This window comes from Capricornis sumatraensis, chromosome 23 (genome assembly GCF_032405125.1).
Source record: "Capricornis sumatraensis isolate serow.1 chromosome 23, serow.2, whole genome shotgun sequence".
Lineage (NCBI taxonomy): Eukaryota > Metazoa > Chordata > Mammalia > Artiodactyla > Bovidae > Capricornis > Capricornis sumatraensis.
In genome coordinates, this window is record NC_091091.1 from 4,774,524 (window position 1) to 4,846,612 (window position 72,089).

Sequence of the window (72,089 nt, forward strand, 5' to 3'; positions counted from 1 at the left end):
TCTCAGCCATCGCCCCTGACCTCGGATGCAGGGTAGCTCCTCTTGTCATTCCTGCGGTGTCGCAGCCTGGCACTCTAGGCCGCTGCCCCTGACCTCGGATGTGGGGTAGCTCTTGGCCATGCTTAGTGCTCTGGGCGCTGCCGCCACCGCCTGCGCTTAGTTTTGTTCAAAATCATCCAGCCAACTATCTTCCAAAGTGACAGTACCATTTTGCATACCCACCAGCAGTAAACTGGGTTTTTCAGTTTAATATATTGTCTGTCCTTAATGACAAATCATGTGTAAATAGATATTCCTTTTAAAGAGGCAAAAATTCTGTTAAGAAAAGCATAAACATGTTTTTAAAATTGGTACACACACAATTCTTGTCAGTTATCGCATTTTGTTATAATTATGGTTTTTAGGAGAGGAAAATAATTATTTTAATCCGTCAGGTCACACTATCTTGAGTGCCATACTTTCTGAGAATTCCCTAGTGCTGGAAGCCCTGAAATATCTATCTGCCCCTTGAGATTTGTTATAATTTCTACTCTGAAATTTGTGCAGCATATTACTATTATGTTTCTTGAGCAATGATTACATATGCATGTAGTTTTTATTAATAGTTTTATAATGTGAGTTCAAGCTGGATATAAATCTGACTACCTTTTCACTGAGCTTAATTCATTCCATTTGTATTGATCTAATAGGATAATTTTTCAGGCCTAACTTTCATTTAGGATTAACACTTTAGTCTCAGAAATCTGTTCACAGTATAATTACAGCATTTCTTATCAGAGTTTGTAACATTAAAAATGTTCCATTGTAATTTAGTATCAAAACTGAATTAGTCCATTGCATGTGAGGAACAGGAAGTATTATAAAAACATATTGTTTTAGAAAGTAGTATTTTTATCTGAAAAATATATGTGTATAAATATATATAAATGCAGATATACAAAAATTATACTTTTGGAGCTCACATACACCCAAGATACTTTCAAATCACTTGGTAAAAATGTATAAAATTAGGAGGTCAAAGTATAGTTTATGCAATATTTTTATCTGCGTCAGTACTAATAGATACAAGATGAAAGAGACGACTTTGAATTAACTCCCCACTCTCCTACTCAAACTTCATTTTGTACCTGATTAATGATAGTAGACAGTATCATCTATGTTCAAAATACCAGACACTCTTTTTAATTTGGAATGTTTTTAATACAGTCTCTGGAATTACCTGTAGGGTGTATTTGCAGGTAGATCTAAAATCTTCTATTTCCTTATCAACTCTACTTCAGTTGAAATTAGAAAAGTATGCAATAATAATGTAGTTTTGGGAGCCTGTTAAAGACTAGACCTGTACTCAAAATCACACTGAAGCAGTATGTTTTCTGTTATAATAGCTAAACCAATATATTAAGTGTAAAGACTGATGAAGTACTCGGAGTCCATGGATTTATGAATAGTGTGGAGATATCTGCTTACAGAAGCCTTTGACTGCACCTTAAAAGTTCAATAGTCCTAGAAACATTTGAAAATCCCTCCTTTCCCACTTAGAAGCAGACTTCATCTATTCACTGGAAATGTAAAGTTTGTGTATCATAGTACTTCTTTTAAAAGTCTAAACTACTAACATGTAGCCATCCTTTTAAAGAGCACTGAAGTGCTACTTCACTTTTGTGTATACTACATATAATTCTTTTATAGAACATAAGGTCTAGAATGGTAGGGACATTTATTTATGTTGTTCATTGGTATATTTCTGGGGCTAGCAATGATGTTAAGACAAATAATAATTACCCAACAAATGCTGAATGATTGAATGTAAATTTAATTCCTGCCAGATGAGTTGATAATCATATAAAGCCTTTGTATTAGTCTGTTTAGGCTGCTATAACAAAATACCACAGAGGGATGGCTTATAAATATTGGAAATTCATTTCTCATAATTCCGGGGCCTGGAACTCAGAGAGCAGGATGACAGTGATTGAACGAGGGTCCTTCTCCAGATTGCAGAATTCTTCATACATGATAGAAGGAACTAGAGAGCTCTGTGGGATCTTTTTTATAAGAGCTATAATCCTATTCATGAGTATTCCACCCTCAGGAGCTAATCACTTCCCTAAGGCCCTACCTTCTACTACCATCACCTGGGGTTAGGATTTCAACAAAGGAATCTGAGGGGACAAAAACATTCAGACCATAGCACTGATCAAATTAATAAGATTTTAAATCTTATGATGTTTAAAATTATAAGCATAAACGTGTCAAGATACATACTGATGTGTTTAACAACCTAAAATTCTTTTTTCCAAAAAGGTTTAGTTTATCCATTAATGATGTACTTGCTACCTGATGGTCATCATTTATAATGTATGGATCCATCTCCTGTAGCTTCAGGATAACTAGGTTTTTGCATTTTAATTATGGGCTTGGCTAGCTGAGTTAAATCTGTGTGTGCTTATTGTTATTATTGAATAAATCTTTCAGCTAGTGTCCAGTTTTACCCGAGGAAAGAAAATTTAGATAGTTATACGTAACGTTTATTCCCTAAGTAAATAGAGTTGACATTTCTTTGACTAGTAGTGAAAGTTTGAAGTCTCACATTACTCTGGATCTAATGATTTTTTTTTTTTATCCTTATAGACATGGAAGTAGTTCAGCAATGGTGAAATATTTCTTAGATTCTTAGATTTTTATGTTTATCTCTTAAGTGATCTTTTATTTTTATTTATTTTTAATTGGTGAATAGTTGTTTCACAGTGTTGTGTTGGTTTCTTCCATACAATAATGCAAAAAGTCACAATTGTATATATATATCCCCTCCCTCTTGAACTTCCTTCCTTTCTCCCATTCCACCTGTGTAGGTTGTCACAGAGTGCCAGACAGCTTCCCACTCTTTTATCGTCCAATTATTGTTCCATGTTATCAATCCATCTACCTGATACACAAAGCCATTCTTTATGATGGCCCTATATTCCAAGTGTCTTATTTCCTTAATATGCTATTATACCATTCATTTTTTATTCTAACCTCCTTTTTAAGATTTCTGTTTACATTTCCTTCCATAGTTCCTAAAACCTAACCACACTCTCCTCTGTGACCCCACGGACTGTAGCCCACCAGGTTCCTCTGTCCATGGGATTTTCCAAGCAAGAGTACTGGAGTGGGTTACCATTTCCTTCTCCAGAGGATCTTCCCGAACCAGGGATCAAACCTGGGTCTCCTGCTTTGTAGGCAGACACTTTACCATCTGAACCACCAGGGAAGCCTCTACTCATTATTACACATGTGCAATAATGCTGTTTTTTATTAGAGTTTCACTTTAAACAACTACTAAATTGTCCAGAGTTTAAAAATTCTGAATTGTCAAACTATTGGCAATGGAGAGAAGAAACATGAAAATCAATATTTGTTTACATAAATATCCACAAGATGCATTGCTATGTCAACTCATAACTGCAACTCAGATATCTTACAGAAATACATAAATCCAATGAGGGAAGTGGATGCAATTTAATGGCTACTTGATGGGGGATGAGACATGTAGAATGAAAGAAACTAGTCCAGATGATGTTATAATGCTCATGTCTGTCTTAGTTTTCCATGCTGATTGCATATTTTCCTCTGTGATGATAGCTTTCTTCATCTCTGCCATATTGTATAAATGTCCTTCTCCTCTAATCTTGAATATCATAGGTTATGTAAAGTTCTTTGTATTCCTCAAGCAGCCTACCATTCTCTTTAGGATTCCATAGCTCTTTATGCATATCTTTATTTTATTATCCTTTAATTATTAATTTGCAATGCTTTCAACTCACGTGAGTGTGAGATTATTAAGCAACAGTTAGAACTGGACATGGAACAACAGATTGGTTCCAAATAGCAAAAGGAGTGCATCAAGGCTGTATATTGTCAACCTGCTTATTTAACTTATATGCAGAGTACATCATGAGAAACGCTGGACTGGAAGAAACACAAGCTGGAATCAAGATTTCCGAGAGAAATATCAAGGACCTCAGATATGCAGATGACACCACCCTTATGGCAGAAAGTGAAGAAGAACTAAAAAGCCTCTGGATGAAAGTGAAAGAGGAGAGTGAAAAAGTTGGCTTAAAGCTCAACATTCATAAAATGAAGATCATGGCATCTGGTCCCATCACTTCATGGGAAATCGATGGGGAAGCAGTGGAAACAGTGTCAGCCTTTATCTTTTTAGGCTCCAAAATCATTGCAGATGGTGATTGCAGCCATGAAATTAAAAGACGCTTACTCCTTGGAAGAAAAGTTATGACCAACCTAGATAGTATATTCAAAAGCAGAGACATTCCTTTGTGGACTAAGGTCCATCTAGTCAAGGCTATGGTTTTTCCTGCGGTCATGTATGGATGTGAGAGTTGGACTGTGAAGAAGGCTGAGCACCAAAGAATTGATGCTTTTGAACTGTGGTGTTGGAGAAGACTCTTGAGAGTCCCTTGGACTGCAAGGAGATCCAACCAGTCCTTTCTGAAGGAGATCAGCCCTGGGATTCCTTTGGAAGGAATGATGCTAAAGCTGAAACTCCAGTACTTTGGCCACCTCATGAGAAGAGTTGGCTCATTGAAAAAGACTCTGTTGCTGGGAGGGATTGGGGGCAGGAGGAGAGGGGGACGACCGAGGATGAGATGGCTGGATGGCATCACGGACTCGATGGACGTGAGTCTGAGTGAACTCCGGGAGTTGGTGATGGACAGGGAGACCTGGTGTGCTGTGATTCATGGGGTCGCAAAGAGTAGGACACGACTGAGCGACTGAACTGAGCAAAGTATACCTAACATATTAGATCCGTTAATAACTTGTAGTATTTGTATAATATCTCTTTGACTAAGCCATCAGGACTGACTGACTCAGTGGAGAACCAGGGAATATCTGTTTCTTCCTAGTTAATTTACCTAGAAATATTAAAAACTAAGGGCAAATAGACTGAAAGGGGGCCATGCAATTGAGAACAAATTCCATATTAATGGCATATTAATGAATTTCATGGTCACCTAAAGATATTCCTTGACTGATACTGTGCCAAAAAGCCAGATGATATATTGGGGGAAGAGTTATTAACTATGCCTTGTGAGTAAGTGTAGCAAAATCAAAGTAACCAAGAGATAGTAATGGACATAGTAGTGGTTGTTCTATTATTTATTACTTAAATGCATGCATGCTCAGTCACTTCAGTTGTGTCTGCCTCTCTGTGACCCTATGGACAGCAGCTCACCAGGCTCCTCTGTCCACAGGATTCTTTAGACAAGAATACTGAACTGGGTTGCCATTTCCTTCTCCAATTACTTAAATAAAAGGGTATATTGTATATCATTAGCGATATTTGTTCTTTTGGTTTATAAATATAATACCTGTTTGATTCTTCCATTCTATGTGTTATGATCATCAGTCTACATAGATGACATCATTTACTTTTATTCTAGCAGCATTGGGTACAATTGTATAACGAGTAAACTGAGATGTAGAGATTTTAAGTTAATTATGTAAGGTCAACTAGGAAGAAGGGAGTAAAGCCAAGATTCCAGTTTGTGTCTCTAAGATTAAATCCTGTGTGTTTTACCACCTAAAATCACCAGGCCAAAGATGCTGGTACTTTTTCCTTCACTTATTTAATATTATTTCCCTTCCTTCAGCTCTACCTTCTTCATGATGGGTTTTATTAAAGTCATTTCGAAAATATCAGTATGCATCCTGTTCAGTGCTTGGTATTCTATGCAGAAAAGGTGTGAGGTATATCCAGAGTAACCACTGAACACTGGAAAATGCCTGTGGAAGAACCTGCAGGACAAGCAATAATGATGCATACCAGACAGTAATTGCCCTAGAAAAAACAAACACAGGCTTGAAAACACATTGGGAAAATGGGACTGGGAGTGGCAGAAGAGGTCACTGTTGCTGCTGCCTTGCCTGATGTTTGGGAGGAGTTAATTATTGAACAGCAGGTGTTTTCTGTACTCAGCAGAGAGCCTCCCAAAAGCAAAACTGGCATAGCTGCCTCTGAACAAGAGCCACCGATAGTGCCATTGTTTGGCACGATGAACCAAGCTTTCTGCTCTGGGAAATGCTTCATTGTATTATTTGGGATTTCATCCAGCCTGGATCCCATCGGACAGAATTGCCTCATTGTGTTATTTCTGACTGACTGGGGTAAGACTGCAGGTTTTGCTTTTCTGAAAATCAACCTGAAGCAAATCACCTTTGATTATGGGTTGAATTTACAAAGTTGTTTATTTCTCATCTTATTCCCTGGTCTCAGGAACTGCAGAGTTAAATCCAGTAAGATCAAGCCACATTGCCTTCCTTCAAGATTCCAAAATGTCTGAAAATATTAAAAAGCAAACAAACAAACACACTAATAAAGATTAACTCCAGTTTCATTATAAAAGTGAATTTTTTCCAATGCCCCTCCTTCTTGGTCCTAGGCAAGCCAATATAATGTTAAGTTAAATTGCCTATTATATTTCTAAAAGTAAAGCATAGCTTTATATTAACTGTTTCATATAATATTTAATTTTATAAGGACTTACTTGTGGAGAAAAATGGCTTTGATGAAAATGTCCATTAAAGAGTAAAACACACACACACACACACACACACACACACACACACACACACCCATCTATATTAATGACAATACTTATAACACCATGATAGTTCACACTTATTTAATATTCATTAAATACTAAGTTGTGTTAAGCTCTTTAAACACACTTTCTAAATTAATTCACAGATTAAATGGTAGGAAATATCCTTTTTGTTTTTGTTTTGACCCTAGAGTCAGAAATTTGTGCTAATGAGAGTCTTCAGTTCTTGGTGCACTATCATGATTGACCTATGTCCACAAATCTCTTCTTTTTACTAGGCATGGATTATTTAATAGTTTGTTCCTTTATTCCTAGTCTCCATGCCCATTCTCTTTCTCACAAATCAATTAACACTTTACCATGTTAATATGGTTCCTGGATTAGGATTTTATATATGTTTGCTAAATATGGTCTTCCCTGGTGGCTCAGCTGGTAAAGAATCCACCTGCAATGCAGGAGACCTGGGTTTGATCCCTGGGTTGGAAAGATTCCTTGGAGAAGCAAAAGGCAACCCACTCCAGTATTCTGGCCTGGAGAATTCCAGGGACTGTATGGTCTGTGGGGTCGCAAAGAGTTGGACATGACTGAATGACTGACTTTTTCACTTTCGACATAATCTATGTTTTTTCTTATCGTGCCTTTCCTGATACTCTTGAGTACAGACTTGTTCAGCATTATGTTTGAAAGTTCTACATCTGATGCTGAATGTATATTATTGTTTCTAACCACTAACAAATATTGTTATTTACATTTTACCTACCATTTCCTTAGTGATGTGTGTTATTATACTTTACACTATCAAAACTTCAGTGTGATGAACATTCTGGGCAATCACCATTTTTAGATCAACTATTATAGTTTATTGCTATTTTAATTAAGATGTGTTCTAACCAAATAAGATATTTTCTAGGTCATATTTGCAGACTTTGTAAAAGACTATTTTTAAAGCAGTTTCAAGTACACAGCAAAATTAAGAGGAGCATACAGAGATTATCTATATATCCCCTGTTCCACATGTGCATAACTTTCCCCGTTACCAACCTCTCCAACCAGAGTAGTACATTTGTTACAGTTGAAAAACCTACATCTACATAGACACGTCATTATCACTCAAAGTCCATAATTTACATTAGCATTGACTGACTCTTGACATTGTACCTTCTACAGGTTTGGCAAACTTGGTAATGACTTTTATCTACCATTAGAGTATTTTACAGATTAATTTCACTGCCCTAAAATAAATAAATAAATAAATAAATAAAGACAAAAAAGAAAAGCTACTTTGCCTATTCATCCCTCCCTATCCTCATTCCATGTCAACAACTTATCCTTTTATTCTAAGATTTTTTTCCCTTTTCCAGAATGTTACGTAGTTGGAATCATACAGTAATTAATCTTTTCAGATTTGATTCTTCCACATAGCAGTAAACATGGTTTCCTTTGTCTTCTATTGGCTTTACAGTTAATTTGGTTTCTAGCACTAAATGTTAGATTGTGTAGCTATACCACAATTCATTTATCCATTCACCTACTCAAGGGCATCTTGCTTTTTTCTAAGTTTTGTCAGTTAGGAATGAAGCTTGATAACAACATCTGTGTGCAGGTTTTTGTGTGGAAATAGTTCTCAAATCTTTGAGTAAATACCAAGAATTGCAATTGCTGGATTGTATGGTAAGAGTATGTTTGGTTTTGTAAGAAACCACCTTATATGCAGAATTTTGTTTGAAGGGCCATTGGTTACACAAAATTAGTTTCATAGATCCTTATCAAAATGTGTTCTCTCAAGTCAGTAGTATTTGAGGGCCACCGTTTCCTGCAGTCTATCAAAGAGTATTATCAATATCTATAATTCTTGAACTATGATCATGTTTATAGATGACACCTTGCTGTTTTTAATTTATATTTCTCTGATAAGTGGTGTTTAAGAGCATCTTTTTCTATTAGCTTTTCTGTAAATTGCCTAGTCACCCTGTGTGCCTATTTTTGTACTAAACATTCTTTTTCTTATTTTTCCAGAAATTCATTTATTAATGCATCTAGATACCAATCAGTTTTTAGCTTTTAGACATTTACTTATTTTTCCCTGGTCAGTCACCATATCATGAACTTAATTTTGAACATTGTAAGTAGTAATCTTTAATTTTGTCATAGTCAAGTTCAACTTTTTGGTATTTTATTTAACCGTTTTTGCTTATGCCAGTGCTATAGGGATATTCTCTTCCATGAATTTCTTTTGCATTAAATTTTAATTTTGACATTTGGGTATAAATCCAACTGAATTTCCTCTTTGAAGAATGAAATAGAACACTGCCTTGGTTTGGGTTTCTCCCAAAGCAGACAAGAATCCTTAGCTAAGAATTGTAGAAAGTACATGATCTATGAGATGAAAGTGAAAGTGAAGTCACTCAGTCGTGTCTGACTCTTTGCAACCCTACAGACTGTAGTCTACCAGGCTTCTCCATTCATGGGGTTTTCCAGGCCAGAATACTGGAGTGGGCGGCCATTTCCTTCTCCAGGGGATCTTCCCCACCCAGGGATTGAACCCAGGTCTCCTGCATTGCGGGCAGACGCTTTACCCTCTGAGCCACCAGAGAACCCCTGATCTATGAGATACTATCCCCGGGTGTGTGGGAGGGGAATCAGAGGAATGGTTAAGTAAGAAAGGAAGGGAAGAGTGCCAATGAAAGAAGAATTTTCCAGTGAGCTACCAAGGCGTGTAACTGGAGCTTAAGACCATGGCAGAAATATGAGATCTTTTGTGAAGCACCACTCTAGTGGTTATTTCCACTGAGGCAATGTTAGATTCTTGGTCACTTCTAGGGTACATCATGGACAGAGTGAACTTGCCCTCACAGAAAGCTCTGTTAGAGATAATGCAGGCATGGACATATTGTGTGGTATGCTATGGACTGGCAAAATCAAGGAGACAAGACATGAAATTTAAAACTTCATTTCCTTATTAATAGATTTGTGTGGGCTTATTTACCACATGCCAAGTTTTTATTAATAGATGTGTGGATCTGTATTTATGCAATCATGTTTATATACCTACATGAGTATTTTAGAAACAAAACTAAGAGTAATGAATGGTACTCTGCATTATTTGTCAAGGTATCTTGAGGTAAAATACTGGTTTGTTGTCTCTTTTCTCCCCTGACCCCCTCATTACATATTCCAGTTCAGTAGTTGTATTAGTACTAAGGGGTAATACATTTTTTTTCAAAGTTGATATTTACTCAGCAAATATGCTAACTATATTAATTCTGTTACTTGATTGTGTTGCATTTTATGTAGGTCCATATCATATGCAAGAAAAAATTATTTCTTGCCTTTCTTTTCTACATATTTACCTATTCATCTTTTGTTTGACCACTAGCACCATGTTGTACAGTAGCACTAAGTCTTTCACTGTCTTGCATATCTAACAGAAAACAAATTCCTCTAAAACACTTCTATGTAGATCAAATTCTTTTCTGCACCTATTGCTAAAATGTGAACATCTCCATTTTTCACTAATATGAATTATTTTAATAGATATACTGATTATTATCTTTATATATCTAGAATGAATCCATCTGAATATTATTGAATCAGGTGAGATCATATGAGGTTTTTTCTTTTAAAGTTTCAAAACTTTTATTGGCAATAAGACTACTTTTTAATTATTTTATGGGTATACACGCATATATACCCAGCAGTTTCATTTAGAACTTCAGTTCACAAAGGTTTTATATTGAAAACATGTGTAACATTAGAGTTTCTTACCTATAATAGTTATGGTGTAACAGAATATTTAAAACTGACAGCACTGTATATATTCTCCCCATGAAATGCCCATTTCAGGTCCAGATACCCTCTGAAAACATCCAGGCATCCTGAAAAAGGATTTGATGGACTAAATCCTTGGGCTCTTGAGATAAGGCTTTTACTCTCCCTCCCCATTTGCAGCCTCCTTAAAATCTAGTCAAGAGTCTCCACCTCCGGATTAGAGACAGCCTGGTTCTCAAGGAAAAACTTCAGGGCAGATTCGTGTTTCCAAAGAGAGATTGTAAAGACTGCTAATAGGCATTTCCTGACCCTCTACAGTGAGTCAGATTCTGTGTTTGGCAGTTGAACTCCTGGAATTCTCCACATTTAGAAAAGAAGTATATTTCCCCCATTGCTACATGGTTAGTTCAGGTGCTTGAAGCGCTGTCTGGATAGTACTTTAATGGTTAAACTAAAGAGAAAGCATTGAGTACATGTACTCTAAGAAATAGTACACAGGAAAGGATTTCCAACAGGGATTGAATCCATATGTGCTTAGTTGCTCAGTCATGTCCAACTCTTTGCAACCCCTTGGACTCCTTTGCAACCCCACCAGGCTCCTCAGTTCCTGGGCTTCTCCAGGCAAGAATGCTGGAGTGGGTTGCCACTTCCTGCTCCATGATTCCATATAACCATGCCCTATTACTACTTTGAACCAAACTGCTGAAAGATCAAAGTTTCAAGATGCAAGATGTTGGTTATCTCTGGTTACTAGCCTCTCCTGTGGTGGAAAAACCACCACAGTAACATCCACGCTGCTTTAACAAGCAAGCCTCTTTTATCAACAGAGGGAGGCAGGACTAGACAGCCAGTCTGAGAATCACCAGCCAGTATATCAGACACTGATTGATCAGCTTTAGCAGAGCAGGAACTCTCAACCCCGGGTGTTAACAGATCTCTGTTCTGCTGGCTCTAGAACTAGCACCCTGCAGGAAACCACAGTAATTTTTCATCACCATGTTGGTGTCTTCCTTAGATAGACAATGTTCACAGACAATGTTTCAAGTCTATGTTCATAACTAAACTGGGCCTATAGATTCTTTTGTATTATTTTTATGCTTTACCAGTTTTAGAATCAAGCTTATTTTAGAACCATAACATGAGTTAGTGGTTTTCCATTCTTCCAATTTTCTGACCAGATTGAAGAATTAGTAGAACGTGACTGTAAAATCACTGGAACATGATTTCTTTGAGGAAAATTTATTGTTACAATTTTGGAATCCTTAATAATTAGTTTTCATAGAACATACTTCTTGTACTACTTTGAGATCTGCTTGGATGACTTTTGCCAAGCTCTGTATCCATCCCATCCACTTCTGTATTAACTACTACAGACTGCCTACAGAGGTCTTCCCAGGTGGCTCAGTGGTAAAGAATCTGCCTGCCAAGCAGGAGATAACAGTTTTGACATCTGAGTCAGGAAGATACCCCAGAGAAGGAAATGGCACCCACTCCAATATTCTTGCCTGGAAAATTCCATGGACGGAGAAACCTGACGGGCTACAGTCCGTGGGGTTGGAAAGAGTCGGACATGACTTAGCGACTAAACTACCACCACCACCTGCCTAGAATTGAGAATGCAAGATAGTTGCCTTTGCCAAAAAAAACATCTCTAAGACTCAAGACTTCAGTCTATTCAGATTCTTATTTCTTCAAGTATTGATTCAAGGTTACCTTTCCAGAAACTTATTCATAGTTGTCTTCTCTTTTCTAAGAAATATCTTTCTCTTTTAAACCCAGTGCCAGTGCACATGTGTGTTTGTGCCTGTGTTTGTGTGTGGAAATAATTCATGGGAGTTGATTAGCAAGGCTCACTGACTGGAGCCAGACACTGTAATCCTACTTCTTCCTTGCTGCATTAGCTTTGGCCTTTCTGGAACATAGTTTAATATTCCCCCAAGATTCACATTAATAACCTTTGTTGATAAAGTCTTAGATTTAAGAATGATGAACAAGATGCCTAATAGATTAAATAAGTTGGAAAATAGCTTTTCAAACAAAATTTCTATGGAGACTACTTTTCTTGGGGTAAGAAGAGAAGAGTCTACATCATCATTTTTTTATGGGAAACTGGGCCATATCTTTCCATTTTACTGTATAATTTTTTCCTCTGACCACCAGTAAAATATTTCTCCAGAGAGTATCTTGTATCTCATTAGTTTTTCCCAGCAATAAAATAGTCTGAACAATATACAAATATGCAGTTTTTTTTCCCCTAAATTTAAAACAAAACAAAACAAAAAACCAAGTACAGCTGACCCATGAACAACATGGGTTTAAACTCTGTGGGTCCACTTATATGAAGATGTTTTTCAATAAATACATACTCATTCAGTCAGTTCAGTTACTCAGTTATGTCCGACTTTTTGCAACTAGATGGACTGCAGTACGCCAGGCTTCCCTGTCTATCACCAATTCCCGGGGCTTACACAAATTCATGTCCATCGAGTCAGTGATGCCATAAGCATCTAATCCTCTGCCGTCTCCTTCTCCTCCTGAGTTCAATCTTTCCAGCATCAGGGTCTTTTCAAATGAGTCAGTTCTTTGCATCAGGTGGCCAAAGTACTGGAGTTTCAGCTTTACCATTAGTCCTTCCAATGAGTATTCAGGGCTGATTTCATTTAGGATGGACTGGTTGGATCTCCTTGCAGTCCAAGGGACTCTCAAGAGTCTTCTCAAACACAAAGTTCAAAAGTATCAATTCTTTGGCCCTCAGCTTTCTTTATAGTGCAACTCTTATATCCATACATGACTACTGGAAAAACCAAAGCTTTGACTAAATGGACCTTTGTTAGCAAAGCAATGTCTCTCCTTTTTAATATGCTGTCTAGATTGGTCATAACTTTTCTTCCAAGGAGGAAGCGTCTTTTAATTTCATGGCTGCAGTCACCATCTGCAGTGATTTTGGACCCCCAAAAATAAAATGTGTCACTTTTCCATAGTATCCCCATCTATTTGCCATGAAGTGATGGGACCAGATGCCATGATCTTCGTTTTATGAATGTTGAGCTTTAAGCCAACTTTTTCACTATCCTCTTTCACTTTTATCTAGAGGCTCTTTAGTCCTTCTTCACTTTCTGCCATACGGGTGGTGTTATCTGAATATCTGGGGTTATTGATATTTCTCCCAGCAATCTTGATTCCAGCTTGTGCTTCATCAAGTCTGGCATTTCTCATGATGTACTCTGGATATAAGTTAAATAAGCAGGATGACAATATACAGCCTTGACATACTCCTTTTCCTATTTGGAACCAGTCTGTTGTTCCATGTTCAGTTCTAACTGTTGCTTCTTGACCTCCATACAGATTTATTGGGAAGGAAGGTCAAGTGGTCTGATATTCCCATCTCTTGAATTTTCTACAGTTGTGATCCACATGGTCAAAGGGTTTAGTGTAGTTAATAAAGCAGAAGTAGATGTTTTTCTGGAACTCCCTTTCTTTTTCGATGCTCCAACAGATGTTGGCAATTTGATCTCTGGTTCCTCTGACTTTTCTAAATCCAGCTTGAACATCTGGAAGTTCACAGTTCATGTATTGTTGAAGACTGGCTTGGAGAATTTTGAGCATTACTTTACTAGCATGTGAGATGAGTGCAATTGTGCAGTAGTTTGAGCATTCTTAGGCATTGCCTTTGTTTGGGACTAGAATGAAAACTGACGTTTTCCACTCTTGTGGCCACTGCTAAGTTTTCCAAGTTTGCTGGGATCAGTTCATCAGTTTCACAGCAACATCTTCTAGGATTTGAAACAGCTCAACTGGAATTCCATCACCTCCACTAGCTTTGTTCATTATGATGTTCTTAAGGCTCACTTGACTTCGCACTCCAGAATGTCTGGCTCTAGGTGAGTGATCACACCATCATGGTGATCTGGGTCATGAATATCTTTTTTATATACTTCTGTGTATTCTTGCCACCTCTTAATATCTTCTGCTTCTGTTAGGTCCATACCATTGCTGTCCTCTATTGTGCCCATCTTTGCAAAAATCATTCCCTTGGTATGTCTAATTTTCTTGAAGAGATCTCTAGTCTTTCCCATTCTGTTGTTTTCCTGTATTTCTTTGCACTGAGGAAGGGTTTCTTATCTCTCCTTGCTATTCTTTGAAACTCTGCATTCAAAGAATACTCAACTTTGCCTTTCACATCTTTTCTTTTCTCAGGTATTTTTAAGGCCTCCTCGGACCACCATCTTGCCTTTTTGCATTTATTTTTCTTGGGGATGGTCTTGATCACTGCCTCCTGTACAATGTCATAAGCCTCCATCCATAATTCTTCAGGTATTCTGTCTATCAGATCTAATCCCTTGAATCTATTTGTTACTTCCTCTGTATCCTACCATTCAGGTAGGTCATACCTGAATGGTCTAGTGGTTTTTCCTACTTTCTTCAATTGAAGTCTGAATTTGGCAATAAGAAGTTCATGATCTGAGCCACCGTCAGCTCCCAGTCTTGTTTTTGCTGACTGTATAGAGCTTCTCCATCTTTGGCTGCATAGAATATAATCAGTCTGATTTCACTATTGACTATCTGGTGATGTTCATGTGCAGAGTCATCTCTTGTGTTGTTAGAAGAGGGTGTTAGCTATGACCAGTGTATTCTTTTTCCAAACTCTGTTAGCCTTTGCCCTGCCTTGTTTTGTAATCTAAGGCCAAATTTACCTGTTATTCCAGATATCTCTTGATTTCCTGCTTTTGCATTCTAGTCCTCTATAATGATGCAAATACATACTACAATGCTACATTGTTATTTGAACCAGGAATGTAGAATATTGAATGCAAAAGGATCACTAGAATTAAACATGGTTTTTTGACTGCATGTGGGTCAGTTCCCATTCACCCCTTTGTTTCCCAGGAGTCAATGGTAAAAACTTCTCTCAACCCAACTTACCTGTTAGTTACCTTCCCATGTTTCTGTGCACATGTTATGCAAAACCAGTCAACTCATCTTAGTTTTTTACCTTTTGTTACCTTTTGCATACTGAATGATTTCATCTCTATTACTTCATTAAAGACCCTCTTGTCAAGGTCATGAATGATCCACACTGTCACATCCATGGTCAATTTTCAGCTAAACAACAAACATGTGGCGAAGTTAATCACAACTTACCTTTTTTTTTTTTTTTTTTTCCTTTACTTGGCATTTCTGTGTATATTCTATACTTGTCACTCTTACGGGTGCCTCTTGCTTTCTACCATGTCTTAATGTTAAAGCACCCCAGAACTCTCAGGTTTTGTATATTTCAGTTATCTAAAATGGTTCATACTCCTAGATCATCTCCTTCAGGCTTTGAGTATTTTCTGTAGATAGTGACTCCGAGAGTTCTATCTCCCTCTTATATCTCTTTCCTGAACTCCTCTGTTGAATATCCAACTGAGCACTTATCTTCATATCTAGCTTTATATCTAATAAATGTCTCAAACTTAACATGTCCAACCTGTATTCTCAGTATTCTCATGAAATCTGTTGTGTGTGTAATCCTCTGTTGCACTTGATGGCATTTCCATCCTTTGTTTGCTCGTTTTTGAAACCTTGGTGTCATATCTAACTCCTGTCATTGTTTCTCATCTTGCAATTCATCCATCAGAAAATTTCTCAAAATACATTCAGATTCTGACTAATTTTTACCATTTTCGATGTAATCAACAGGGTTCAAATGATAATCATCTTACAACTGGATTATTGCTATAGGCTCTTAAGAGATTTTCTTGATTTCATTCTATTCAGCATAATAACAAGAATTACACTTTATGCAAGTATTATCTGTTCATGTTACTTTTCTCTTCAAAGTCCAATATGTGTCTCCATTTCTCGTTTAGCATCAGCCAAAGCCCTCTGAGGCCTATAGTATTTTATATAATTTAGGCCTCTATTACTTTGTTGAATTCATCTGCAACTTTTTTTTAGCCCAAGTCTTACAGGTGTACTGACCTCCTTTCCATTAGTTGAGCACATCTGGCATGCTAAAACTGTAGAACTTTGCATTATTTCCCCCCTCAAACTGTTGGTGGCTTAGTAAAGAGTTCACCTGCAATGCAGGAGACCCATTTTGAATCCCGATGTGGGGAAGGTCTCATGGAGGGAAAAATGGCAACTTACTCCAGTATTCTTACCTGGAAAATTCCATGGACAAAGGAGCCTAGCAGACTACAGTCTGTGGGGTCACAAAGAGTTGGACACAAGAGCCCAGACACAACTAGGCAACTAATACTTTCACAAACTCTTGGGTTTCCCTGGTGGCTCAGATGATAAAGAATCTGCCTGCAATGCAAGAGACCCAGGTTCTAGCCTTAGGCTGGGAAGATCTCCTGGAGAAAGGAGTGGCAACCCACTCCACTATTCTTGTGCGGAGAATCCCATGGACAGAGGAACCTGGTGGGCTACAGTCCATGGGATCACAGAGTCAGGCATAACTGAGCGACTAACACAAAAATGGTGCTTCCCCTAAATGGACATATAGCTCACACCATCACTTCCTTCATGTTTGAGCTTAGATGTTACTTTCTTATTAAGACAGACTCTAATTTCTCTATTTAAAATCATATCTTCCTTCTACGACTTATATTCCCTATTCCAATTACTTGGGTAAGTTTTTCTCATAATATTTATAAGCTTTAATATACTAAATATTTTACTTATTGTATACATTTGTATTGTGTAGATCCCACTGCTAGAATCATAAACTCTGTAAAAGTAGAGATTCTGTTTGTTTTTTCCACCATATATCCTAATCGTGTAGAATAGTTCTTGACTTATAGTAGGTACACAATAAATATCTATTAGTTAAGGCATTTTATTAAAGTTTCCACATTCAAAAGTGGTACTCTTACTTTGATGTGTATATTGGAATAGAAATATAAATTCCACTTAAAACTCAATTTTTTTCTAATTTGTTGCATATTAATCCCATATAGATTTCTGTATTTTATTGATCTTTGAGTAATTGCCAAAATAACACAAAGGAAACTTAATTAAACTATAGGGAAACAGGTAAGTGTTATAAGTTAGAAAAAACAAAGGCTCAAAAAGTGATGTGTATAACCATGATGACAGAAGAGAGGTATTCAAACTGAAGCAGACATTTTTTTTTTTTTAGATAAAGAATACTCTACTATAATATGATAGAACATGGAACATCATCTTTATATGTCATTTAGAATTATAAGCACAAGCATACATGTATGTATATGTCAGAATATTTCTGTGTATAGATACATGTTTATACATAGTTCAGTTCAGTTCAGTCGCTCAGTTGTGTCCGACTCTTTGCGACCCCATGAATCGCAGCACGCCTGGCCTCCCTGTCCATCACCATCTCCCAGAGTTCACTTAGACTCACGTCCATCAAGTCCATGATGCCATCCAGCCATCTAATCCTCGGTCGTCCCCTTCTCCTCCTGCCACCAATCCCTCCCAGCATCAGAGTCTTTTCCAATGAGTCATCTCTTCCCATGAGGTGGCCAAAGTACTGGAGTTTCAGCTTTAGCATCATTCCTTCCAAAGAAATCCCAGGGTTGATCTTCAGAATGGACTGGTTGGATCTCCTTGCAGTCTAAGGGACTCTCAAGAGTCTTCTCCAACACCACAGTTCAAAAGCATCAATTCTTCGGTGCTCAGCCTTCTTCACAGTCCAACTCTCACATCCATACATGACCACAGGAAAAACCATAGCCTTGACTAGACGGACCTTAGTCGGCAAAGTAATGTCTCTGCTTTTGAATATACTATCTAGGTTGGTCATAACTTTTCTTCCAAGGAGTAAGCGTCTTTTAATTTCATGGCTGCAATCACCATCTGCAGTGATTTTGGAGCCCAAAAAATAAAGTCTGACACTGTTTCCACTGCTTCCCCATCTATTTCCCGTGGAGTGATGGGACCAGATGCCATGATCTTCGTTTTCTGAATGTTGAGCTTTAAGCCAACTTTTTCACTCTCCTCTTTCACTTTCATCAAAGGCTTTTTAGCTCCTCTTCACTTTCTGCCATAAGGGTGGTGTCATCTGCATATCTGAGGTTATTGATATTTCTCCTGGCAATCTTGATTCCAGCTTGTGTTTCTTCCTGTCCAGTGTTTCTCATGATGTACTCTGCATAGAAGTTAAATAAGCCGGGTGACAATATACATCCTTGCTGTACTCCTTTTCCTATTTGGAACCAGTCTGTTGTTCCATGTCCAATTCTAACTGTTGCTTCCTGAGCTGCATACAGATTTCTCAAGAGGCAGGTCAGATGGTCTGGTATTCCCATCTCTCTCAGAATTTTCCACAGTTTCTTGTGATCCACACAGTCAAAGGCTTTGGCATAGTCAATAAAGCAGAAATAGATGTTTTTCTGGAATTCTCTTGCTCTTTCCATGATCCAGCGGATGTTTGCAATTTGATCTCTGGTTCCTCTGCCTTTTCTAAAACCAGCTTGAACATCAGGAATTTCACAGCTCATGTATTGCTGAAGCCTGGCTTCGAGAATTTTGAGCATTACTTTACTAGCATGTGATATGAGTGCAATTGTGCAGTAGTTTGAGCATTCTTTTGCATTGTCTTTCTTTGCAATTGGAATGAAAAGTGACCTTTTCCAGTCCTGTGGCCACTGCTGAGTTTTCCATACTTGCTAGCATATTGAGTGCAGCACTTTCACAGCATCATCTTTCAGGATTTGAAACAGCTCAACTGGAATTCCATCACCTCCACTAGCTTTGTTCGTAGTGATGCTTTCTAAGGCCCACTTGACTTCACATTCCAAGATGTCTGGCTCTGGATTAGTGATCACATCATCATGATTATCTGGGTCATGAAGATCTTTTTTGTACAGTTCTTCCATGTATTCTTGCCACCTCTTCTTAATATCTTCTGCTTCTGTTAGATCCATACCATTTCTGTCCTTTATTGAGCCCATCTTTGCATAAAATGTTCCCTTGGTATCTCTAATTTTCTTGAAGAGATCTCTAGTCTTTCCCATTCTGTTGTTTGTATAACTGAGATACAAGTCTTTGGCCACCTGATGCAAAGAGCTGACTCATTTAAAAAGACCCTGATGCTGGGAAAGATTGAGGACAGGAGGAGAAGGGGACAACAGAAGATGAGATGGTTGGATGGCATTACCAACTCAATGGACATGAGTTTGGGTGAACTCTGGGAGTTGGTGATGGACAGGGAGGCCTGGCGTGCTGTGGTTCTTGGGGCTGCAAAGAGTCGGACATGACTGAGCGACTGAACTGAACTGACATACAAATCTAAAAGAAGCTATTGGTTTGCTACAGAATTTACAGAGTAATTCCAAAACATCATTTTTCTATCCTTATGATTTATATTTTATGTCCTGAATAGCAAAATAGTGCCCCAATATGAAGTTTGTTATTTGGCTGTGTGTTGTTTTTTTTTTTAAACGTATGCTAAATTGAAACTCTGAACATAGCACTATTCTGTTTAATTAAATATAACTTTCTGAAGGTCAATAGCAAGCTGATCAGCAGGAAAAAAGTTTTAGCTTATAACTGACTTCATATGACTCTATAGAAATTTTATATTTTCTTATATCTGTGTTATATAAATTTGAATTATATAATATATAGTTAACTTCACTTACATGCCTGTGTACACAGGTGTGCTTCCTGACTATCTACATGTAAACTATTTCCAGGCTTTTTAATCTATGTAAGTCTGATATTATTTTATGTTCTAGATGCCATGGTATAAAATTATCTTCCAGGGCTAAAATATACAAAACAGAAACACTCTTTTTTTTTTTTTAATCTCAATTTTAAACGTATTCATTTTTATACATTCCTAATAAAGACCTAATGATGTTTACTATTAGAAATAGGATAAAAACATGATATCCAGTTGTCTTCTTTGTAGATATATTAGATTATTTGGTTCATATTCTCATTCATATATCTAAGAGATTCATATTACTTTAGAGCCATACCCCTTCACTCAAATTCTGATTTTGGGCTTTTAGGTGGAAAGGTTTCCACCTAAAACTTTCTTTTCTGTTTTTTTTTTTTTTTTTTTTTTGAGAAAAAAATTAAGCTAGCTGATAGCATGTCTTTTAGTCATCAGATAATGAAAAATAAAATTTCCATAGTAATATTCATACTCTTAATCTCCAAAAGCACTAATGTACAACCTTATTTGCTTGTCCCAGGGAGCCAGTCATAGAATTAATCAAGCATGTCTGTCACATGAGTTCCAATAACTGTGATCACTCTCTTAATGTAGAATGTTCTTTATCTTTACCTACATGGGCTTCTTCAGTGGTTTGCTCATAAGACTCCTACTGTGGGCTTACTGGTATTTTTTTTTCTAAGCTTTACCCCTCTCAGTGATTCAGAACTCCCATATTTTTTCTAGATAAAGCAATACTCCAAAATGGAAATTAGATATTTGTATTGGTCTAATAAGAATATAGTACAATTTGGCTGCATTCATAACTTAGTAGTTACATTGCTTATACAATGTATAGGTTCTAGTGTGGCTTGCCCATCCTCCAACTCTAACTCTTTATAGTAGATATTTGTCTGTCCAAACTGCTATTAGCAAGACAACTCATAGAAAGTGACTGTCAGCAGGAAAAGGATGCACTTCTTCCAATTGGTATTTAATCTGGAAATGTACTTGAGTAGTTATTACTGGCTCTGAAAACTTATTTGAGGAGGTTATCTGTAATCTGGAAGTTTAAAAGTCCCCTTGAAATAAATTGGGACTTCTTCCCCAAGGGTTCATGCCAAAATGCTCTACGAGGCATCAATAAAAAAGCAACGGGCTTATTTTGCAAATTAAGAATCCTTTCCTAAGAAAGAGGATCTGCATGAAACACCACGAATTATCCAAGTGTGAAGTGATAAATAGCAAAATGTACCCAGCCAGAGACCTTTGCAATTAGAGAAAACATTCTTTGCTTCATCTTTTTGCAAGGTTGGATTCAATTAGCATGTTCAGTGAACAGTGGAGTCCTGGCTTCTCTTTACAACCTGTAATTGATGCAATTATTTTTCAGGGCTGCTTCCATTCTGTAAATATGCCAGTATTGCCTGGTTTAAAACTAAGTATATTTTTATAAGACCTCTGGCCCCTAATTCCTCTCAATTCGTGGGATTTCTGCACAGTGGCAGAAATTTCATATCAAGGAAGATGAATAGCCAAATATTGAACTCTTTTGCCTAAACATATAGAGCATATCAAATGTATACTTGGTCTCCTAATAGAAATCCTAACTTTACCTTTGGTCTTCCTCACCCTATAATTTAGGATTATCATGTTCATATTGTAACATACTCAGGCAGATTTATGCAAAATAATGGATAGTCACTATACCATGAACTGTAAAATGTCAGTGTGAGAAGTATGCTAAAAAGGTAGAAAGTTCTGTCCAGCTGTGATTTCCCTTCTGCTCCAGAATCAATCTAATGGAAATAATTGCCAGGTCATAGACCTTTGGATTAGAAATACACTGATGTACTGTGGACAGAGTCATGACATCCTGTGTTCTATCACTTTTTCTTCACTTCTTGGGCTAAATTCTTCCCACATGACTGTGAATTATGTAGCAGAAATTGACAGAAATTTTAATCTCAATAGTGAATGCTCAGTAAATACATATTTTTATAGGCTGCTCAGGCAGATAGTCTTATCATTATTAAGCTACCATCTTTAGATACAGAAGATAGGAAACCTGTGTATTATTTCTTTGTTTCTATGCCTTACTCATTTTGCCATGTGGGAGCCACATTATAAAAGCTGGCAGTGTTCCAGAAGTTAATTTGTGAATCAATTGTCTGGAACTTGAAATACATTTTCCCAAAGAAACAATATTAAAAATGATAGATTAGGACAATCTAAAACATGCCTACATAATCAGCAGTAAACATTAATTCTAAAACTTAACCAAGTTGCTCAACTGGACTTGATTTGTTGGTTTCAATAGGAATATATTTTTACCAAACTTAGAGTTCTACTTTTTGTCTCCCACCCCAACCTCCAGGCATATGTATAAGCATGTCCCAGTGTCTCAATATCTGGATTTTGAGAGTGAAGAAACAGGACAATCTTGTGCATCTGGTTGTGGTCTCACTGAGTTAGTTCATCTGGGCTTCATCTGGGATGAGATGCAGGGGAAATGGATGATTAGGAAACTCTAAATATGGAAGCTTAGAGACAGGCGTGTGGAGAATTGCCAGCACAAAACAACATGGCGCTAAATAGATTCTGTAAAGGACATTTGTTACAATATCAGACCCCTTGTGTGAACTCAGCTGGGAAGTGTGCATCAAGTGATTCAAATTGCTAGGTGCTCTACACATGCCAGGAAATGACCATAGGAGCACCCTAGTATTGATTCAGAAAAATTTTATACTTAGGAAAATATGAGTTGTGTTGTGTAACAACCATGCAATCCTTAATGGGTTAAAATAAGTTTTCTTTCCAACTCATATTACATATCCAACACATTTCGATCCCTAGAGTTTTAAAGTTTGTGGTCAGAGTAATCACACAGAAACCCATCTTAATAGATAGCCAATATCACAATAGTTTCTGTTCATCATAGGGGGAAAAAAAGCCCTCAGAAGGATGCACTTTTGACAGTTAAACTCTTTGACCTGGAATGGCCTGTATCTTATCATTACAGACTAATCTCATCTCTTCACCCAAACACAAGAGAACATGGGGCATAGTTCTACCAGCTATCTGGAAGCAGGGTGAGGTACAAGTGCAGGAAGAAAACTGGAAACATTTGTTGAAATATTTAGACTGCCACACATAGATTAGCAAGCTATACCCAAGTGATACTGAATAATTGTCTTGCAGATTCCCACTACCAGTTTTGAAGATGTCAGATACAATTAGTCCTAGAAGAATGATATTAAGCAAGGATTGGAAACAAATACCAAAATAGCAAATATTAAAATTTGGTTCTGAATGTGTTTATATGGGATATTTTCACCTACATTATAGAACTAAATAGGCTTCCTAGGTGGTGCTAATGGTAAAGAACCCACCTGCCAACGCAAGAGACATAAGAGACATGGGTTCCATCCCTGGATCAGGAAGATCCCTGAAGAAGAGAATGGCAACCCACTCCAATATTCTTCCCTGGAGAATTTCATGGACAGAGGAGTGTTTTGAACTAGGTCAGGAGCCCCCTGACCTCGTGGGGTTACACAGAGTAAGACATGATTGAAGCAACTTAGCATGTCAGCATGGTATAGACTATATATATATAATCTCCTAAAACCAAACAATGAGTTTTTCTCAAACAAAAAATATACTTGAACTGAAGGATTTTATTGATGTCTTCTCCCGCCAATATGATGAAAAATTAAGTTCATAATTCTGTTTTTGTCCTTGAATAACGCAACAGGCCCCTCTCATATCAGATCTTCTTCAGGGACCCTTAATTCATTTCCCTTCTTCCACTAAATCAAACATGCATTGTGAAGTGAGTAACCTGGGATTTATTATAGTCAGAGTGTTCTAAATCTCCTGTTCATCTGAACTTAGACCTTCTAGGGCTTAAAGTTGAAGAAGGCAGTGGCAACCCACTCCAGTACTCTTGCCTGGAAAATCCCATGGATGGAGGAGCCTGGTAGGCTGCAGTCTATGGGGTCGCTAGGAGTCAGACGTGGCTGAGCTACTTCACTTTCACTTTTCTATTTCATGCATTGGAGAAGGAAATGGCAACCCACTCCAGTGTTCTTGCCTGGAGAATCCCAGGGACTGGGGAGCCTGGTGGGCTGCCGTTTATGGGGTCACACAGAGTCAGGCATGATAGAAGCACCTTTGCAGCAGCAGCAGCAGCAGCAGCAGCAGCAGGGCTTAAAATAAGATTCATCAGGCAGAGAGCACTTCAGTTCAGTTCAGTTCAGTTGCTCAGTCGTGTCCGACTCTTTGCGACCCCATGAATCACAGCACGCCAGGCCTCCCTGTCTATCACCAACTCCCGAAGTTTACTCGGACTCACTTCTATCCAGTCAGTGATGCCATCCAGCCATCTCAACCTCTGTCATCCCCTTCTACTCCTGCCCCCAATCCCTCCCAGCATCAGAGTCTTTTCCAATGAGTCAACTCTTCCCATGAGGTGGCCAAAGTACTGGAATCTCAGCTTTAGCATTATTCCCTCCAAAGCAATCTCAGGGCTGATCTCCTTCAGAATGGACTGGTTGGATCTCCTTGCAGTCCAAGGGACTCTCAAGAGTCTTCTCCAACACCACAGTTCAAAAGCATCAATTCTTCGGTGCTCAGCCTTCTTCACAGTCCAACTCTCACATCCATACATGACCACAGGAAAAACCATAGCCTTGACTAGACAGACCTTAGTCAGCAAAGTAATGTCTCTGCTTTTGAATATGCTATCTAGTTTGGTCATAACTTTCCTTCCAAGGAGTAAGCATCTTTTAATTTCATGGCTGCAATCACCATCTGCAGTGATTTTTGGAGCCCCCAAAAATAAAAGTCTGACACTGTTTCCACTGTTTCCCCATGTATTTGCCATGAAGTGATGGGACCGGATGCCATGATCTTCGTTTTCTGAATGTTGAGCTTTAAGCCAACTTTTTCACTCTCCTCTTTCACTTTCATCAAGAGGCTTTTGAGTTCCTCTTCACTTTCTGCCATAAGGGTGGTGTCATCTGCATGTCTGAGGTTCTTGATATTTCTCCCAGCAATCTTCATTCCAGCTTGTGTTTCTTCTGTCCAGCGTTTCTCATGATGTACTCTGCATAGAAGTTAAATAAACAGCATGACAATATACAGCCTTGATGTACTCCTTTTCCTATTTGGAACCAGTCTGTTGTTCCATGTCCAGTTCTAACTGTTTCTTCCTGACCTGCATACAGATTTCTCAAGAGGCAGGTCAGGTGGTCTGGTATTCCCATCTTAGTGCTTATAAATCACAAAGTTTCATATCTGATCTTTTTCCAAAAATACATATTTTCTGTTCATTATAGAAGAAACTATTTCCACTTAATGGGTAGAAAATGCTCATAATTGTTTTATATTTAAAAATTGTATATGCTGAGTTTATATTTTTTATAGCACAAATTTTACTGTTCAATTAGAGGACATTTTTTTCTAATATTGAAATAGAGGTAAATACTTAAAATTTGGTTTCAGATCCTTTAAAATCTTATCTTTTTTTTATTTATTGACAGTTTAAAAATCCCAAGAATTTAACAATAGGTAAAGACAAAATCCATCAAAAAATATACACAGTACTGACTTTACCTATTTACTATTATATGTGAATGATAGTTTACAAATCAAATATTTCTAAAAAAAATACTGATCCTATATACATATATCATGCTTTGGAGAAGGAAATGGCAACCCACTCCAGTCTTCTTGCATGGAGAATCCCAGGGACGGGGAAGCCTGATGGGCTGCTGTCTATGGGGTCACACAGAGTCGGACACGACTGAAGTGACTTAGCAGTAGCAGCGTATACATATATCAACCTGATTTTTTGACAGAATGAATAATTGTAGTAACATTGTTTCTTTTATCTAATTAATTTATCTCTTTGCTTAGACCTTGAACAAATATTTATTGGCTACTTATTGAGCACCTACTATGTAACTGGGCTTCCCAGGTAATGCTAGTGGTAAAGAACTTACCTGACAGTGCAGGCGATGTAGAGACTGGGGTTCGACCTGTGGGCTGGGAAGATCCCCTGGAGGAGGACATGACAACCAACTCCAGTATTCTAGAGAATCCCAAGGACAGAGTGAGTAGCCTGGCAGGCTACAGTCCATGGGGTCACAAAAAGCTGGACACGACTGAAGTGACTTAGCATGCAGCATATTATATAACTGACATATATGACCCATATAAAATTACCCTAAACTCATCAAATGTTCATTTTAGTGTGGTGAGACAGACAGTTAACAATTAAATGAGTCAAGTCTATATGTAATATGCCAGATGGTGAGGAGTGCAATGAAGGGGAATAACAGGACCATCCCCATTTCTAATTCTATGACTCAGTCTGTATTTTTGATCGGTAAATTATACTTACAGACTTACATACTTGTTCAGAATACTTTTATTTTGTAGTTTAAATTATATTGAGAGAGAAGGACAGAGGAGAAAAGAGAATTTTCAAGAAAGAGACACTACGCGCAATAACATAACAAATGTCTCATCCACATAGAACTTAAAATTTTTGGCAGTGCACCTATCATGTGTAACTGATCAGAAAGTATCAGAGCACTTCTTTGTTGACCTAATCCAACATCTGTGCAGCCCTCCTCTAGAGAAGTGATAAAATTGAATATTTTAAATCTTCCTCACTTCTGTTCATTTTTTTCCCTCTCTTGGCTTTATCTAGCAGGCTAAAGGTTTTTCATGCTGAGCTCCAGCCACTCATGTTTTAAGTGTTAACAATATGAGAGATAAACTTATAGGGAACTTTTTTGTTGTTATTGTTTGTAACTGAATGATTTTAAAACATGAAATTCTTGATATTCAAAATTATAAACCCTTGGATTAGGGTGTGGATCAGAGGTCTACTTCACAGAGTATTTGTTCTAGCATATAGACTTACTACATTAAACAAAAATGATTTTACCATTGAGAGCATTAGAACTAGAAATAAAAATCAGTCCTTCTCTTCAGTCCTTTTGGGAGATTAGTTACCTCTTTAGCATATGTCCTCACTGGGCCTACACTAAATGAAAGGCAGTATACAGGACAGCCAGTCAAAATGAAGCACACAAACATTAATAAAATGAAGAGAATAAATAGTTTTTTTTTTCTTAAATAATTTGCTATGAAGAAGGTAGACTGCTAGAGAAGTAGTAAGAAACAAAAATCACATACAGTATGATAAATGTAATAAAAGAATGGCTTGTACTTAGAACTAAAAGCTTTATGGAAGAGTAACACCCATTGACTAAGTAATTATATATTTGAAAAGTGATAGTAATACCACGTTCAGAGCTGAAATTATTTTTCAACATGTCCAATTAAACACAGATATATTAATTTCAGGATTCTTAACTAAAATGAAAACGGTGACAATTCTCAATGTAGAATAAATGTGGGGATGTATGTGTTTTGTTTACTGTTCAATTGTCCTCAAGCTTAAGAATTAATATTATGAACAATAACCACACTGGTCTTTGATCATTTAAAATTGTTTTAGCTATTGAACCTGTATCTCCCCCAGTCATTGTTAACTAATTTATGTATGTGTGTGTGTGTGTGTGTGTATCCCATTTTAAAATAACTGGTTCGAAGTATTAAATAGTCTCAAGTGGGCTGAACTTAATCCCCTAATACTGGGACATTCCTGTTCTGAGGATACCCATGTTGTGTGACATATTGCCAGAGCCAGAATGCCTATGAGTTCAATCACTTATAGGAAAGAAAATTTTCTTTTCATTCTTTTAACAGGGAGATTGAGTTACCCTAATGTCTCTCCAACACCAAGTCTCAGATTAGATATCAATTTTGGCACCTCTGAAGGATTCCACCATAATGACATCTTGAAGACACCTCTTATGCTATATTTGTGGTCAAGTTATTACAACAAAACACCACACTTGATGAAACTCCATCCAGCTGTACTTTGACTCATGTATTGACAAACTGACATGAGATTTGGTTTATGTAGATACTAGACTTCCAACAGCAAAAGGCCATCTGATGTTTTATTTCCCCAGAATAACCTAAGCCAACATTTATCTTTCCTGGACAAGGTTAATCAGGAAATGGGGAAGTGTCTCTAAAGTGTTGAAATGAGTGATAGGGAGATACTTCGACACTGCCTTTAATTCTGGTGTTCATGTAACATTTTACCTGAGAAAGTTTTCCAGAAAGCAATAAATTAACTGTGCTAAGTACCAAAGGTACTGACATATTTCCTCAGTATTTTTTAAGTCTCATGAATTCAGATAATACTAAAATATATTTTAATGTAAAATTCCATCACAATGCTGGCTAATGGAGCATTTTAAGATTAGTTGTGACAGGCATATGTTGTTCTGATAGAATTTATGTTAAATTTAAACATTCCTCAAATTTACAATTGTATGTTGCAGAACATTGTGGAGTCTTTTTGTGATATTACAGGATATAGAACTTTAGTTTGAAGTATAAAGAAAACCTGAGAAAGGATAATTTCCTTCATATTTTGTGCTGGTGCAGATTCATACTTGCCTTTATTCTGTTCAGTTCAGTTCAGTCACTCAGTCATGTCCAACTCTTTGCGACCCCATGAATTGCAGCACGCCATGCCCCCTGTCCATCACCAGCTCCTGGAGTTCACCCAAATTCATACCCATCAAGTCGGTGATGCCATCCAGCCATCTCATCCTCAGTCGTCCCCTTCTCCTCCTGCCCTCAATCCCTCCCAGCATCAGAGTCTTTTCCAATGAGTCAACTCTTGGCATGAGGTGGCCAAAGTACTGGAGTTTCAGCTTTAGCATCATTCCTTCCAAAGAAATCCCAGGGCTGATCTCCTTCAGAACAGCCTGGTTGGATCTCCTTGCTAGTAACTGGTAATTTTAATACTAGATTGACCAAAAGGTTCATCTGGGCTTTTCCATAAAGTTTTATGTTAGGGAAAAATCTGAAGGAACTTTTTGGTCAATAGAATAGCTTAAGTAAGACATAACAGGCAAGTCCTTAAAACAGATTTAGAATACTTAAAGGGTCCATATAATCTGTAATTAAAAACACATAGGTACACACTTTTAAGTCAATATATTCAATTTTTTGGTCTCCAAAATGTGTGATCAAATAAGTCATGTTTAAAAAGTTGTCCATTTAATTTATATTTGTTATTGCTGTTTTATATAGACCTTTTACATGCTGCTTTAGTTGGTTATTATTATTGTTGTTATTATTACTATTCTTGTTACTATTATTGATGTTGCACAAGGTTAAGAGACCGAACTGTAAAGAAATAATTAATCCTAGGACTTAGGACTGACAATAAATATATAGTTGAGTTAGAAACAAAAACTATGTGGTTAGAATTTAAATAAACTTCCCAGTACTCCACAGATATTGATAGTGATAAATGAGCACATCTATGGAGGCATTTGTTTAATATTGAGGGTTAAGAGATGAAACATTTAATTCCAGCCTTCTGCCCTATATTCCTAATGATCTAAAGCAAGGAGTTATAAAATTCCCTGTCCTGACTATGTAATGATATCCGAAGCACTTTAAAAGCTACTTATTTAATAATGGTATGGTTGCTATTTTTTTAAGTCTTACCATTTAGAAGTGCATGTGGATTTTTTATGAGGGAAATTACATCTGGAATTTGCTTTCACATGGACTTCAGAAGGAAAAATAAAGGACAGAAAGAAATGAACAATAATAAAGGCCAGTAGAAGAGGAAAGGAAAGCAAAGGGACTGCAATGGAAAAAACAAACAAACAAACAAAAAAAAAAACACAAAATTAAGCTCTGGGTAACAGATGAAACAATACTGTCTATTAAGTATTGAGGTTGGTTGGTTGATGCAGAAGGCTTCATTCTCCCTTCATTTTTGTGTGTGGTTGCAAAGTCAAAACCAACAACAAAAACAATAAAAATCTACATTTTTTTCGCAGGCTCTAGTTTTACAAGTTCTAGAGATTTTAATTTAATTCTTTAAATTACTACTTCCCAGATTATGGTGCCCAGAACAATGTCATTACTTGTTCATTAGTTTAAAATACAGATTATTTGGATCTACCTTTGAACTATTAAATCAGAAATCCTGTATTTGTTTAAAATAGAGATGTTTGGGATCCACCCATGAACTACCACATCACAAAACAGTCCCTGTGATTTTGATTTGTAAATTTAAGAACCATATCTGTGTGAGGTTCTATATTGATATTATATTTAGTGATCTAGGTTATTCTACTATTAGGTAGCACTAACAGCCACTGGATAAAAAGATCTCTGAGGTCAATAAGTCCTCTAAAGGTTTATTTAAAAAAGTAAATTTCAAAAAATATAAGAACACACATTCATAAACTTATTCATATTCATATATGCACATTCATATACACGTCACCTCTTGGATTTGTTTTACAATGTGGTACAGATTCCTCATATAAAAATAAGTAAGTTGATACATTTTTCATAAAGTTAAAGTTTTCATTTTTATATATTTTTATACATCTGTGTAAAAATTAATTAATTTTGAAGATTGAGTCCTCCAAGTCAAATAGAGGATTGTAACTTATAAATTTATAAGTAACAAGTCACATGTACCTAAATACTGCAGTTGCTGCTTTTGGTAAAGATTGTTGTAAAGAAATGTATCACTCTCTGTCCTTTCACCTTTCATCTTTTATGTATATATATATATATATATTTATTTATTGGAGTACAGCTGATTTAAAATGCTGTGTTAGTTTATGTTGAGCAGCAAAGTGAATCAGTTACCCACTCGTTTTTGGATTACTTGATTGAAATCTAAATCTAGATTTAGATTACAAATATCCACTCTTAAGATTCTTTGCCCATATACATCATTAGAGTATTCAGTAGAGTTCCTTCTGCTATACAAAAGTTCTTATTATCTATCTTATATATAGCAGTGTGTATGTGTGACTCTCAGTCTCCTATTTCTCCCCCTCTCATTCCCTCCTTGGTAGCGATGAGATTCTTTTCTACATATATGACTCTATTTCTGTTTTGTAAGTAAGTCCATTTGTATCGCTTTTCTAGATTCCACTTATAAGTGCTGTCATGTGATATTTATCTGTCTCACTTCACTCAGTCTGACAATCTCTGGATCCATCCATGCCATTGCAATGGCATTATCTTACTTTATTTTAAGGACTGAATGATCTTACACAGATACATATGCCACATCTTCTTTATCCATTCCTGTGTAGGTGGGCGTTTATGCTGCTTCCCTGTCCTGCCTATTGCACATAGCACTGCAGTGAACACCAGGGTGCATGTATCTTTTCAAATTACAGTGTTCTCTGGGTATATGCCCAGGAGAGTGATTCCTGGATCAGAGAGAAACCTTCTCCTACACTATTGGTGAGAATGTAAATTGGTACAGCCACTATGGAGAAGAGTATGGAGGATCCTTAGAAAACTAAAATAACAGTCTTTATTGTTGAGAAGATTAAACTAAAACATATAAACACTAAACTAGTACCTGACTTATAAGAACAGCTAAGAATTATTTTAATTTTTGTCGTCTTAGTTTCTGTTGCTTTGCCGCTGCTGTTAAGTTGCTTCCGTCATGTCCGGCTCTGTGTGATCCCATAGACGGCAGCCCACCAGGCTCCCCCGTCCCTGGGATTCTCCTGGCAAGAACACTGGAGTGGATTGCCATTTCCTTCTCAGTGCATGAAAGTGAAAAGTGAAAGTGAAATCACTCTGTCGTGTCTGACTCTTCGCGACCCCATTTACTGCAACCTACCAGGCTCCTCCACCCATGGGATTTTCCAGGCAAGACTACTGGAGTGGGTCGCCATTGCCTTCTGCATTCTGTTGCTCATCTCTATATTAATAAGTTACTCTGCATATATCTTTACAGATTTTACCATGAAAAAGTTGTAAAAATTTTAGATAAATTTTATTTTACATATTTTCTAGTGTGTTTTTTGTATTATATCAATAACTGAAACATATTTTTACCTTAGTGAAATATATGAATATTTATCATGAGTATTATCTTCTATGTAAATCAAATAGCAATATTTATTTTATCAACTTATTTTGATTAACTAAAAGTCAACATTTATTTCCTCCATAATTGCATAATTTATTGGGAAGAGTGTCAAGACCATTGGAACATGATTTGCTGCTGGGTAGAAAAGAGCAGAATATAAGTAGACTTCATTGTTTCAATAAACAATTTTGTAATGATCTAAATGGACCCAATTTTCTTTAGTACTAAGTTCATGGAATATTATCTATTCCAGAACACTTCAGCTGTAATCCTCAAATTTATTGAAGTTGTCTTTAACATAGAAATATGTGAACTTACTAGACTCCATTTTGATAAAGTATTGATAATTTTTGAAAGCAAAAAATATAGGGATTTGGTTTTTGTTTTTTCTAATTTTAGATGTCTTTATTTTATGTAATCTTCCAGTTGACCAGCTATAAAATATTAAATTATATGGGTATAAATTTCTTCACCTGCAATATGAGTATTTGGATGAATCATTCTAAAAGCAACTTAATAGAGAAGACACTCAATATCTTTAATTCTAAATATGTCAATTATTAGTTTCATTCCCTTAGATAAGTCACTTAATCTGATTTCTGAAATTGCACATATACAAAAGAGAAGATGGGCCATATGATCTCTGATGCATTTTTAGACTGTGTGTGTGTGATAGAGAGATTGTGATCAATGTGTCTGTGAATCTATGTCTCTCTAGCAAACAGATTTTGAGAGTAAGTTACAGAATATGTTTGTACATCAAAAATGGATGATAGTTTAAAGGAGCCAAGTTTCTCATCACTGGAGTAGGGGGTTTAAGGTATGCAAGGAGACAAGTCTAAAATGATGTTTGTATGAACTCATGTTTAGCTTGATATAGAGGTGGCTCCATATAGAAAGGGGTTTCCCAGGTGGTGCTAGTGGTAAAGAATTCACCTGCCAGTGAAGGAAATATTAGAGACATGGGTTTGATCCCTAGATTGGGGTAATGACCTGGAGTAGGATATGGCAAGAAGAAGGAAATGGCAACCTACTCCAGTATTCTTGCCTAGAGAATCCCATGGAGAGAGGAGCCTGGTGGGCTGCTGCCATAGGGTCCCACAGAGTCAGACATGACTGAAGTGACTTAGCAGCAGCAGGACATGTCAACCCACTCCAGTATTCTTGCTGGGAGAGTCCCATAGACAGAGGAACCTGGAAAACTAGGGTCACAAAAGTTGAACACAACTGAAGCAACTTAGTGCACACACACATGGAGAAAAAATGTACAAATATATGTATATACATTAGTGTGTGTGTGTGTGCTCAGTCATGACCAACTCTTTGCAAACACATGGACCAGGCTCCTGTGTCCATGAAATTTTCCAGGGAAGAATACTGGAGCAGGTTGCTATTTCCTTCTCCAGGGGATCTCCTTGACACAGGGATCAAACCCACATCTCTTTCACCTCCTGCATTGGCAGGATTCTTTACCACTGTGCCACCTAAAGAGCCCATATACATTAGTAAACACATAGATTTATTCGTTCAGGCAGCTGATAGGGATTAGAAGCAATAAAACTCTAGTAACAATAAACGCATCTGGTGGCCACATCTTGGTTTCTCATGCCATTCTCCAATAAAAGCAGCAGAGTCTCTTGGAGAAATGACTAGTTCTAGAACTCAGGCAAAGAATGTACATGACAAGCCTGGAATATATTATTTGGTCAGAAAGTAAGGAAGTTTTCAAAACAAACAAAATCCACATTCATGCAATTCTGTCAAAGAGACTTCACAGCTACCTGAAATAACCCGTGATGGCCGAAGATGGAACAATTTGAGCAATAAAATAATACTGGATTATAATCCAAAATAAATACCTTTGAGGCCATCCTGATATAAATAAATGGCTAAGTAACTTACTGGCAAAGAAGGGCAAACTTTATTAGAAAAATTACAAGTAATAGAATATCAGTTTGGCCAAAAAGTTCATTTGGGTTTTTCTGTAAGATGTTATGGGAAAAACCTGTACAAACTTTTTGGCCAATTCATTATTTAGATATTCATTTCTCAAGAGGGAAGTAATTATCCATTCCTTAAGTGTGGGCTATATATATATACTTCCTTTCAAAGAGCTCTATGGAAAGGGTATGGGAAGTAAGTTTATAATGGGAAACCTTAAAAACATCCCTCAGCCAGTGATCAAGGTTGACATCAATATCAAAATGTTCCGGATGTCATGCTGAAATGATAAAAGAGAAAAAAAAGACATTAGTTATTAACTAAGAAAATTTTAACAAAGTAAGAAATTGAAAATAGTTTATCAATATTTAGCTCACTAATTGTGAAAAATGCACTACACTAATGTAAGATGTTTATAATAGGGGGAACTGGGTGTTGGGTATCTAAAAACTCCCTGTAATCTATCCTCAGTTTTTCTATGAATCTAAAAATACTCTAGAAGTAAAGCTTTCTTAAAATAATATAATTTTAAATTTGTCTTTTAAACCAGAATTTATTATTTATTTAGCATTTTGCAAGATATCCAAGCTTTGAGGGATGTTTATTTTTTTTAATTTCCGTGAAAACAGTACTTTTTAAATTTTAAAATTTCTCCCTAGACTTCAAAATAGAGCTTTGATACTATTTCAAATGCTAGCTTGATGATACATGAGTGAAATGGCAGAAAACTAGAGTTCAATATTCAAGAGGCTTTTGTAAATGTCTTAATATTCCTCTCAGCAAAATAAGAAAAATAGACGTTTCCAGAGTGACAAGATTTTTCTCTCTAATGTTGCAGAAATATTGGAAAATCTGGTTTAATAGGAGATACTTATGAATTTTGTGGACGTTCTGTAAGGACATCCCATATTTCTATTTATAGCTTCACTGCTGACTATCTTCCTTATCATTCAATTTGGGTTTTATTTTGTTAACCATGTTTTTGTGCCTCAGAGGAATGGCATTGTTGCAAATTAGCAATGGCAAAGATTAGCTGCTAATATTGACTGTAACGGAGATCATTTAGGATTAAGTAAAACTATTTGATCCTGAGGATGAGCTATGTTTTAAGAGGGGAAAAAAATAGTAAGTTTGCTGGCTTGTCTAAAAGACTAGGAGAGTGATTGGTTTGTCAGAATATTTTCTACACCCCTTCTATTTTCCCATCTCAATTGACAGCTATTCACTTCACCTTCCCTCTTCTCAGACAGCATGCTGACATGCCTGAGTCTCCTCACCCCATTCACTTGCTCTAAACTCTCCCTCAGGGAAACTGAAATGTCAGCTTTTAACTCTGGAAAAGATTGATTCATCATCGGGAGTTCATTTTGCCTTCATTCCATTCTTCACTATATTGTCTGGATATACATATGCAATTATATTAAAACAATTATAGGAACGTAATGAAGTCATTTTTGTTAGTTGCCTTCTTTCATAATCTATTTAAATAATCTCTCACAATTATCATTCAGAGAAGGAACTGATTATTTCTGGTAATCTTTTTTTCATCTCCAAAAGCCCCTAAACCGCTATGGCTTACAAATTTCTAGTGGCTCAGTTCTCAATGATGGAGAAGTTTTAGAAGTTTATTAAATTCCCACAAACTACTTGTCATTGTTTTACCCAATATATTGGTTAAGTTTAGATTAGGAACAGGTTGATATTACTGTAAAAATATTCTATGCCATAGTTTATGATGGAGAAAACTCCTTCCCATTCCTTTATTTTTGAGCCAAAGTTGGTTTTGGTGGTTATGAACTTTTGAAAATCAGTGTTAAATCCCTTATTAGTATCTTTGTCATTCAGTCACTCAATCTTTTTCCACTCTTTTTGACCCCATGGACTGCAGCAGGCCAGGCTTCTCTGTCCCGTTCACGTTCTAATATACTCTCTGTGACTGTCCATATAGAATAGCATTCTGGATTTAAAACATTTCTTATTGTTTAAACCTGAAAGAATCTCAAAACTTCTTTAATTTTGTTTGAAAATCTTGTGCAGATAGAGGATCAATTTCTATTTGGGGTCTCAGTGGAACATAGAAAAAGTGAAGCTGTCAGCAGGCTTAGAGATAGGAAAGTCCAAGGAAATGGCGTGGGGGTAGTAAATGGAAGGAATCAGGGAGAGAGAGTAAAATTGATGAAAATTAGGTCCAGAAATGAAGATGAGTCATTTGGAAAGGGTAATTTCCTATGAGTTAATAGAGATCTGGGAGGAATCCAGTGGAAAATCCAGTACAGAAGCATAGATAAAAATAGAGATTAAGCACATGTGGAAGCAGTTACAATTTATAGGAATTGTTCCTGGAAGAAAAGACTGAGGTTTAAGTTGAAGCTAAGCAAGAGCATCAGGAGAAAAATCTCCTGCCCAAGTGTCACAATGTTTTCTATTGCACAGTGCACCCTTTCTGTGTGATAGAAGGCAGACATAAGCTGACACACCTAAGCAGACTGTTCATTTTGCAATAGAATATCAGAGCCAAATGCATTTTAAATAATAGCCAGAACTGAAGTGAGATATAAGACATAGCTACTTGCAGTTAGAAAAGGAAATTAATAAACTAAGTATAACCATTAGAAAGTAAGCCAAAACTTGAAATCTGAAACCTCTGCTTATTAAAGAAAATATTGAGTTGTGTTCTATGAAGTTATAGATTCTGAAAATTGTTTCCTCAATAAGTATGACAAAGTTCTTAAGGCTGATGTGAAATTACTCTTGTAAACTAAAACAAACAAACAAACAAACAAACACACCACTTTTTTCTTAGAGTAGAACTTGCGATATTAAGTAGAAAACATTTGGGTGTTGTTTTTCTTCAGTTTGGAACTTTGGCTCATAAATTGCCACTGACTTTCCTAGATATTGTGCCATAGTTTGAATGCATTCCAGTAAGACAGGTGCAGGTGGCTTTACTTACACATGCAATTGCCACATACCACAAAAGGTCTTTCAAATATTACAGAATAATATAGGTTAAAATCAAACTCTTTAGTTGCCTCATGTACAGCAGTTAACAGCAGATGTGTTATTTATATACTCCTATATGTTGAGAATTTTCAATCTTTTCTAACTGGAATTTTCCCATTCAAAGTATTCTGTGTTGAAGCAACTGACAAACAACTAACCTCAAAAATATACAAGCAACTCCTGCAGCTCAATTCCAGAAAAATAAACGACCCAATCAAAAAATGGGCCAAAGAGCTAAATAGACATTTCTCCAAAGAAATCATACAGATGGCTAACAAACACATGAAAAGATACTCAACATCACCCATTATCAGAGAAATTCAAATCAAAACCACAATGAGGTACCATTTCACGCCAGTCAGAATGGCTGCGATCCAAATGTCTGCAAGCAATAAATGCAGGAGAGGGTGTGGAGAAAAGGGAACCTTCTTACACTGTTGGTGGGAATGCAAACTAGTGCAGCCACTGTGGAGAACAGTGTGGAGATTCCTTTAAAAACTGGAAATAGAACTGCCATATGACCCAGCAATCCCACTGCTGGGCCTACACACCAAGGAAACCAGAATTGAAAGAGACACATGTACTCCAATGTTCACTGCAGCACTGTTTATAATAGCCAGGACATGGAAACAACCTAGATGTCCATTAGCAGATGAATGGATAAGAAAGCTGTGGTACATATACACAATGGAGTATTACTCAGCCATTAAAAAGAATACATTTGAATCAGTTCTAATGAGGTGGATGAAACTGGAGCCGATTTTACAGAGTGAAGTAAGCCAGAAAGAAAAACACCAATACAGTATACTAATGCATATATATGGAATTTGGAAAGATGGTAATGATAACCCAATATGTGAGACAGCAAGAGAGACACAAATGTATAGAACAGTCTTTTGGACTCTGCGGGAGAGGGAGAGGGTGGGATGATTTGGGAGAATGGCATTGAAACATGTATAATATCATATAAGAAATGAATCGCCAGTACAGGTTCGATGCAGGATACAGGATGCTTGGGGCTGGTGCACTGGGATGACCCAGAGGGATGGTATGGGAAGGGAGGGGGGAGGGGGGTTCAGGATTGAGAACACGTGTACACCCATGGCAGATTCATGTTGTTGTATGCCAAAACTAATACAATATTGTAAAGTAATTAGCCTCCAATTAAAATAAATAAATTTAAATTAAAAAAAAACAAAGTATTCTGTGTAGCTTCAATGTATAAAGTAAATAAAAGAATAATTTAGACACAATTAGTGAAAGTGAGAGATTTCCAGCATAATCTTGATCACTTTGTCTCCCCATCAGTCTTCCCCAGTGATACCACATATCTCTGGGGAATTCTAGGGGTCTCTGAAATGTAGTTTAAAACCACAGCTGTCAACTGTATAAATTTCAGCCACTATAATGTAATACACTTGGATCACAGAAGTGGGTTTCTTGCAAGTCATTGGTAAGCCATTGAAAAGTCATTTCACTTCCTCCAAACCCACTAATTTTAGTGAGAAATAATGACACTTGGTGAAAAGAAATTTAAATATTGAAAAACATGTTTTATAGATGAATCAGTTTCTAATTTTTATTTTTCTATCATATTTTCCAGGTATATATTTGTTTTAATTTCTTCTCTTCCCAAAAGTATCCCATGCACTTGCCTGTGGCCTGCACATACATGTACATATGCAGACCCCAACATATTTATTTATTATACAGGTGAGAAAATAAAAAAAAAATCACTGATTTGTATTTTATGAACCTAAGAAATATTAACCTGCTTTCCTTATTTGAGGGTATAATTTGAATTCTATGTATTGTTTAATAATATACAATATTTGGCTAAGGCAATTTTTATTTTACCAGTAATTAATAGATTGTGATTTTTAGACTAGAGTGTTTTATTAATTACATTTATTTACTGATCAACTTTATAGAAGTATTTGCAAAAATGTGCAAACATTTGTGTAGGATGGAGCCCTAGAGGTGAAAATGCTAAGAGTTACTGAAGATTGCTCTCCAGTGAGCCACAGAGACTCAGGTCAACAGTAATGTTTACTGAAAGACTATGTTTACTTCCTCTGCCACGTGGTACATCATCAAATCTATTTTATCTTTGAAAACATTGTCATTTACAATTTTCATTGCTTTCTTTAATAGCTAGTAGATTGGGCATATTTTCATACAGTTGAAAGCCATTTCTTTTCCATAAATTGCTTATATCAGTATCCTGTTTTCTAATTAATTTATAAGAACCCTTCTAACATTAATAAAACTAACTCTTTTTGTTTTTTGAAAAACATGGTCAAACTTCAGTATTTTTAAGTTTTACTTATGAATTGCATTTAATGTTATTTTGTTTTAGGGCTCTGGATTTGTTATAAAAGCTAATTGTGAATCAGTGTCAAACTCCTCTTTTATATTCTCTAGTGATGTGTATAAAATGCACCATTACAACATAATTTACATTCATTTATTGGAAAATGATACATGTCTTGAGTCATTAGTGTGTTTCATTTCAATTATGAGAAATACATAGTATTTTTCCTGTATGAATCATGGTGGCTGGAAATTTTAGTCAAGTTTGATAGTCAATTAAATTTTTACTTGCTGTCATTTTTAGTATATTTTTCTTCCATTTTACAATTTGGTTTTCAATTTACATCTGTATTTTATTGGGCAATCTGAAAACAATGATATTGTTATGTGTGCATGATAGATACAGGGATTTCCTCATAGCTCAGTTGGTAAAGAATCCACCTGCAATGCAGGAGACCCCAGTTCTATTCTTCGGTCAGGAAGATCCGCTGGAGAAGGGGTAGGCTACCCACTCTAGTGTTCTTGGACGTCCCCGTGGCTCAGCTGGTAAAGAATCCGCCTGCAGTGTGGGAGACCTGGGCTCGATCTCTGGGTTGGGAAGGTCCACTGGAGACAGGAAAGGATACCTGTAGGACGGAGGATGGAGCCCTAGAGGTGAAAATGCTAAGAGTTAGTGAAGATTGCTCGCCAGTGAGCCACAGAGACGCAGGTCAATAGTAATATTTACTGAAAGACTGTATGTTTACTTCCTCTGTGTGTTCACTCCAGTATTCTGGCCTGGAGAATTCTATGAACATACAATCCATGGGGTCCCAGAGTTGGACACCACTGAGTGACTTTCACTTGCATGTTCATTTAGATATGTATTTTGGGATGTGTGTGTGTGTGTGTGTGTGTGTGTGTAAAAAGAGACAGAGACAGAATCTGTTCCAAGCAGGCATAAAGTTATTAAGCTAGACCAGACATTTCCAAAATGTTATATATTTTTTTGCAATGAGACCCACACATGTTCTGGTCATCTATTTCTACAAAATAAACTTCCTAAAAACTTAATAGATTAAAAATATCTTATCTTTTGTGATATTCAGGACTGATTGACTGAACTAAGTGGTTGCCATTTGGAGTCCCTCATACAGTTTCAATTAGAGGGCAGCAGAAGCTGAGGTCATAAGAAGACTTTTCATTCTCTTTCACTTAAAGTGTGAAGGCTGAGCTAAAAGGGAAATTGGCCATCTCTCTCTCTCTGTCTGTGAACCTTTTTATGTGGTTAACTAGGCTTCCCTCATAACCTGAGGGGCTCAGAAAAGTTTGATGTCATGGATTATGATTAAGAACTCCAAGAGATTCAAGGAGAGAAAATGTAGATCTTGATGCTCAATGGTAGGACCATCAAAGGATTTGTGACCATCTGTAATCTCAGGTGTCATGTAATAAGAGCTTCCCCATGGCTCAGATGGTAAAGAATCTGCCTGCAATGCAGGAGACCTGGGCTTGAGTTACTTATATGTTCATAAGTAACTTATCCCAGTTATGCTATTTATGAATATATGTTTATTATACATATACATGTATATCACACATACTTGTATGCATTTTGTACTATCCTAGATATAATCCTGCACAGGTTCTACTTACTAAAGTGTTTTATTCTCCTTCGTCTCTTCCTCACAGCCCTACCAGGCAGCTATTATAAATCTCTTTTTCAGGTATAGATACAGAAAATGTATTTTAGGCTAGGTTGTTAAACATTAGTGATGTAAGTTGAATTTGAATCTAGTGACATAATAATTTTTATCCTGGAAACTGCAGCTGCTGCTGCTAAGTCGCTTCAGTCGTGTCCGACTCTGTGTGACCACATAGATGGCAGCCCACCAGGCTCCCCAGTCCTTGGGATTCTCCAGGCAAGAACACTGGAGTGGGTTGCCATTGCCTTCTCCAATGCATGAAAGTGAAGTTGCTCAGTCGTGTCCGACTCTTCGCGACCCCATGGGCTGCAGTCTACCAGGCTCCTCTGTCCATGGGATTTTCCAGGCATGAGTACTGGAGTGGGGTGCCGTTGCCTGTTCCATAGAAACTGCTAGGATGGTGTGATTATCTAGAGCATAGGGCTCGGCAGGGAATGTATTTAAATGTTCATAGAAAGTTAGAAATTTTGAGCTTGGCAGAATTGTAGGGATTATCTTTTTTCACCTCAATCTTTCATGATACAGAAGTGAATTTTCAGAAAATGTATAAAGTATAGATAGTGGTTGTAATCTGATAGACCTGAATGGCAGTCCTACCTCTGTCTTCACCTACTGTGGAACCTCCGGACACTGTCACTTTCGGTTTCTCCACGTATGTCATAATCTATCTGCTGCAGCATAGCAAACTGCCGCAAAGATTACAGTCTTCAAACAGCAGGGATTTATTACATCTATGGACTATGAAGGTTACCTGGAATGTTTTTCTGCCAATCTTGAGTTTGCTCAAGAAATGCTTGTTTTACTGAGTCTAAGCTCGATTGGGGCAGCTGAATCATCTGGAATCTTTCCGCAAGTGGTCTTTCATGGCAAAACTCCTCATTCTGTGGCAATCACAGGGCAGCATCCCTATAGGTGCAAAGGTAGAAACTGCAGTTCTGTTGAGTTCCAAGCTTTGGAACTCACAGGATGTTACTCCTGCCTCTTTTTGCTGATAGAAGCAACTCACAATGCTGGAGCAGATTCAAGGTGAGCTGCCATCCACTTACTGATGGCAGGAGCTGCAAGTAATATAGAGCTGTAGTTCATTGACTGCAGTCTCTAAAACAGAACAAACTGAAAGATGTCTTGTAACAGAATACATATATAGGGCTTCCCAGGGGGCGCAGTGGTAAAGAATCCACCTGCCAGTGTAGGAGACTCCACAGACATGGGTTGAATCCCTGGGTCGGGAAGATTCCCCTGGAGGAAGAAACGGCAGACTACTTTATTCTTACCTGGAAAATCCTATGAACTGAGGATCCTGGCAGCAGGTTGCAGTCCATAGGGTCACAAAGAGTTGGACACAACTAAACATGCACGTGAGTGTGTGTGTATGTATATATGTATATGCATATATATTGATACATATGTATACACACATATAATTAATTTTCAACAAAAAAACTTTAATCTTCTCTGGCAGTATTGTTACTTTTGAGGACTTCTCAACAATTAGTTATTGACAAATTGAGTTTGAGTTTATAATCAGGTTATATGATACAGTTTTATATTATTTTTTCCTCCAGAGAATAGCTCTGGTTTATCTGTGTTTGAAAATCTGCTTCAAAGTTAAAGTAATTTAATTTTGGACTCCTGCCTCCTCTATTACCACCCCTAGCTCCTTACCTCTCTTTATTGTTCTCCTGAGTACAATATATACCACCACTTAACCTAAATGTTTCCTTTATTGTCCTTTACTTCTAGAATGTAATCTTTATGGAAATAGTTACTTTGTTTTCCTTCCTCCTCTGCCCAGGGACTAGAATCCAAATGATACATGATAGGTGTTCAGTATGTGTAGTTTGAAAGGGTGCATGAATGAATGTTTATTTCACCTGTTTCAAAGCCCAATTCCACAGCAACAGAGTGGCACAAGCAGCGGAGCATTAACCACAATGATCTTGTAAATCTAGATTAGCAAAATTTGCTTAATTTGACTGCTTTTTGACTAGTTTTCTTTTGCTTAAACGTGTATTGAAAAGAGAACATACCCTCCCCAACTTCGAGAAAAGAAAATCTACCAGACAACACATCATTCCTTTTTGTGAATTTTAAACATTACTGAGATATATCAAAATACAACATAACCTAAGAACTTTTTGAAAAATGTTAATAGTATCTTCCAAGAGGGAAAGTGAAAGTGAAAATGACTCCCCTTTCACTTTCACGTTACCTCTTGGCCCAATGTCAAGGAACTTGTATTATGTTTAAGAAGTCACCGATCCTAATATAACTTCTGAAGTTTTCCTGTAATGCTGTGGTGTGTTTTCTTTTTATATATTTGTTTAAAGAGTCAGATTTAGAATAATTTGTGAAAAACATCTATGAATTCCAATACCTCATAATAAAGAACTATATTTGCACTTTGCAGTTAATGTGGAAAACAGAGTGGGTTACTTTGCTTGAAGTATAAATGTGTGAGACTTCACAATAACATGATATGTTATTGGGCAATAAGATATTTTTTTTGAAAATACTTCCTTCTCAGTGGAAAATACTATTATTACTAAATCCCTCTCTTTACATGGAAAAAAATGAGAACATAAAATATAAGATTTCAAGACAAATATTAAATAAGCACTTTGTTTCTAATATCTTTTATGAAGTTAGCTAATACAAGTAAAGATAATTCATCTCAGTAAACACAAACTGAAACATATTTTCTAGAGTAATGAACAGAATATATATGTGAGGTAATTTTTTTCTATGTAATTTTTTCTGCTAAGGAATATGAGGGATCCTCAGAAAGGTAATTTCAGACTGCTTTTCTGCTGTGATTAATATTGTCTCAAAAATAGTATTTTCTTTTTTCCAATTTATAAATAGATATAGTTTCCTTTTTTCAGATAGAATTAATGACATTCTAAGTATTTACATCACATAAACAAATCATGCAACTAGGTGTCACTGAACTAAAATTGGAATCTGAGTGTTCTGACTTCTAATTCCATTGGTCCTTTTCCCATAACAGCAAACTTTATAGGCTTGACACTCATAATCTGTGACTTCATAAACTCTTCAAAAGAACCTTCTAAAGTAAACATTATTAGCCTCATTTTTAAGATGGCAAGATTCAGGGTAAATGACTTTAAAAATGGACAATTAAACTAAAGTTTATCTGCATCTATAATAAATGATCTTTCCTTTCCACTTCTTAAACTTTCTTAGTATGTTATGTGGATGCCAGTCCCCAGTATTTATAAAAGTTTACTAAACTGCTATTGAACTAAGATCAAAGAATTTACCTATATTGATTTGCTTAAGTATTATCTATGTAAATCTCAATTTCCCATCTCTCTTTTCCTCCATTTTTTTTAACCGCCATGCAAAGTGCTACCAAATGTTAAATATCAATATGTGAGGGTGTCGTTTGCTCTTTCTCAAGTTCAAGGTGCTCATTTTTTATTCTGAAAATTACCTCATTGATTTTTCAAATCCTGTAAGGTGAAAAGCCTAGGACACTGCAAGAATTCACCACTGGGAGCCATGGCTTTAAAATGATTTGTAACTGTTCTTCAAATAGAACAGAGAATATTAGGAATTATTTCCTGTAAGGATGATGCTGATTTTCATCTTTTCAAAAGTCTTACCAGAATAGAAGCAATATTCATTCTTCACAAGCCAAAGTACCTTTGTCATATATATGGGTGCTAAGATAATAAAAAATCATCTTTCTGAGAACTGATTTGTGCAAGAATTAGCAATAGACTGGATTTGTGAATAAGTGGCTATCTCAGCTCCAGTTAATCAGTGAAAACTCTTTAAAGACAGAATGAAATAGAGCACCCATAGTTCCCTTCACATGGAGCTTGAAGAAACTCCTTCTCAGTATAGGATCTAGTTCTTTGGCAAGAAACTAGTAACATTTTCCGTCAATTCTCCTTGTTCTGTTGAATGGTTAAATACATCGTTTCAATTATCCTGGATTGATAATCTAATTAGGATATCAACACCTTCATTCTCTGACAATTTGGAAATAAAATATTTATTAAGAGCTGCCAATAAAGTGGGAGAAGGCAATGGCACCCCACTCCTGTACTCTTGCCTGGAAAATCCCATGGACGGAGGAGCCTAGTAGACTGCAGTCCATGGGGTCGCTAGGAGTCGGACACGACTGAACAACTTCACTTTCACTTTTCACTTTCATGCATTGGGGAAGGCAATGGAAACCCACTCCAGTGTTCTTGCCTGGAGAATCCCAGGGACGGGGGAGCCTGGTGGGCTGCCGTCTATGGGGTCGCACAGAGTCAGACATGACTGAAGCAATTTAGCAGCAGCCAATAAAATAATCTCAAGGATTTTTAAGGCTTAAGACTTTAGACCTAAAGGTAAATAACTAGTAGACACTATAATTCAAGAAATTCATTTTTAATTTAAACTATTATATAGTTGTCAAATTTGAAACTTCATGTATTTAAGTTGAAAATAATTATCTTTAAACAAAATAAGGCCCTTTGAGTTTAAGAAAGTTCAATACTACAAAAAATGCTTCTCAAGATTATAACATATAACCTTTCTCAAGTATCTTTATTTTATATATTTGATGCTGAATTGACTAAACATATATTTGCTCTACTTAAATGTATAGAATTTTCCCTATAATTACATTATTTGACTCACTTGAACTTTATCGTAATAGCAAGTACTGCAGAATTTTTCAGTAAAGATTATTTTTACTCAGGATTTAAGATAGTTGTTTATAAAGTCTGTGAATGTGTATCTTTACAAATGTCTTTGATCCACAGTTGGTATACTGAATTACCAACATAATAGGGAATTTCAAAATCTTCTCTGTTCCAGTCTTAACTCCATTTATCTTTTAACATAATATCACAAATATTTTTACCCTTAAAAATGGAATAATATTTCCTTAGGCATCATGGTCAATTAGATAAACAGAAAAGAGATGATCAAGGAGTAAAAAGAGGAAGAGTTTTTTTTTTTTTTTTTTTAAACAGGCTACAAAAAAAATGAGCTGAGTCAGTAACATAATGATGTTTCATTTCTCCATTAGAATGTTGGTATTTAAGATTTCTTACTAGCCACAAATTAGGAGTTTTTCTGTTTGAGGGTTCCCTGGCGACTCAGATGGTAAAGAATCTGCCTATAATGCAAGATACCCAGATTCTATCCTGGGTCAAGAAGATGCCCTGGAGAAGGGAATGGCATCCACTCCAGTATTCTGTCTGGAAAATTCCATGGACAGAGGAGCCTGTTGGATTACAGTCCATGGGGACACAAAGGGTTGGACACTACTGAATACTTTTCACTTTCATCTTGAATATTTCACAGTCTTCCTTTGAAATTTAATTTTAAAATATAAATTTATTAAATTCAATAAAAGTGAAATAAAACATGAATTTATTAAATTATACACTGGTAGTATGAAATTTTCTGTGTCCAAATTTTAATTTGAGGCAATTATTTGAAAAGTTCAGATCTTCTCTAAATCTTCATGGAACTCACAGGGAATATTCTCAAAGGATTCTCAAGTATTTCCTAGTTGGTAAATAAAGCAAATAGTTTGAGACTGGCCTGGAATTCCATGCCAGATGCAGTTAGTTGAAGAGAATATGGACAAGTCAGTGATTATTATTTGATACTATTAAGGTAGCCATTTTGGTTATGCACTTTCTTGAATTTATGTGAAAGGCTGTACTTCTATGTAATGTACTTTTTGCATAAAAGCAGATGTATTTTGCACATTGTATTTGCTATTATTTCATGTGGTTAAGGGCTTCCCAGGTGGCAATAGTGGTAAAGAATCCACTTGCCAATGCAAGAGGTGTGGGTTTGATCCCTGGGTCAGGAAGATCTCCTGGAGGAGGGCATGGCAACCCACTCCAGTATTCCTGCCTTAAGAATCCCATAAACAGAGGAGCCGAGCCAGCTACAGTCCAGAGGATAACAAAGAATTGGATACAACTGAGGTAATTTAGCAAACACACACATGTGGTTAAAACCTAAAGACACATCTTTTTATGTGCTTTTGTATGGTAACTCAGGCATATTCACTGTACAGTTCTCTATCAACATAAATAATTGGTTTCTCCAGGTATAAGAGGTAAATTTTCTAGAGCTTTAGAAGGTATAGTATGGGCTCTAATTCCCTTCAGGATATTAGGTGTGTTTACAAAGGATAAGAAATTGTTCAGACCAACCAGAGATGGGTTCATAATTAATGTCTCTATAAGCATCATTGAGATAGCAAAGATTTAATTAGCTGCCTCAGAGTCCAAAGTATTAACAGCTGTAAAGGAGCTCATCTTTTCCTCTGAAACAGACCTAAGTCATTGTGCCATGAAAACTCGCATTGAACAAGTGTCAGTAACAGTGCTAAGATGAAATTTCTTCACAGAGATTCATGGCCACCAAGACTAAATTTAGGTAGCTGTATTAATTTTCTACAAATTTCCAGAAACTTAGCAGCTTAAAAATAGATTTATTATTTCAGAATTCTATAGGAAAGAGTGCAGTATGAGTCCCACTGGGCTAAAATAAAAATGTCAGTGGGGCTCTGTACCTTTCTGGAGAGACTAGCTGAGTATCCATATCCTTGCCTTATGGGAATTCCTTCCCTCATCTTCAAAGCCAGCAAGTCCTTCTCACATTGCAATACTTTGATCTCTTCTCTGACCTACTCTTTAAAAAAAAAAAAAAAATTAATTTTTACTTTATTTTGCTTTACAATACTGTATTGGTTTTGACGTTCATCTGGCCCACTCTTATACTGTTTATGGCTCCTCCAATTACACTGGGCCCACCACCAACAATTTTGCTATCTTAAGATCAGCTGATAAGCAGCCCTTAATTCTCTTGCTTCATAGAACACATTTGCAGGTTTCAGGAATTAGGATATGGGCATTTTGGGTAACCATTATTCTGTCTACCATGTAGAGGAGTTCAGAACCGTAGGGGAAAAAAAAAAAAAGAGAGAGAGAGAGAGAGATCACAGTGCCAAATTACCAGACTGGTTTGTGACCAGTACAATTCAGAATTGTTTTGTATAGCCATGATTGAAAATGACTCAGACAGGCTCAAAAAAATAGAATTTCTTAGCTTCCCTATCTAAGTTTTCAAGTGGAGGATGAATATAGCTACAACTGAATAAAGGAATTCAAACTATACACTTCATGATCAGGTTTCTCCTTTATCTCTAACCTCTACTTCCCTAGCACTGTCTCCTTTTTTAGAAAAGCTTTCTTTGAAATTTGCAGTTTTGCCCCAGTGAACTAACAAGAGGAGTACTGGTTTGGCCACCTCATGCGAAGAGTTGACTCATTGGAAAAGACTCTGATGCTGGGAGGGATTGGGGGCAGGAGGAGAAGGGGGCAGCAGAGGATGAGATGGCTGGATGGCATCACCGACTCAATAGACGTGAGTCAGAGTGAACTCCAGGAACTGGTGATGGACAGGGAGGCCTGGCATGCTGCAGTTCATGAGGTTGCAAAGAGTCGGACACTACTGAGCGACTAATTGAACTGAACCAAACTGGGAGGGAACTGGTGGACAGAGGATAAGCTCATTTGTGGCAAGTGGCTTCCTTTTTTTTTTTTTTTTTGGCTTTTCACGCCAAGGGCAGTACTATCTCCTCTCCAAAGCTGTGTTCAACGCCAACATTCCAGGAAGTTGAAAACATTAGCTATCACTGCCTTTGCTCTTAAGATGTATGGAAGCTGGAGAGACCCACAGAAAATACTCATATGTACCTCTTCAATCATTAATCATCTAGCTTGTAGTATAAGATAATTCTTAGTAATTTTCCCCTTAAGGATTTTTAATGTTTTACCTATTATTAGCCACTGAATATTCTTTGGATAGCTGCCGCACCAAATATTTTTTTTAATTCTTCCTGCCTCTACACCATACCTGTCATTTCATAAGCTTATAAATTTAGAGTAATAGACTTGCATCTGTTTTTCTCATGTAAAATAAGCTCTGATATAGTCATTTTTATCTAAATGTTTGTGCTGGCCTGATTGTCTCACTTTTATCCTTCTCTTTTGACAGTAGGTTCCTAACTTACATTGGTTTCTTAGCCTACATTTATAGTGCTTTATTCTGAAATTGTTGTTCAGTCACTAAGTTGTGTCTGACTTTTTGTGACCATGTGGGTCACAGCATGCTAGATGCCTCTGTCCTCTGCTGTCTCCTGGAATTTGCTCAAATTTATGTACATTGAGTCAGTGATGCTACCTAACCATCTCATATTCTGCTGGCCACTTCTCCTGTTGCCTTCAATCTTTCCCAGCATCATAGTGTTTTTCAATGAGTTGGCCTTCAAATCACGTGGCCAAAGTATTGGAGCTACAGCTTCATCATCAGGCCTTCTAATGAATATTCAGGGTTGATTTCCTTTAGGATTGACTGGTCTGATCTCCTTGCAGTCCAAGGGACTCTCAGTCTTCTCCAGCACTACAGTTTGAAATAATCAGTTCTTCAGTGCTCTGCCTCCTTCATGGTCCAACTCTCACATTATACATGATGACTGGAAAAAACCATAGCTTTTACTATGTGGACCTTTGTCAGCAAAGTAATGTCTCTACTTTGTAACACACTGTCTAAGTTTGTCATAGCTTTTCATCCAAGGAGCAAGTATCTCTGAATTTTATGGCTGCAATCACTATCCGCAGTGATTTTGGAGCCTAAGAAAATAAAATCTGTCACTTCTTCCACTTTATTCTTAGATAATTATTGCTTTATTTTACTTTGTTGTCTAATACCTTCAGCGTTTCTAGAATGACTAATTTCTCTGGTAGAATCAATTTGGGAAATCTGATGTTCACCAACAAAGGAGACAAAATTATGGCTATGTTTTTTCACGTCATGTTCCCATTTTTTTTATATACTAAACTTGAGGTAGTACTGATGTGCCTTGAAGCTGTTTACACATGTAAACTAGCTTTGCAGGAAGCCACACACCTTGATTTTAAGCAGTAAAGAGCTATGCACATGTAGACAAAGCACTGAGGTATTAGACAAATTATTTCTGTTTCCATTTGCTCATATACCAAGTAGTATTTTTGAAAGGATTAAATGAATTGACATTTGTTACGCACAATATACTATGCACTATAAATCTTACTAGTTTATAAAATATGAAATAACTGCCTATGTATTATTTGCCAAATTGAATCAATATGCATGATATTTCATAAATACATTCACCTATATATTCACATTTTTCCTCACTTTTTTTCTTTTTCACCTTTCAAATAAATTTTTTCTTACCTTTGTTTCTAGTCTTCTGGACTATTAATACATTGACAAGGGGACATCAGGAGAATCACATTTTAAAAGCATTTGTGCTTACAAAAGGGCTTAGACAGTGAAGGGTACCAAGGGAAATGATTATTCATAGTTGCGTCTATAGAGGAAATGTAGGTTCTTAATGTGAGACCAAAAAATGTCCAATCAGCAAATGGAAATTTGTTTCCCTAATAAAACCTATTAATTGATATTTTCCCTACTTTCTCATACATGTTTCTAGAACACTGTTCATTAAAATTTGGCTTTTAAAAGTAGGTCCAAGTCACTCTCTTTTCAGAATGTGAAAACAACTAATTAGATCAATAAGAAAATAAGTAATTTTTTATTGCAATGAGGAGAGATTAGCAATTGATTTTTTTTCTTTTCCAGTACACATTTTAGAGCAGATTGAGACAGACAGATTGAGAATGACAAGAGAAAGGAAGATAGAAAAATAGAGAAAGAGACAGGGGCTGGGAGACTGATTCTCTTGTGCTTAAGACTTCCAGCTGCTCTGAGCAGTGCATAATTCACTAGGGAATTACAGCCTCCATAGTTCACTGCTCATATTACTAGGCTAGGACCAAATATGATGCAGTTTTATGAATGAGATTACTCACCTGTTACTGGAATAAATATCCTGAAAAGCTTAAGAAAGCAAGAAAAATGTGAGAGGACACATTTTTATTATTACATTCAATACATTGTATTTAATGCATATTTTGTTCAGAAACAAAAATCAAGTGACAGGAAAGGGAAACTGAATACAAGAAGAAGGTTTTATAAACCAGTAAGAACAGCATCAACGGTTCAGTTCAAGACCAATCCATCTAAGAAGGATGAAGTTAGGAAAAAGAATCATCCATAACACAGCTACAAAAGTCTCATAATGTGCAGTATTGCATTTAATAAGAAAATGATCTTAACAGCATCATCTTAAGTCATACCTAGGAGATTGCTTGGAAGGGTGGATTACAAAGTCCTCAGTAACTACTACACTTTTGATTCTCCTCATAAGAAATTATGACCCAAACCTGAAGACAGATAAGTAGATAATAGATGGACAATAGAGAGAGATAAGATGGATTTACATAAATTAAACATTTAATATGTGTTCGTGCCTCATTTGATCAAGTTTATGAAATGTAATTCTTTTACTGATACATGTATTTATTTAAAATGCTGTCCAAAATTGTTTAATTGATTAATTTATAAGTTTAATTTTTCTGGAAACAATTAGTTACATATTTTCTTTAATTCCTATTCTAAAGTACTCATAATTTTTGTTGTATTGATTTTTAGGATATCCTAGTTTAGCTGTTGATTATCATGATCATTAATATTATGGGTTTTCCCTAAGTAAAACTTTCTTCTTTAACATAAAAATTAGAATGTATAAATATACTTAATAAGTCAATGATTTTGTCATAATGTCAGTATCTGTTAACAAAATCCTGAAAAATGGCAAATTTTAAAAAAAAATGTGTAGTCTTTTGCTAGTGAAGAGACGATTAGGTTTGGAGGGCTTTTTATATTAATTTAAAATTATTAGCTACATAAAGTATATATGAAAGCTACATATGTGTTAGACCTCATTGTTGTAAATCAGGTCCCTTCTTGATGTTTGTATTTCAGTCTTTATCAAAAATAGAGAAAAATTAATCCATAGAAAGTTAAGCACGTCCCTTTAACTATTTTGCTAAGTGAAGTAATTTTTCAAATGTATAATTTCCAACAGAGGTCTTTCTTTTAAATTCCCAGGGCACTTTGTGTATTACACTTTAAGTAATCTTTCTTCTTTATTTGGTAGTTACTCATGTGTTTTAAAATCCAAGTACATTGAATAATAGCTAGCAGCATAGTAGGTTATATAATAGTAGCTCAGAGTTCATGTGAAATAAATCTTACTTGTTAATTGTACTAAAAAATGGTTGGTACATGGTATACCAAGTTGTACGAACCAAGAAGAGCTCATGTAAAGATAATACCTAGTTCTATACAATTGTTTTATGGAAAATTTGAAACATATAGCAATAGAAATCTATTAATATTTTGCATAGGAAATTTTATGCAAATCAAAATGACCCTTGTTTTAAAGGTAAGCATCAGGGAAACCTGTTATCTTTTCTATGTTACAGATTAATGAATAATTTGTCTTAAAAAGGCAGAATTGGAAAGACCGTATCTATTCTTATATGGAGGCAATACAATGTAGAAAATAACATCTTTATAATGTACAGCAAGATAAAATTATTGTAGATAATAAAATAAAAGTTTCCCTCTGTTATAACAAGTAAAATTTGCCTTGGAATGCACCATCCCAAGTCTGGGTACTGTACTCTCTTGGTAATATTACATCTAACCTATATTTTGTTTGTCTTTTAAGAAGGAAAGTTTGCTACAGTGTTAAGAGCCAAGAAACACTTTTAAGCTCTGACACAACTGCTCACATATGAACCAAGTATTCTTACCAGTGTTTCCTCAGCATTTAAAAACTTAAATGCCTTGCTTACCATTGGAAAAAAAAAAATGTTTTTTTAAAATACAACTGAAGACCTAGCTTTGTTTAGGAAATAGACAAATAATTTTAGGCTAAGAACCAAACTTTTAACTTTGTTGCTTTGAAGATTTTATTATTTATATCCCATTAAAGTATTAATACTACATTTTATCCTGCTTACTAATCAGAAGCTACTATTTTTTTTTATTATTAACGTATTTGAAATATTTAATCCATTTTAAATGGGGCCTCGATTTTTTAGTGTTGTTTCAAATTTTATTTGAAGAATTCATTAATGAAGATATTGCTTCCCCAAGAACAAAATTAAGATCTTTGTTTTGACTTAGTTTGTAATCATTAGTCTGTGGAATAGTTAAGAAAAGTCAATAAGATCAAAATGCTCACTACTAAAAGGTCATGCAAGAATATGGCCTACCTTCTTCTCTGAGTAATTAAAGCTATAACTGGGAGAATCTCTGGCAAATAAAAACAGAACATGATTCAGATACTATAAGTCAGAATATAACTCTTCTGCCCCTTGCAGAAAGAAAACATTTCTTTAAAAAATAAGGACAGAGAATGAGCTTAAATAAAAGCTAAAGAGAATCTTCTTCCATAAATAGTGCCTTTTGGTGATGAAAGCTGAGAAACCAAGGGAAATAATTCTTTTGAGGTCTAATTTTCTTATAGTATCATAGCTTAAAGTAATGCAAATCTTGAGGGATAACATACCTGTAATTTGCCTAAATTAAATAAAAACGGGATTCATCTATAAAAATAATAAGTAAATATTTTTTATGTGTAAACTTGTCTGCAGAATTTTATACAATGTCAGATTTAATCTTGAGTTAAGCATCCAGGTGAAAAGAAAATATGAAAATTCCAACTATTAACAAATAGCTATCATCTAATGTGGGGCTTCCCTGGTGGCTTAGCAGTGAAGTATCTGCCTGCAATGCAGGAGTTCAGTTCAGTTCAGTTGCTCAGTCATGTCTAGCTCTAGGTGAGTGATCACACCATCATGATCGTCTGGATCACGAAGTTTTTTTTTTTTTTTTTACAGTTATTTTGTGTATTCTTGCCACCGCTTCTGAATATCTTCTGCTTCTGTTAGACCCATATCATTTCTGTCCTTTACTGAGCCCTTCTTTGCATGAAGTCTTCCCTTGGTATCTCTGATTTTCTTGAAGAGAACTCTAGTCTAGATCTCTAATCTCCCATTCTGTTGTTTTCCTCTATTTCTTTGCACTGATCACTGAGGAAGGCTTTCTGATCTCTCCTTGCTCTTCTTTGGAACTCTGCATTCAAATGGGTATATCTTTCCTTTTCTCCTTTGCTTTTTGCTTCTCTTCTTTTCACAGCTATTTTTAAGGCCTCCTCAGATAGCCATTTTGCTTTTTTGCATTTCTCTTTCTTGGGGATGGTCTTGATCCCTGTCTCCTGTACAATGTCGCAAACCTCCATCCATAGTTCATCAGGCACTCTGTCTATCAGATCTAGTCCCTTAAATCTATTTCTCACTTCCACTGTATATTGTAAGGGATTTGATTTAAGAAATACCTGAATGGTCTAGTGGAAGCAACTTAGCACAGTTAAATGACCATAATATTTTATTTTTTTTATTTCCATGTAAATCTTGATAGTTACATATTTTTCTAAATGTCTATATAGAGTACTGTAGTAAAAAAAAGAATAACAATGCTTCTAATCCTGGTTTAATTTCTATTCCACTAATTTTCCTGTAATTTCCAAGAGGGAATTCCAAAGCCAAATGTGTTAGGTGGGAAGAAAAAAATTACCATGCTTATTAAGTGAAGTAGTATTACAAGGGGTTGGAGGAGCTAACAAAGAGCATTGTCCTTTTTATTCTGGCTGTGGTGGGAAAGCAAGTGCAGGTACTCTAAACTACAAAATGCAAGCAATTTGGGGAAGGGAGTATGATAGCTTTGATTTGAATACTCAGAAAGGAGATATAGAGAACATAATCACCCCTTTGGATGAAAAGTTTGCAACAGAACAAAGATGTTAGATGTTTTGACAACAGTTTCCCATGTTTAGGTTGTGTGATGTTGACAAAAGGCTTTGTCATGGGGTTTAAAATTTCAGACAAATGTGAGTTAAACAGGAGTTACTGCAAAGTATGATTGAAAGTTGAGCTTCCCTTGTGGTTCAGATGGTAAAGAATCTGCCTGCAATGCAGGAGACCCAGGTTTGATCCCTGGGGTAGAAAGATCCACTGGAGAAGAGAATGGCAACCCACTCTAGTATTCTTACCTGGAAAGTCCCATGGACAGAGGAGCCTGGTGGGCTACATAGTTCATGGTTTGCAGAGTCAGACTGATCAACTAACACTTTTCACTTTTTCATGACTAAAAGTGGACTCAGTGGTGAGTTATCTAACTATTGCTAAGAAATAATGACTCAAGATAACAAAAATCACTAATTTTGACTAACTTTAACCATGGAATACCTCACTTAAAAATCTATTGAAATATTACTTCCATTCCATCTATTTTTTTTTAAATTCATGCTTAATGAGACTTGTCACCTTTCAAGCATGCTCACTATAAAAGCAGTAGTCAATGCTTTTGACAAAGGAAAATCAAAAGCTTTTGTTCTTCCTTCTAGTGGCAAGCTCAGAGTTGGCATTGCCACCAAAGTCAATACCAAGAGAAGTCATTTGTTTGCTTCACATGACCTCTGCATAACTGTCACAACTTATATGTGGAGATGTTTTGAAAGAAAAAAGAAAAAAAAAGGGTGTAACAAGTCACGGATGAAAAAATGGAAGGAAATTGAAGTTGATGTTTCTTATAAAATTTAATATGGTTCATCACAGTAAATGATGGTAAAATTATATTTTAGGAAAATTATTTTTACAGAATTTAGTAAAACTATCTTTTATAGAATTCCCCTTCTCTGATATTTTTTTTATATTATTGGTCAGGCTTGTTGTTATTTTAATCACTAAGTCATGTCCAACTCTTTGCAACCCCATGGACTATATCCCACCTGGCTCCCCTTCAATGGGGTTTTCCAGACAAGAATACTGGTTGACATTTCATTCTCCAGGGGATCTCCTAGAACCAGTGATGGAACTTGCATCTCCTATGTTGACAGGCAAATTCTGTTGGTCAGTTCAGTTATCACTTTATTTATTTTTGTTAATTAAGCTTACATGTGCATATGGAAAGGCAATTATGTGCCATGTACTGGCCTTACTCCTTGTAATCACTGACAATGACATTCTCAAATATCTCGAAAATAATGTTTGAAATAAAAATATTGTAGTCACTTCATTCATTTTTGTATTTATAATAATGACTGAATGCAATCTTTTTATTATTTCATATACAAATGAGTACTATATTTAATTATACATTTGAGATAAAATCCATGTTGATTTGAAGCTGGCATTCCTTATCTTATTTGTCACCTGCATAGTCATTCTATGTTATAAACTAAAATCCTCTCTGATCTCTTACCAATATGGTTACTGCATGTGATTCTCTATTTTGGATTCTTATTTTCTTGAGCACTGGGTATTTAGTTTTTATATTTTAAAGAGTTGTAGATGTGGTAACACTCAGCTTTCTTTTACATAACTACAAATAAACAGTACATACTTCTGTTTTCAATCCATATTGCTACTTATATACATACATTTTTATGGAAGGAATCATCATGTTCTCATTGTAGCACAGGACTCCTGGATATATATTTTCCCCTATATAAAGACCCTGTTCCAGCTAACTAATTAACCCTATTGCTGTCAAAGAAACCAAGGCATTCTTCTTTGAAAATCATGACTCTTGTCTGGAATGATCTTTTTGTCTATACAAATCAGCAAAAGTCCAGCTCATCACCTCTCAGGTTTGGCACTTTATTCTCTGAAAGCACAAAGGAATGTTTTCCTTTTTGGAATTCTCAAAACACTTGTCTGGGTCTTGGCACACATGTCCTGTAGGCTTGCTGCCATCTCTGCTATCTCTGGTTCTTGCTGAAACATTGATAAGCACCTAGAGAACCTCCCATTTTGCAAATTCACAAAAACTCTTCCTTGTACAGTTGTAGCCCTCTCTCAGGTTGTTTCAATTTTATTTACATTAACCTTTATAAATGGTGTTAATAAATACTGCATACAAAAACTAATAACATGTAGATAAACTATCCTTAAAACATTTTCCCTTAATTAAACATGCATAGCATTTCAAAACTCTTGAATGGAGAATTGCATGTTTTTCGTGTCTATTAACTGCCAGGAAGGGAAGGTATATGAAGTGTTCTGTATGGGAAGAAAGCAATTTGAGAGTTTTGATACTTTGAAGGCAAGAGGACTACTCTAATAACAGTATGGGTGTGTTAGTTGCTCAGTCATATCTGACTCTTTGCGACTCCATGGACTGTATATAGCCCACCAGGCTTCTCTGTCCTTGGAGTTCTCCAGGCAAGAACACTGGAGTGGCTTGCATTTCCTTCTCCAGGGCATCTTGCTGACTCAGGGATTGAACCCCAGACTCTTGCATTGCAGTCAGATTCTTAACATTCCGAGGCACCATCACAAATAGATATATTAACAGTAGTGTAATGTAATAATATAGCATTTTAAAGAGATTTTGGTGACTGAAGGAATACATTTTGTATGGATTCTTTTCTGCTTTCTAAGTGAGTCATGTTCACATTTCTTTGAGCATTGGTGGTGTTGGTTACTGTGGTACAGTTCTTTCTCTCTAGAGAATGTTTGAAAGTATGAGGGGAAGATTTATGTTTGTTTTTATATTTTGATTATTAATGTAAATAAGGAAAGTTTTGCACTTAAGTAGTCAGGAACTAGGGTTGCATACCAAGAAGAATCACTCTACCCAACATTCTAGTAATGGCCCATTGAGAGTCTGATTCCTGACCATTCGTATACATTCTTATAAATCTTCAGTTATATATATATATATACAGTCAACTGAAGATTTATAAGAATATATATATATATATATATATCTCACATGTAGAAAGGTAATAAGACTCTATTTACCACATATCTTTGCTCTAGTAAATTTTGCTTTCCTAGTTGAAAAGTCAGTTGCTTCATTTATTGTTGCAATTTCAAGCAGTACTTTTTAAAAAAATTTTTGAAGTATAGTTGATGTACAATAGTATGTTCATTTCAGGTGAATAACATAGTGGTTCAACATTTAAATACATTATGAAATAATCACCACAATAATTCTAGTAACCATTAGTCACTATTCAAAGTTATCACAGTAGTGTTGACCTCATGCTACATAGTATATACCTGTAAGTTATTTTATAAATGAAATTTTGTACCTCTTAATACCCTTCACCTATTTTACTCAACTTCTCACTGCACATTCCTTCCCCTCTTTATCTATGAGTCTGTTTACGTTTTGTTTTCTCATTTATTTTGTTATTTTTCAATTCCAGTGTAAGTTAAATTGTACAGTATTTGTCTTTTCTGTCTGACTTATTTCACTTTAGCAAAATACCTTCTAGGTCCATCTGTATCACAAATGGCAAGATTTCTTTTTTTTCTTTAATGACCAAGCAATATTTTATTGTATACATTTATATATATACACTACTTATTTTTCCATTCATATGTTGGTGGACACAGGTTGCATTCACACCTTGGCTACTGCAAATAATGCTGCACTGAAAAAGGGGGTGTACATGTATCTTTATAAATTAATGTTTTTGATTCCTTCAGCTAAATACTTAGAAGAGAAACTAGCAAATTGTAGGTAATTCTTCTTTTAGTCCTTGGAAGTACTTCCATAGTGGCAGTACCAATGTACATTTCCACTGACAGTGCAGGAAGATTCCCCTTGCTTCACATCCTCACCAACATTTGTTTTTTGTTATATTTTTGATGATAGTATTTCTGACAGGTGTGTGGTGATATCTCATGTTGGTTTTGATTTGCATTCTCCAAATAGTTGTGTCTATCATGTTTTTTTTTAATTTATTTATTTTAGTTGGAGCCTAATTACTTTACAATATCGTAGTGGGTTTTGCCATACTTTGATATGAATCAGCCATGGACTTACATGTGTTCCCCCTGCTGTTAACCATCAGTGTGTTTCTCTTGGAAAACTATCTATTCAGATTATCTGCCTAATTCTTTTTAATAAGATTATTCTTTTGCTATTGAGTTGTATGTGCTCTTTATATGCTTTGGATATTAACCCCTTATTGGATATATCATTTACAAATATATTCTCCCATTCAGTATTATGCCTTTTCATTTTCTTGATGTTTTCCTTTATTGCACAGAAGTTTTTCATTTGATGTAATCTTACTGGTTTATTTTAGCTTTTGTTGCCTTTGCCTGAGAAAATGGATCCAAAAAATATTACCAAGACCAATGTCAAAGAGTTTACTGCCTATGTTTTCTTCTAAGAATTTTATGGCTATAATTGTTACATTTAAGCCTTTATTCTATTTTGAAGTTTTGTTTGTATATGGTATAAGAAAGTGGTCCAGTTTCTTTCTTTCTGTTTTTTTTACATGTAGCTGTCCAGTTATTCTACATGGTTTATTGAAAAGGCAGTCTTTTTCTTAGTATTATTTACTTTATCGTAGATTAACTGAGCATAAAAGCACGGATTCGTTTCCAGGCTCATTGTTCTGCTCTATTGACCTTTGTGTCTGCTTTTGTGCCAATACCATATTGTTTTCCGTACTCTGGCTTTATAGTACAGTTTGAAATTGGGGAGCCTGGTACCTCTAGCTTTCTTCCTCTTTCTCAAGATTGCTTTGATAATTTGGGGTGTTTTGTGGTTCCATATAAATTTTAAAATTCCTTGTTCTAGTTATGTGAAAAATGTCTTTGATACTTTGAGAAGGATTGAATTGAATCTATACATTGCTTTGGATAGTAGGGACATTTTAACGATATTAATTCTTCTAGTCTATGGACACAAGATATTTTATATTTGTGTTGTCTTAAATTTCTTTCATTAACATCCTATAATTTTCAGAGTACAGGTCTTTTACCTCCTTGGTTGAACTTTTTCCTAGATATTTTATTCTTTTGTGATGCAATTGTACATGAAATTGTTTTATTAATTTCTCATTTTGGTAGATCATTATTCTCTGTGTTTAACACTTTACACAAAATGGTGAAAGACATAATTTCCCTTATTTCACATACTCAGAAATTGAAATTCTTGAGTTGATGCCTGCCATTAGGGTTGGGGTCAGAGTAGCAGGGAGTCAGATTATTTTAATTAAAATGAGAAATGAATAGTTTTTGAGCTCTGTCATTTAAGAGTTGTATAATCTGGAATTAATCTATCTATTTCTCTACAAATATAAAAGATTAAGAATATGGGCCTTATGTATTTCTCATGATTCTGTAAGGAGAAAATGAGATTATTATGAGTTTATTTAACTTCAGTGATTTTTAAGGATTGATTTAATTATCATGTTTTCACCAAAGATGGTATTTCTCCTGCCAGCTTGCCTGAGGTCTTTGATGTTAAATAATACAACTTTATATTTAGGGATGTTATTGTAGATTTTCTTAAATTTTTAAGCAAATACAGTTTTGTGTTTTTTTTTTTCCTTTTTGTCAACTTTACCTGTATATTCCCCTGAGATATTTTAAAAACTCAGTAAGTGAAATATATATATATATTTAAACTTTTTAAACATTTTTGTTGAGATAATATTGGCTTATAACATCATATAAATTTCATGTGTACAACATGATATTTCTACTTCTGCATACACTTCAGTGACCCCAGCACCAAAACTGTACTTTCCGTCTGTCACCATACAGTTGATCTCCTTCACTCCCATTACCTTTTCTCTTCTGAGAATCTGTACTCTGTTCTTTGAATTACATAACTCGGTTTTGGTTTCATTCTGTTAGTTAATATGGTTTTAATTTTGATTTTTATATTCCACATCTTTCTATATCTTAGGAAAACTTTTTTCTCCCAAATATTTTTAATGGGGACTCCATATCTGTAACAGTTGTTCTTAGACATTTTACCATGTATCAGAATCACCTGGCATGCTTTTAAAAATGTTGGCAGTGTTCTTCCACCAGAATATCTCAGTCAGTAGATCTCAGGTGAGGTTCAAAAATTTAAAACTAGCAAATTTCCAAGTGATGCTGGTAGGTGCTGGTTGGGAACCACATTTTGAGAACCATTGATCTATAGTTTTCTCTCTGAATCAATATATAACTTAATTCAGGTTGACTTTAATTCTCACTCATTTCAATCCATGTCCTACCTATTGGTGGAACAGCCGCGAAGAGATACCCCACGTCCAAGATAAGAAAAACACAAGTAAGATGGTAGGTGTTGCAAGACGGCAAACACACTGAAACCATAACTACAGAAAACTAGTCAATCTAATCACACTAGGACCACAGCCTTTTCTAACTCAATGAAACCAAGCCATGCCCTGTAGGGCCACCCAAGATGGGCAGGTCATGATGGAGAGGTCTGACAGAAAGTGGTCCACTGGAGAAGGGAATGGCAAATGACTTCAGTATTCTTGCCTTGAGAACCCCATGAACAGTATGAAAAAGAAAAATGATAGGATACTGAAAGAGGAACTCCCCAGGTCAGTAGGTGACCAATAAGCTGCTGGAGATCAGTGGAGAAATAACTCCAGAAAGAATGAAGGGATGGAGCCAAAGCAAAAACAATACCCAGTTGTGGATGTGACTTGTGATAGAAGCAAGGTCCGATGCTGTAAAGAGCAATATTGTATAAGAACCTGGAATGTTAGGTCCATGAATCAAGGCAAATTGAAATTGGTCAAACAGGAGATGGCAAGACTGAACATCAAAATTTTAGGAATCAGCAAACTAAAATGCACTGGAATGAGTGAATTTAACTCAGATGACCATTATATCTACTACTGTGGGCAGGAATCCCTTAGAAGAAATGGAGTAGCCATCATGGTCAACAAAAGAGTCTGAAATGCAGTACTTGGATGCAATCTCAAAAACAACAGAATGATCTCTGTTCGTTTCCAAGGCAAACCATTCAATATCACAGTAATCCAAGTTTATGCCCCAACCAGTAATGCTGAAGAAACTGAAGTTGAATGGTTCTATGAAGACCCAACAGGACCTTTTAGAACTAACACCCCAAAAGATGTCCTTTTCATTATAGAGGACTAGAATGCAAAAGTAGGAAGTCAAGAAACACCTGGAGTAACAGGCAAATTTGGCCTTGGAATACAAAATGAAGCAGGGCAAAGGCTAATAGAGTTTTGCCAAGAGAACACACTGGTCATAGCAAACACCCGCTCCCAACAACACAAGAGAAGACTTTACACATGGACATCATCAGATGGTCAACACCGAAATCAGATTGATTCTATTCTCTGCAGCCAAAGATGGAGAAGCTCTATACAGTCAGCAAAAACAAGACTGGGAGCTGATTGTGGCTCAGATCAAGAGCTCCTTATTGCCAAATTCAGACTTAAATTGAAGAAAGTAGAGAAAACCACTAGACCATTCAGGTATGACCTAAATCAAATGCCTTATGATTATACAGTGGAAGTGAGAAATAGATTTAAGGGCCTAGACCTGATAGAGTGCCTGATGAACTATGGAATGAGGTTCATGACATCGTATAGGAGACAGGGATCAAGATCATCCCCATGGAAAAGAAATGCAAAAAAGCAAAATGGCTGTCTGGGGAGGCCTTACAAATAGCTGTGAAAAGAAGGGAAGTGAAAAGCAAAGAAAGGAAAGATATAAGCATCTGAATGCAGAGTTCCAAAGAATAGCAAGAAGAGAGAAAAAAAAAAGCCTGCCTCAGTGATCAACACAAAGAAATAGAGGAAGACAACAGAATGGGAAAGACTAGAGATCTCTTCAAGAAAATTAGAGATATCAAGGGAATATTTCATGCAAAGATGGGCTCGATAAAGGACCGAAATGGTATGGACCTAACAGAAGCAGAAGATATTAAGAAGAGGTGGCAAGAATATATGGAAGAACTGTACAAAAAAGATCTTCATGACCCAGATAATCACGATGGTGTGATCACTCATCTAGAGCCAGACATCCTGGAATGCAAAGTCAGGTGGGCCTTAGAAAGCATCACTATGAACAAAGCTAGTGGAGGTGATGGAATTCCAGTTGGGCTATTTCAAATCCTCAAATATGATGCTGTGAAAGTGCTACACTCACTATGCCAGCAAATTTGGAAAACTCAGCAGTGGCCACAGGACTGGAAAAGGTCAGTTTTCAGTCCAATCCCAAAGAAAGGCAATGCCAAAGAATGTTCATTCTACCACATAATTGCACTCATTTCACATGCTAGTAAAGTAATGCTCAAAATTCTCCTAGCCAGACTTCAGAAATACGTGAACCATGAAATTCCAGATGTTCAAGCTGGTTTTAGAAAAGGCAGAGGAACCAGAGATCAAATTGCCAACATCTGCTGGATCATGGAAAAAGCAAGCGAGTTCCAGAAAAACATCTATTTCTGCTTTATTGACTATGCCAAAGCCTTTGACTGTGTAGATCACAATAAACTGTGGAAAATTCTGAAAGAGATGGCAATACCAGACTACCTGACCTGCCTCTTGAGAAAGCTATATGCAGGTCAGGAAAGAAATAGTTAGAACTGGACATGGAAAAACAGACTGGTTCCAAATAGGAAAAGGAGTACATCAAGGATGTATACTGTCCCCCTGACTATTTAACTTCTATGCAGAGTACATCATGAGAAACGCTGGGCTGGAGGAAGCACAAGCTGGAATCAAGATTGCCGGGAGAAATATCAATAACCTCAGATATGCAGATGATACCACCCTTATGGAAGAAAGTGAAGAGGAGCTAAAAAGCCTCTTGATGAAAGTGAAAGAGGAGAGGGAAAAAGTTGGCTTAAAGCTCAACATTCAGAAAACGAAGATCATGGCATCTGGTCCCATCACTTCATGGCAAATAGATGGGCAAACAGTGGAAACAGTGTCAGACTTTATTTTTTTGGGCTCCAAAATCACTGCAGATGGTGACTGCAGCCATGAAATTAAAAGACGCTTACTCCTTGGAAGGAAAGTTATGACCAACCTAGATAGCATATTGAAAAGCAGAGACATTGCTTTGCCAACAAAGGTTTGTCTAGTCAAGGCTATGGTTTTTCCAGTGGTCATGTATGGATGTAAGAGTTGGGCTGTGAAGAAAGCTGAGTGCCAAAGAATTGATGCTTTTGAACTGTGGTGTTGGAGAAGACTCTTGAGAGTCCCTTGGACTGCAAGGAGATCCAAACAGTCCATTCTAAAGGAGATCAGCCCTGGGATTCCTTTGGAAGGAATGATGCTAAAGCTGAGATTCCAGTACTTTGGCCACCTCATGCAGAGTTGACTCATTGGAAAAGACCCTGCTGCTGGGAGGGATTGGGGGCAGGAGGAGAAGGGGACAACAGAAGATGAAATTGCTGTATGGCATCACAGACTCAATGGACGTGAGTTTGCGTGAGCTCTGGGAGTTGGTGATGGACAGAGAGTTTTATCATGCTGCGATTCATGGAGTCACAAAGAGTCAGACACGACTGAGCAACTGAACTGAACCTATTGCTATTCTGTCTTAAAAATATTATTCCCTCACATTATTCCGTATTTTTATAGTTTGCCCTATTATGATGTGAAATTTAAAGAAATGTTAAAACCATGATGCCATAAAAGGTAAATACTAGTGAATTGATATGACTTTTCCCCTACCCCCAGTGAAATCATTGAGCTGTTATCTTCTTTGTTGACACACATCCAAATGTAAATGTACCCTCAAATTTTAGCTACACCCCCTGTGTTTGTGCCTGTTTTTACTGCAAGAAGTAACACCATAATTAGAAATCCAGACCCATTTTTCAAATAGACAAAATGAAAAATAACAGGTAAGATACTTAAGAGTGCAGTCAATTGCATTGTATGTTATGGATAATCTAAACTAGAATAGGGGTAGGTATGGAAAATAATGGGGGAAAACAGAGTTGGCTTAGTTAGCAACTCTAGATTTTACTTCTGACGTACTTTAAAGGTAAAATCCCTAATTTATTTTAAAATATAAATGCTAACATAAATGATTTGTAAAGATCACTAAATATGACATTACTTGTTTCTGAATAGAAATTTTATAGTATAAGAAAGAATGCGCTTATCCAGAGGAGCAATTAGTCCCCAAACCAATAATGACCTGACATAGACAAATCAGGGTTGTCTCTGTACTTATAAGATCAGAAAAAACTCATTATATTTGGTTGTCAAAAAAGAATACACAAGCAAATGACACAATTTGCTGTTAAAGTAGCTAAAGTGGGTTAGCCCTAGTCAAGTGAACAGTTTTATTTCTGTTGTTGTATTTAGTAATCACACAGGTATGAGTCATTAAAAAGCCAATCTGGTTTGGTTCTATGCATGCTGTTTTATCGTATTTTCCTTTTTACCAGCAAGCACATTTACCCCAAAATGGTCCACATCTGTTCTTTGCAATTTAGTGATTTTGTGAAGGCCTCTGTGTCCTCCTTGTTTATTTTAAAAGCTCTATTTTCATGAGATTTAAGGAAGAGTCTTGATTTCTGAGATTTATTTGGTTATTTGCAGCCTTTCCTTTCAAGTGGGTATCAAATCTTTATAAAATCTTAAACATTTAAAGTCTGTTAAATTATTCTCTATGGTCATTCTAATTTAGCTCATGTACATTGATGGATGGTCCCTGTATTTTTCAAGCTGTTGCCAGTACTTGACCATCTTGCTTGTTATCCAAAGATAAATCTGATCCGTTGGGATAATCACAAGTGTCAGTCCAGGAACAGTCCCTATTTATACCTCTTATCCTTATGTAATTATTGATGTCCCTTCCCTCAAAATTGTACACATTTGGATGATCAAACATATGTCACCCTAGATAATGAGGTATAACTGTTGAATCAGTTAAGTGAGAGATTGGATGATACGATTTCCCACTGCTCTGGAAGAAGTCTTTGTAAAGTGCATACTCACTTTTAAATTTGTAGGAATCAAAACGGAAAGCTTTAGAATTAATTTACTCTTTAAAATGCTGTACATTATAGCACATTTCTCATATATTTTATGTTTATAGTTTACGCATCATCTGGTTCATTTTAGGTTATTTAGGATTTGTTCATGCTGCTACTAAGTCGCTTCAGTTGTGTCCGACTCTGTGCGACCCCACAGACGGCAGCCCACCAGGCTCCCCATCTCTGGGATTCTCCAGACAAGAACACTGGAGTGGGTTGCCGTTTCCTTCTCCAGTGCATGAAAGTGAAAAGTGAAAGGGAAGTTGCTCAGTCGTGTCCGACTCAGCGACCCCATGGACTGCAGCCCACCAGGCTCCTCCACCCATGGGATTTTCCAGGCAAGAGTACTGGATTGGGGTGCCATTGCCTTCTCCAATTAGTGCATAGAGGAACACTATTTAATACGTATTATTGTCATGCTTAGAGAAATGCTTTTTTTGCCAGCATCATCAAATGTACTTTTATCCCCATTGTACTTATTAATATCATTTAGTCTTGTCCATTGTATTCAATATGTATTTATCGATTGCCATTTGTTAAGTGACTCCTACATACAGAGATTCAGAACATTTTTCAGTTTTATTTGAATCAGTTAGAGGGTCAGGTGCTTGATAAAGGTGAAATTACTTTTACAAAGTGAGTAGAGAACAATTTATTTAGAATAATGAACAACTTTGTGTGATAGCTGAAATGCTGGATTTCCTATTGGGGAGTATACAGTCAGGGAGAAGTCTCTGTGTCAATATTCTAAACTTGATTTAGTAGATAAGGTTACATCAATAATTCTTATCTAACAGCACAGTGGATACGAAAATATCTGGCACTATGAGATATATGAATAGAAGATGACACTGGGAATCAGAAAAGGGATTGGGCTTCTGACCACTGGCATGGTTCTGAGGTTCCTGCTGTGGTTTTGTTTTGTTTTGTTTTGTTTTCTCAAAGATGAAATTAGGACCTATTCAACCTGTACCATAAGTAATAACTTGTACTTTTATAAAGTACCAAGGATAAATACATCTGTCTGCTTTCTCAGTTAATGATCTCAACACATATCCTACTTAAGACACCTGTAGTTGCCTGCGTATAAATAATACATTATCATGGTTTCAGGAAAGCATTCAGTGGGAATTATAGCTGATTCAGATGTGAAATAGTGACATTTTCTTGGGAGCTATTCATAGCAATAGAAATTACCCTTACAGGGCTTTCAGCCAATACTCATTGTCATCATACAGTGTAGACTATAATATTATTTTTAAGACTATCAAGTTTATAGATATTATTAGCTATCCATTCCACAAATTATAAATAATGGCAAATATCTTTTAGAATTCAGACCGTATGCTCTATACACATAGACATTTCTGAGTGATTCTAAGATTTTTCTATTCTGCAGGTAGAGCAATCACTACTAAATGCAAACATATTTTATGATTAGCCAGATTTTCAGTGATTCCTTGATGTTCAGAGCTACTGAAAGTGGCTTCTAAGGAAATCCAGAACAGAATTTCTTAAATGTGGTGATATATAATTTGCACATCTACCTACTTGAGGGACTGTGTGTTGTGCGGCTTATGTGGATGCACATACATATAAATGCTAGGATATTGCTATGGAAGTTAATTTTTTAAAAACTTAAAATGATATGCCTTGACCTCTCAAAGTGTATTCCTTTCCATTGTTGATTATATAGCATTATTGACAAAAATTATGTCTATTCAGTGAAAGAGAGAGCAGAAGTGTTTTATATTCTCTTATTTGTTGCTTTAGGGTATGATTTCTAATGTATTTTGCATTATATCAAATAACAATTACTGTCTAGAATGGCCAATAAAGTTATTATATGATAATTTGTATATTCCCTGTATTATACAGTGGATCATTGTAGCTTAATCAGTTTGTACATAATAGTTTGTACCTCTTGAGCTCATGTCTTGTCTCTCTCTCCCTTTCCCTCTTCCCACTGGTAACCATTAGTTTGTTCTCCATACCTGTAAGTCTGTTTCTGCTTTGTAATGTACATTCATTTGCTTTATTTTTCATATTCCTATATATGTGATAACATAGAGTTTTTGCCTTTCCCTATGTGACATATCACTAGGCATAATAACCTCCAGGTCCATCCATGTTGTTGGAAGTGGTAAAATTTCTCTCTTGTGACTGAATAGTAGTAATCCATGTGTGTGTATTGATACATATGGATATATATGGTATGTATATATATCACTCCTTTATCCATTCACTTGTTGATGAACACATAAATTATTTTCAAATTTTGCTATTGTAAATAATACTGCTATAAACATTGGGATGCATTTATCCGTTTGCATTAGTGTTTTTGCTTTTTTCTCATATTTTCCCAAGAGTGGATTACTGGATCATCTAGTATTCTATTTTTAGTGTTTTTGAAGAATCTCCATATTCTTTCCTACAGTAGCTGCACCAATTTACACTTGAACCAACAGTGTTTAAGGGTTCTGTTTGCTCCACATCCTCAGCAACACTTGTTATTTGTGGTCTTTTTGATGATAACCATTATGACAGGTATGAGGTGATATCTCATTGGGGTTTTAATTTGCATTTTTCTGATCATTAACAATGTTAAGCATCTCTTTATGTGCTTATTGGTCATCTGTATGTCTTTGGAAAAATGTCTATTCAGGTCCTTGGTCCATTTTCTAATTAAGTTTTGTTTTTGTTTTTGTTTTTTTTGACATTGAGTTGTAAGAGCTGTTGACATATTTTGTATATTAACCTGTTATGGGTCACATTTGCAAATATTTTCTCTCATTCAGTCCATTGTCTTTTTGATAATGATTTCATTTGCTGTGCATAATCTTTTAAGTTTAATTAGGTCTCATTTAGTTTTGCTTTTATTTCCTTTGTTTTGGGAGACAGATTAAAAAAAATGGCTCAGACAAAAAATAAAGAATATCTAATAGTGAAAACTTTCTAAATTAGGAAGAGAATATGCAAACTTATGTAATCAAGTGCCTCAAACAAGCTAGTTTTAAAGAAACTATGTCTAGTCCATCAGAATAAAACTGCAAAACGCCAAAGATAAGGGATTAAAAATCTTCTAAGCATTCAGAGAAAAATAATATATTATACATGGGAGAATAATGATTCAGATGACTCTAGTTGGAAACCAGAAGGCATTTTTCAGAGGCTAATAGTTTATAATTCCTTTTCTAATCAAGATATCCTTCTGAAATGAAAGTAAATTAAATACATCTTCAGATGAAAGCAAACTAAAAGAATCTGTCATCAGCAGAAATGCTCTAAATAAACACTAAAATACAGTCCTCAGAAAGAAAGAAAATGATGCCACAGGTAAAAATGGACTTTCAGAAACGAAGAACTCAAATCAAAACATATCAAAAATATCATTAAATATAAATGGTTTAAACACATCTGTTACAAGAGATGAAGATTGGCTGTTATTGGATGTTAGATATACACAATCACAGCAAGGGAGAAACTTGATCTGACTTCAACATACCTTCAACATGCCTTCAACATGCCTAAATGAGAAAAAATGTATAATGATAACACCAAGAGTGTTGAGGATAATAGAAATTGGAACACATACTTGCTAATAGAAATATAAAATGGCACAGTCACTCTTGAAAAATATCTTTCAATTTCTAATGAAACAATACATGCATGTACCATGTAATTCAACAATTGCATTCTTGGACATTTATACCAGAAAATAAAAATTTTAATGCACACAGATATCTGTACATAAATGTTTATAGCAACTTTATTTGTAACATTAAAAAATGGAAATAACTCATATATCTTTCAATGGGTGAACAGTTAAACAAATTGTGGCACATTCATGCTATGAAATACTACTCAGTAATGAAAAGAAATAAGTTTTTGATACACTGATACATATAAGACAGATCTCCCGAGAATTATGCTGTGTGAAAAGGAAACCTATCAGAAATAATTACATGGCATTCAATTCCATTTACATACAAATTTTGAAATGACAAAATGAAAGAGAACAGATGGCAAATAGTGGTTTCCAGATATTAGGAGGAGGAGGAGTTGGAGCATAGAAATAACTGTGCCTATAAAAGGGTATTGTGAGGAGTCCCTGTGATGAAATTCTTTTATGTCTTAACTGTTGTAATGATCACATGAACTTATATGTGTGGGAAAATTGCACAGACCTGAACACACACACACACACAAATTTTCACAAAGAGCATGCAAAACTGAATTTTGAATATGGTCAATGGATTATATCTGTTAGTTTCCTAGTTGTGATATTATATATATTTATACAAGATATTCCTATTATGGAAACTAGATGAAAAAATATTTGAATCACTTCAGGCATCATTTTCTCCATTCAAGTTTACCTAGATCATGCACAGAGGAGACCAAAATAATTCTCCCTAATAGTTGGCATGATTGTCCATCCTATTACTGAGGTATAGTATCCAATCCACTTTTGTATTCACAGAATCTAGTATTGTACCTGGTACATTTTAGGTGGTTGATAAATATTTCTTCAGTGAATTAATACATGAAAGAAATTCCGCTAAATGAAAATGTAATCTGAGAAATTTCTCAGGCCTCTAGATATTTAGATGTATTGAAAACAATTATTTTAAAGAGAATTGCTAAATTTAATGGGTTAGAATATCAGGCAATGTAGTTTATTCTTATTATGTCAAGAGTCTATTTCTCCATAATACAAAGAAATATGTCCAGTGGAAAAATGGACAATACTCTTTAATAGCTATAGCCAATATGACCATCTAACTTCTATTAAGGTGTGCAGAGTTAATCAGACACAGGACACAGCTCTTGCTGTGCCACTGTTGTTTCTAACTTAATTTCTCATCTAAAAAAAAGAGATTTACTTTCAGAGCCAGACTAGAAGAGGTCCATGGTGAATGTAATATATGAATGATGAAGGTCACTCCCATATTAAAAGTGAATTATATTCCATTGCCTTATGTGTTCATTTTAAGAATAAGAAAAAGATGTATGCATTTGGTATAATGCTGTATATCTAGGATAGTGTAATTTCTTCTACTCCTGTTGGACCAATATGAAGGCTTCATGGTTCAAAAAATAAAAATGCTCTTCATATTCAATAGTTTGAAAAATGGTATTACAATGAATTGCACATATTTCATGTATTTTTTATCTTTTATATCACTTCACTTACAGATACATTATTGCCCATATATTTGAAACTATTTTCTGTGGTTGGCAACTATCAAATATCCCTTTTTTTAGCTTACTCTGAATTTTTTGGCTAAATTATAGCACAGAAACAATTTAAGATTGTATATAATGAAACAATGGTGTAAGAAGAGGCTTAGCCAATTTATGAACTTTTTACTTAGAACAGGAATATTATAGACTATGAATTTGTATGAAATTCTAGAGAAAATGAATGTTTGATTATTTATTCTTCTGTCACTTTTTAAAACAGAATTAATAAGGTATGCCAATTAAATTTTATAAAGTAAACATCTGTTACCAGCAGCAGATAAAAGAAACAGAACATTATCCAAGGGCACCCTCAGGTCATATTTAGTCTTAGATCATTTTACCACACCAAGGGTGACCACTATTCTACTTTCCAGCAGTCTAGAATAACTGTTTTTTTTTTTTTTTGAAATTTATATTAATGGAATCATACAATGTGTCCTATTTTGTGAATGGTTTATTTCAATCAACATGATTTTTAGAATGCATTCATGTTTTTTAATACCTCTTTTCATCACTATATAGTGTTATCTTCTATGAGTTCTATGAGCTAACTTCTATGAGTTCCACAATATATTCATCCATCCACTCTGAGTACTTATTTTGGTTGTTTCTAGTTTGAGATATTTTGAAAAGAACATCCTTACTGATGTCTTCTCATGACTTTATCTATGCATTTGTATATTTTATATAGTAGGATGGAATTGTGGTTCATAGAGAGCATATGTGTTCAGTACAATGTATATTCTTTATTATCCAGGGTTTCACCTTCTGTGGTTTTAGTTACCTGTGGTCAACCGTGGTCTGGAAATATTAAAAGGAAAATGGTAGAAATAAGCAACTCATATATTTTGAACTGCTAACTTCCGTGTAGTGGTATAATCTTACACCTTCCTCCCCTTTCCTCTAGGGACATGAATCATCCCAGTGTCCACTTATCCAGGCTGTACACACTAACACTCCTTAGTCACTTATCACCCTTCATCACTGTCAGATTGATAAGTGGTTGCAGTATCACAGTGTTCATGTGCAAATACTCCTTATTCTGC